Consider the following 72,089-nt stretch of genomic DNA (forward strand, 5'->3'; position numbering starts at 1 on the left):
TACCAAAGAGAAAAACTGTCTTATTGACTGCTGCATTCCCAGAACCAAGAACAGTTCCTGGCACACAATAGGTGTGTAGTAAATATTTATTAAATGAACAAAAAACTATATGTAACCAGGTGTGGTGGTACACATCAGCACATCAGTACTCCTAGCAACTTGGAGACTAAGGGAAGATGGATTACAAGTTAGAGCCCAGCCCAGGCAACTTAGGAAGACACTGTCTTAAAATAAAAATTAAAAAAAAAAAGAAAAGAAAAAAAGAAACCTGGGGATGTAGCTCAGTAGGAGAACACCTCCCTAGTATGCCTGGGTCCCTGGGTTCAAGATTCAGCAAAGGGTGGGGAGGAAGGGAGGGAGGGAGGGAGGGAGAGGGAAAGGGAGAGGGAGAGAGAGGGAGAGAGAGGGAGAGGGAGAGAGAGGGAGAGAGAGGGAGGGAGAGAGAGAGAGAGAGAGAGAGAGTTTGTATGTATCAGTTCTAGTGACTGAAGAATGGTAACAAGCAGGAAAAAAATGGAACCATTTTTATCCAATATACATCTCTTAGTATAACATACGTACAAGGTTCATATTGTAAAATATGGTAAGTTAAGCCTGATGTGATGGCATGCACCTGCAATCTCAATGACTCAGAAGGCAAAATTGTAGCATTGCAAATTTGAGGCCAGGCTGGGCAATTTAGTGGGCCCATCTCAAAATAAAAAGGGGCTGGGTGGCCTCAGTGGTAGGGTGGCCCTAAGTTCAATTCCTAGTTACACACACACACACACACACACACACACACACACACGCCACTTAATTAACTTCTTTTAAACTGATGATTTACTATATTTTTTTTTCTTAAAGAGAGAGCGAGAGAGGAAGAGAGAGAAAGAGAGAGAGAGAATTTTAATATTTTATTTTTTAGTTATTGGCAGACACAACATCTTTGTTTGTATGTGGTGCTGAGAATCGAACCCGGGCCGCACCCATGCCAGGCGAGCGCGCTACCGCTTGAGCCACATCCCCAGCCCCGATGATTTACTATAAATAGGAAAAATTATTAAACTTTTATAAGAAAATATAAATTCATGTTATCTTCATTATACCTTATTTTTGAAATTTAAATTATGATGGTAAAAATTAATGCATGTATTTGAACAAGTGAACAAGGAATTCAGCATTCCATACTTCATCATTATATAACTAAAACACACGAAGATACTTTTAAAAATCAGGATATCTGTTCTAAAGACAGATTTTTTTCAACCTTTAAAAACTAGTCTTAAATAACCCTCAGAGGAATTAAAAGTTTTGAAATTTATGAAGCAAAAATACTTCAAATTAAGAAGTTGATGAAAACAGTATCTTTCAATAATGACATATGTTAAGTATAATCTTCAGATTACTTATCTGTATTGTTTAGGAATGAGAAACATTATTTCTATAAAAATAAAAACACTCTAATGAAAAAATACATGAGCCATATACTTACTTCATTGTATTACTGGATTGAGAAAGTAAAATAATAAATAGTTGCCTCCTATATAAATTAGAATTATTTTTCAAACAAGAGATAATTTCACTAATTATATTTATTCTCTCCAAAGAAAAATATTCACACTTTTCCTTAGTTGGTATGAAATATCTTTGGAGATTACCATCTCCTTGGGAGGACTCGTTAACCATTTGAGGAAAACAAATATAAGGCTACATTCCTATTTTGCACCAACATTAAAATATATTATATGTGGGTTAAAGAGTTAAATGTTTGAAACAAATCATGTTTGTGAATATTTATAAATCTTGGGGTGGGTAAGGCTTTCAAAATGTATCATCAAAGGTGGAAGACATAGGCAAGAAATGGCATATCAGGGTATATAAAACATAAAGATAGCATTACACTTAAAGTTATATTCACGTGACAAATCAAATGGTACAGTTGAGTGTATGAGAAAAGCGGTAAGAAAATAGTCACTTCTATGAAAAATGTGCAAAGAATGTGGATAAACAAAAAAGTCCCATAATAGTCAATTGACACATTTTAAAATGTTCAACATTTTCCTAATCAAAGAAGTACAAATTAAAGTATGAGGTCATTTTTGCATACCCAATTAACAGATAAAAATTCAAATGTAGGGCTGGGGATGTGGCTCAAGTGGTAGGGCGCTCGCCTGGCATGTGTGCGGCCCGGGTTCGATCCTCAGCACCACATACAAAACATACATGTTGTGTCCGCCGAAAAAACTAAAAAATAAATATTAAAATTCTCTCTCTCTCTCTCTCTCACTCTCTCTTATAAAAAAATTCAAATGTAACAAGGCTATATATATATATATATATATATACATACATATATATACATATAACTTTATTCCTACTTTAAGATAGCAATGCTCCCTCTAGAACTTTCCTAAGATTTTTCTGGAATTATATATAATCATAAATATGGAAAAAGATTTAATTGTAAGGATATTCCTAGTGACTTTATTTATTTATTTATTTTTTAAATATTTATTTATTTATTAGTTATTGGCGAACACAACATCTTTGTTTGTATGTGGTGCTGAGGATCGAACCCGGGCCACACGAGGTAGCAAGGCGAGCGTGCTACCTCTTGAGCCACATCCCCAGCCCCAGTGACTTTATTTATAAATGTTTAAAAACTGGAAAGAATAGGAATTGATTAAATTATAGCATATTTTGCATAGTGATATTATATGATCAGTGAAATAACATTGGAATATTAATAACATGGAAAAATGATCGTAATAATACATTGTCAAGTTTAAGCAGCAGTTTACTGGTTCATATATAATATAATCCTATTTTTTCAATAAATCACTATTTTCATTAACTTGTTTTCTATAATACACTTGGTATTTCTTTTCTAGCAAGAAAGAAATTTTCCTATAAAGGCCACTCAAATTGCATTCTTTTTTGGGGGGAAGAGGAGTGCTGGAGATTGAACCCAGGGCTTTGCGCATGCAAGGCAAGCACTCTATCCGTTGAGCTATATCCCCAGCCCTCAATTGCATTCTTTTTAAAATTCCAATTTGGTATTCTCTCCAAACAAGCCCCTGATTACCTATATCTTTTTCCTAGAAATTTCCATGAAAGATAAGGGGAGAAGTAAACATTCTATAAATTGCATAGTGCTACCTACATTGTAGACTTCTGGTGATACGTAAAGCTAGGGAAAAAAAATTAGAAGCCATTAAGGAATGGAATCAAAGGGGTCAAAAGGTAAGAAAAGAATCCTCTGAAAAAAGTATGACAGAGACTATAAGAGAAATTAAAATAGAGTCGGACACTGTGGTGCATGCCTATAATCCCAGTGGTTTAGGAGGCTGAGATAGGAGAATCATGAGTTAAAAGCCAGCCTCAGCAACTTAGCAAGGTGCTTAGCACTTCAGCGAGACCCTGTCTCTAATAAAGTATAAAAAAGGACTGCAGATGTGGCTCAGTGTTTAAGTACCCCTAGGTTCAATCTTCAGTACCAGGAAAAAAAAAAGGGGAGTTAAAATAGGGTCTAAAAGTTTGAAGTTTATAAACCCTCTAAAAATGTGAGTCTGGATTCATGACAAGCAACAAAGTAACAATTGTTCCAGTAAAATATAGGCAAAATATGTAGATAAACAATCTACAAAAGGACGGACCTTTTTTTTTCAAAGTTTAATCTCTTTCTAATCACAAAAAAAAAGAAAAGAAAAAAGAAAAAGAAAATTTAAGTGAACACATAAAAAGAGCTTAGTTTGCAATACAATACCCCAAATCATGCACAGAGCAGAGAGTTTTGTGCTATCTGATTTGGTGGCCTCAAAGGATCAAGCTATCCTACTCCTTGGTCTATATCCAAAGCACTTAAAATCAGCATGCTACAGTGATGCAGCCACCTCAATGTTTATAGCAGTTCAATTCACAATAGTTAAACTGTAGAACCAACCTAGATGCCCTTCAATAGATAAATGGATAAACAAACTGTGGTATATATGCACAATGAAATATTACTCAGCCATAAAGAAGAATGAAATTATGGCATTTACAGGTAAATGTACTGAGCTAGAGAACATCATGCTAAGTGAAGTAAGCCAATTCCAAAAACCAAAGGCCAAATGTTTACTCTGATAAGTGGATACTGATCCATAATGGGGATGGGGGGCAAGGGAAGAATGGAGGAACTTTGGATTGAGCAGAAAGAAGAGAGGAGAGGGGAGGAAGTGTGTGTATGCAGGGGAGATGGTGGGATGAAGCAGACATTATTACCCTATGTACAGGTATGACTGCATGAATGGTGTGACTCTATATCATATACAACCAGAAAAATGAAAAGTTATGCTCCATTTGTGTAAAAATAAAATTAATTAATAAAAAGGATATCCTGCCCAAATTCTCTCCAATAATGATTTGCTGCAGTGTCTCCTTCTGTTAAGCTATTGTTTTCATAAAACCAGATTTAAATATTAGTTATGTTACCATCAATGAACACTCCCTTGAACACAGGTTATTTGACCAGCTTCTTTTTCTTTCTTTCTTTTTTTTTGGTACCAGGGATTGAACTCAGGGGCACTCAACCACTGAGTCACATCCCCAACTCTATTTTGTATTTTATTTAGAGTCAGGGTCTGACTGAGTTGTTTATCGTCTTGCTTTTGCTGGGGCTGGCTCTGAACTTGCAATCCTCCTGCCTCAGCCTCCAGAGCTGCTAGGACTATAGGCATGAGCTACGGCACCTGGCTTATTTTGACCAGTTTCTTTAAAAAAAAAAAAAAATATTTATTTATTTATTTATTTATTTATTAGGTTTTAGATGGACACATCACAATGCCTTTTTATTTTTATGTGGTGCTGAGGATCGAACCCGGATCCCGCCTGTGCTAGGCAAGTGCTCTACTGCTGAGCCACAATCCCAGCCCTTGACCAGTTTCAATAAGCAAAATCCTTAACCAATAGCTTAAATATTGTGATTTTTGGTCCATTTTGATCAGGGGAAGAAATACTTAAAAGGACCAAGGCCAGCTGGATGCAGTGGTACAGGCCTATAATTCCAGCTACTTGGGGTGCTGAGGAAGAAGAATTGCAAATTTGAGACCAACCTGGATAACTTGATAAGACCCTGTCTCAAAATTTAAAAAAAAATAATAAAAAGATCTGGTGATGCAGTGCAATGGTAGAATGCTTGCATAGCATGTATAAGGCTCTAACCCAGCACCACAAAAAAGTGGGTGGGGTGGGCAAGGCCTGGAAGATACTCTGGAAAACCAGAACCAGTCTGAAAGCAATGGAAATCTCGAAGGCATACCAAAATAAGGCAGCACCTAACACTAATGAGGACTGAACTATCAGGACAAAGCATATCATAATTCTGTATTCTGAAAATAAGTCATTTAAGTATATAACACATGAGTATGCTAGGCACCATATTAAGAACTTTAAATTTTTATTAAAAAATCTTATAATGAAAAATACTATTATGTCTATTTTAAGTATAGTTAAATCTACATAGAAAAATAAGTCTGGATTCCTTACTTTATACCATATCTTTTAGGAGTTAAAGATCTCCTTGTGCAGGGCCGCGGTGGTGGCTTAGCGGTAGAGTGCTCACCTGGCATGTGCGAGGTCCTGGGTTTGATCCTCAGTATCACATATAAATAAATAAAATAAAGGTATTGTGTCCAACTACAACTAAAAAATAAATATTAAAGGGGGTTGGGGGGTTATGGCTCAGAGGTAGAGCACTCGCCTGGCATGTGCAAGGCCCTGGGTTTGATCCTCAGCACCACATAAAAATAAATAAAGTTATTAAAAAAAATCTCCTTGTGAAAGTACAACTCTAAAATAGAGAAGAAAATGTAGAATATTATTATGACTTTGGATCAGGATAGGGTTTTAAATAAGATGCACAAAACTCGGGGCTGGGGATATGACTCAAGTGGTAGGGCACTCGCCTGGCATGCGTGCAGCCAGGGTTCGATCCTCAGCACCACATACAAAGATGTTGGGTCCGCCAAGAACTAAAAAATAAATATTAAAAAAATTCTCTCTCTCTCTCTCTCTCTCTTAAAAAAAAAACACAAATAATAAACCAAGAAACTAATAAATTAGAATGTATCAAACTAAAGATCCTACTCAACAAAGGACCTCATAAATAAAATTAACAGATGTGTAATAGCCTGTGAAAAATCCTTTGCAACATTTTTTCCCCTGCTACTGAGGATCAAACCCAGGGAATCTGTGCAAGCTAGACAAGTGCTCCACCACTAAGCTAAATTGCAGCCCTTTTCTATAAACTTTGAGGCAGGGTCTGGGTAAGTTGCCCAGGCTGGCCTCAAACTTGTGACACTCCTGCATCAGCCTGCTGAATATATCTGCAACATCTTAAATGGGCAAGAGATTGATATCTGGAACATGGGTTCTTTTGTGGATTTATAAAATATAACAAATATTTTAGGCTTTGTGAGCTATACAGTCTCTGCTGCAATTGCTCAACTCAGCCATTGTAGAAAAAAAGCAGTCAGACAATATGTAAATGAATGAATGTGGCTGTGTTCCAATAAAATTTTATTTACAAAAATCCATAGTAGGGCTGGGGATGTGGCTCCAGTGGTAGCGTGCTCGCCTGGCATGTGTGCAGCCTGGGTTCGATCCTCAGCACCACATACCAACAAAAAGATGTTGTGTCTGCCGAGAACTAAAAAATAAATATTAAAAAAATTCTCTCTCTCCTCTCTCACTCTTAAAAAAAAAAATCCATAGTAATCAGGATTTGGCTTACAAGCTGCAGTCTGTTGACCAATGATTTAGAATATATAAGGAATTCTTATGGATCATTAAGAGAAATTAGGACACCCAGTGGAAAGCTGGGCAATGGATAGCAATGAGCAACTGGCAGAATGAAAAATCGAAATGGACAAATAAGTATATGGGTGTGCAACTTTAAGAATAATCTAGGAAGCCAGGCACAGTGTTGCACACCTGTAACCCCAGCAGCTGGGGAGGGAGGCAGAGGCAGGAAGATAGCAAATGCAAAGCCAACCTCAGCAAAATCGAGGTGCTAAGTAACTCAGCGAGACCTGGCTCTAAATAAAAAATAGGGCTGGGGATTTGGCTCAGTGTTTGGGTGCTCCTGAATTCAATCCCTGGTACTTGCCTCGCCAAGAAAAAGGAATAATCTAAGAAACATAAATTGCTTAGAATTGTCAATTTATATCCAATAGATTTGTCAAAACCTGGAAGTCAGATAATTTAGTAGGAGATAAGGGTATAGGAAAACATAGAAACCTCATGCTTTGTCCCTAAAAATGTCAGTTATAAATAAAAAAGCCATTATAGAGTACAATCTGGCAGTGCTAAAGAAATTGTTTCCATACTGCAATAAAGGGGAGCACTTTGATAAAGGGTAGCAGGCAGACTTATAGCATCACACATATATTGTTGTAACTAAATAAAATACACACAATCTTTTTTCTAATTTCACTACAGATGGAACAATGTACCATCATAGATAACAGTAATATACAGATCAGCTGCTATAAACTACTTTACATCAATAGGTTTTAGAAGGGTGAAAATCTTAATATTCTTGCAATCTAAATCTTTTATAGTATAGCATTTCATATCTTTAAGAGGAGAGCTGGCTTTATGATAGATGATTAATGGAATGCAAAATCCACTTGAATTTAAGATAAAGTGAGACTTCAGTTTTATACTGTGGAGGGTCAATTACAGAATTATATTCTTAGATCCTTCTGGGTTTTCCCTCTATTACAATGTAACACATCAATAGAAAAGTTTGAGAAGTATTCAGTTAATAAGACAGGACAATTATTGATTATATGTTAATAGCTAAATAAACTTATTAAGGATTCCCTCCCTTTAGTGGGAAATTGAAATATACAATATTATTCATTGTTTTGTAATTAGAATTACAACTTCCTTTAGACATTTTTCTCTACCTCCACTCTGAGTGTAACCTATTGTAGCACTAGATTCCGAAATAGTCTTTCCTTTCATTGAATTCATCTGACATGGCCTGATAAAATATACAATGGATTATTCAAATTAGTGTTTCCTAAATAGTAAGAGGAGTTGGAAGTGTACTGATTAAAAAGGCTTTTCTCAAAGAAAGTATATCTGCATACTTTGCCTTTACTTCAACTTTATTCTGGTGCTTAAAAACCACCCCAGGTTAATATAGTTGTGAAATAATTGAATACAATTGTTTTCCTCCCAGTCTTATCAGAGGTACAAGTATTCAATTAGACTAAAATAAAGTATATAGTCAGGTTTTTGTTGCTGTGACCAAAATAGTTGAAAAGAATAACTTAAAGGAGAAAACAAAATTTAGCTCACAGTTCCAGAAGTTCAGTTCATGGTTGGTCAGTTCCATTGCTGTGGAAGATGAGACAGAGCATCATGGTTGAAGGGTGTAGTGAAGGAAAGCCTCTCATCTCACAGTAGCCACAAAGCAGAGAAAGAAGAAAAGAGGAGCCAGGGGAAAACAATATAATCCCTAAGGCATGTCCCTAGCAACCCACCTCCTTCAGCCATGCCCCACCTACCTACAGTTACCACCCAGTTAGTTCATTCAAACTAGGGGGTCACAGCTCTCACAATCTAATCATTACAACTCTGAAGATTCTTTCATTAACGTAAGTTTTGGGGGAGATATCTCATATCCAAACCATAACACACATGTATGCTTTTGTTTGATAAGACACTAAAAGAAAAATGATTCTACATTGAATCGCACACTTTCAAATGGGTGAATTTTATAGTATTTATCTCAATAAAGATTTTTTTGTTTATATTTTTTAGTTGCTGATAGATCTTTATTTTTTTTAATACGTGGTGCTGAGAATCGAACCCAGTGCCTCACAAATACCAGGCACGTGCGCTACAGCCCCAGCCCCTCAATAGAGGTGTTTTTAAAAAAGTGGTTTAGTCTTGTGGCTCTTAACTGTAGTGTAACATGATCAGAGGTGAGGAGTGAATGAGGCTAGCTAATCAGGAACTGGGCTAAATTCCCAGCTGAGAGAACACTACACACACACAGAGGGGAGGAAGGCAGGGATGGGGGAAGGTTGGTCCTAGGAACAAGGGAGGAAGCACGGGGGCAAAAGGTCAAGAAGAAACCAAATGTTACAGTTAAAATGCTTTTTTTCAGGAATTCCCCCAAACACAGATGAACTTACAGGAGAATTCTGTCCACACTAAGGAAACATGATAGTCCTTTTTCTTCATCCACAAACCAGCCATTTCCAAGATAATAGTGAACACAGGAATCTTGTTTTAAAAGATTTCTTTTTAAGGCCTGCAACAACTTTTATATGAATAAAAACTGAAGGCTGCTTTTAGATCAGGAATTTTTAAATGATTAAGATCTTACTCTATGTAAGCAGAACAATTTTGACAGAATGGAGTACGATTTTTTAAAAAAGACAACACATAGATTATGATAAACATAAAATGCTGATAAACATTTATTTTTTTATTGCTAAACACCAAACACTGGCAATTATGATATCTTCAAGTTAAAGCTTACGAATGAATTACAGCACGGTCAAAAGATCTACAGAAAAAAAAAAAAATACCTATGTACCATCAGTATGTGGACATTCAATAAATACCATAGGACAAAATGATGGCTGAAAATCACATAACCATAAAGCACACATTTACAATTTGCTATTGGAACAGACAAAGACCTAGCAGAGTTATTATATTATTAAAAGATCAGGTTTAACTGCGTGTCTTTTCAAACTGAGATGCTGAAAAAAATATATACATTCTCTACAGAGTGTAGGTGATTAAAAAAACTTTCAAAAATGTAAACAACGCAGAGTAGGAACACTGAGAATAAAAGTTTAACTGTTGAACAAAGTGACAACACAGAACACTTTCTTCAAATCCTCAAAATAATTAATTTTTTCTAATCACTTTACAGAAACCAAAATGAATTCTTTCCAGAAAGATGATAATATGCCAGGGACATAAAGAGCTTCCAAGGTTTTTTCTTTTTTTATGTTAACATATATTTACAGTAAATATTCAATAATACTTTACAGCTTAAATAGAAACATGCTTTTCTAATCCATAAATAACACTAATCACCATCCATCCAACCACATTAATTAAGTACTTATGATGTCTCATGCACTGTGCCAGGGATGCAAAGCTGAATATGACATAGTCCTTGATCTAGAAGAGCCCATAGTCAAGCTAAAAAAACAACACATAACATTTCCTTTTTTATACAATGAGGCCATTTCTATACAAACAGTACTGATCTGCTCAATTTCTTATGACAGTATTTCCAAATCCTAACCCTATGGATCAACAGAGCAAGGTGTTTAAAAGCTAAAATAATATGAGGTTGCATTTTTGGTTTTATCCAGAAAAAGAAGCTAATGGATAGGATTTCCTGTATTAAATTTTTTTCTTGGGCTGGGGTATAGCTTGGTGGCAGGACACTTGCCTAGCATGCATGAGGCCCTGGATTCAATCCCCAGCACCACACACACATAATTTTTTTTCCTAAATTTTTAAAAAATTGATTTGCACATATACATTTTCATTAGTAAACTGCTTAATTCAAATGTAAACAAGTTAATTACATAAGTATTTCATGAGCATTCTCTAAGGTCTACTACCAAAACAGGTTTAAGCATTACTAGGCTAATACATTTTGGTCCAGAATGACTGTTCTACCTAAGAGTAGAACAAATGTAATGTTTTCCGGGATAATGAATAATTTGCATGGTTTTAGTACTGGGGTATTGACTGATGACCCAAGTCATTAATAAAAGATTAAAATTATTCAAAATAGAATTTCTGTTAAAAAGCAAGGTAAAATTCTAATACAATTTAAAAAGTTTCTTAAAAATGATTTAAAAGTTTTAGTGCTGAAAGAGCAACTAATGATCTGACAAAGGTAATCCATAGAGTACCTCACTTAGTGAAGAAGTTGGATACATGGCTATTAATAAGTTATTGCCTTTTATCACCTCTTGAGTGTATGAGAGAAGTGTATATTTTTCATCAAAGAACCAGCATGCTCATAACACTTCAAAGACCAAATGCTTCACAATGGCCTGTTGACTTCCCAAACCTCCCAGTGCTGCATCTTCATTCCATAAGACCTTACACCAGGTATGGCTCTTTCAGATTCAAGAGTCTGTTCCTAGGCTCTGGCAAATCCAAGTTTGTCCCCTTTCACATGCAGCCATTCTCAATACACTACCAAGTCTTCTATGGACCCGCAGAGGTAGCTTAGGGGAGAGATAGAAAGCAAGGACTAGGTGTTTAACTACCCAACACAGAGAAACATGGGAGCCGCTGGTGAGGACAGAGTATGGCTCAGGGTTTAAAGTTGTTGCTTCTTAAAGATAGGCCCCAGATGGCCTTGGTAGCACAAGAGAAAATGTCTACCCTGGAAGAGCTCTAAGCTTCAAACCTCTATAAGAGAATGGTAACCAGGTCTACTGAAGATCCTGGGTTCGTCTTGTGATCTGTCAGAGGACCCAGTTGACTCTGAGGTTTGGTCCTAACTGCCTCAGCTCACAAGCTGCTGGTGTGAGACACTTCATGCAGCTGGCTCTGAATATCAAAGGTTAGTGCTTCTTCATGATGTGGAGATACATTATCAATGAATATAATGCTTGTGGGACAAAACCATCTCATATCATTGGCCCTGTTTCCGATTTTGGTTTTATTTGCTATCATTTGACAAAGATTTTCCCTTTCATGTAAGCAAATTCTTTTTTAGAAGTTTATTAATTTAATTAAAATCAGACTTCTCACAGTTTTCAAAGTACAAAATAATACACCAATAAACTATAAAATACTTTTCAAGAAAAATGACAAGTGATGTAGACCAAGAACACATTCACTCTTCCACTTGGCCAAAGTCTGGTCTTCCTTAAATCTAGATTAATGGTGCTTTTAAGTCTTTCCTAATTACTTCCAACTGATTCTGTTCTCCTTTATACTATTTCAAGACAGTATGTAGTCACATAAAATGATATTAAAAGAATGAATTTTCACTTGTTTAAAAATTGTTCCACAAGCATGTGAAATGCATACATTCAGTTTTTAAAACTAGAATGTAGTTAGGGATTATGCCTTTCATTTCTTTTGCTCATCCTCTACCACTAGTTTGGGTACTCTGGATATAGGAGGAGCATAAAGATGTAGGCCAAAATGTAATTTTAAGGAAACACTTTACATTTCATACCAAGTAATGATTTCAATGGCAATGGACATTACCACGAAGATGAATATTGTAACTCAGAGACTTGTCAGATGAATGCAAATATTACCGTGCTGTAACCATCCAGAGTCCTAGCGTCACATTGGCAGCCAAAAGTACACTGCCACCAAGTAGGATGATAAATCCTACCAGATCTTTGACATCATTGTCTCCAATCACTGAGGTAAGGGTGGCATCCAGGAAAGAGTTTAAAATCCACTGACCATCCAAAGCAAAGCAGGGCACTGCATTAACAATAGCCAGTGCTCCGGAGAGGGAAATCAGATACCTGAGTTAAAATCAGTTAAGGAGCCAGCTGTGAGCTGAATAGAAACCACCTTTCTGTGAGTCACAAGAAGATACTGTTCTGGGACTGAATCTGAGATTACGATGGATTTCTCTACTTTTTATTTTTTAACATCTCTGCCATTATATCTATTATTTAAAACAAAAGAGTTTATATTATTTTGAAGTTCAAAAATCTTGACAAGAAAAATAAGGCAAACCACTTATAGACAAATCAATTTATAATGAACTCCTAGAAAGATTAAGCTTCTCTAATCCTTTAATGACACCATGGAAAGAAATGTGGAAGGAATAAGAAATTGGGGGGAAATTACTTTGTTTTGTTTTGACAGTGCTGGGGATGGAACTCAGGGCCTCACACATACTAGGCAAGCACTCTACCACTGAGCTCTACCCCCAGTCCCCAAATTACTTTTTGGTCTTTACAAAGACTTCCTTCATTTGAGGAAATGAAGCTTTTGACCCTTGAACCTTGCTTTATTTTATTATCATCTATAAGGTTATAGCATTAAGTATCTCTGACAAAGTTGCAGAGTCTCCAAGATACAATCTTGATTATACACTTTTTTTTTTGAGTAACTGCTCATTTGTTCTCCATTTCATTTTGTTCCAAATCATCAAGGAAGTTAAAGATTTAAAAGTGACAAAAATAAAGAACTCTTCCAATTACATAATAATCAATTTCTATTAAAAAATTCACCTTTCATATGCAAACAGGATATGCTAAAGACTACATGAGATTTTGTCCTCTGAACTGCTATTTTATTAATGTAAACTGATTTGATCTTCCTTAGGCATTCCTTAGTGGACCAGTGAAATGCATTTACATAATTCCTGGTTATGTATGTAAGAATTGTCCTCCATTTGGTCAAAACTAACAAGCTCAGATGGGCAGAATTCATCACCTTACTAGTAACTGAAGCTTTCATCCTTTATAAACTTACTAAAAGGTTTTAGACCTGTAAATTCAACTTTTAATTTGTATTCAGGGTTCCTTGCCTTACAGATCTTAACCTTTCTCCCTTTCTGATAATTTTTTTTCTCCTTTTTCCCTCCCAGGTACAGTCTAAGCTCTTTCAACTTCTTTAAAGTCTCCTTTTTAGTTGTTAGTAATTAAGTGATACTTGTAAGGTTCCAATACTCTATTCAAAGTAAAACTAACCAAACTCCAAACAACACTTTGAAAACTTTTTTTTCATACCAGAAAGGATACTTAACAAATGTCTCCACAATCACTGGCAGATCTATGCTTAAAAAGTTGAAACGTGGGATAAAACTGGTGATGCTCACTAAAAAGGAGAAACAAGGAATAATGCATATTATTTATATTAGATAAGCAACAGCATTATAAATTTTACCATAAGGTCAAAATGTAGGCTAGCTATTAAACAGGTTGAGAAAGCCCAGGCTATAAAAGCAATCATTATTCCAGAATAGCTAATAAAATGATTGGAATGAAAGAATTCATGTCCCAGTATGTATTTATAATTTGAAGCAAGAGTAAGATAAAGGGGATTATATACCAAATATGACTACTAAATACGGAGTTTGAAAAAACATTTTATAGTTTACATTAAAGAACTCCTACACTTTCAAAGAGTTATAACTTTAAAATCACATTTACTCCAATTATTATGTTATTTAATCTCTTTTTGGTCTCAGTTTTTTCTTCATTGCTAAAACAAGGATTAAGATCAGGCAATCTTTAAAGTCCTTCCTCTTCCGTGGATTCTAAAATCCTGTCTTTGTTCAAAACACTTAAAACCTATCCTGTAATTAGGCAGAACCCACAGTACACATTTATGAATGATCCCAACTTGGGACATATCTTCATATGTTGAGGATGCACTGAATAATTGCAGTCTAGAGTCATTTAGTGTCAAATGAATAAATAAGAAAAATGACCCAGATTTGTTTATCAGGATATGACTACAAAGCAATGAAAAAGCCTTATGTTTATTTATTTGATACTAAAGATTTATTTATTTGGTATAGGGCATGTTGCCATTGAGCTAAATCCCCAGCTTTTTATTTTTCATTTTGAGACAAAGACATATTAAAAACCATTGATTTGTACATTTTAAAAGTGTGAACTGTATGATGAATTGTTATAAGAAAAAATAACATTAGGAATCTTGTACAATAAAATTAGTTGGACTATATAAGCCATATGAAGAAGTTATATATTTAGTTCAATCAGGTTGCTACTGGTAAAATGACTGTGCTGGCCCAACTTTTGTAATCCTACGTTCATGTGTCATGCATACATGCCCATACATCATGGCGTTGTCTAGGGTATGAAGCTCTTGCTACTATTTGGGGGAGCTTGAATAAATTTAATAAACTCACAGAGAACATCTCTGAGACATCACCTATTTGACTTAGACATAAATAGTGGGAAGGTAAAAATTCATCACTATTCATGGGCAGGCTCTTTCTTGCTTCAGAAATTCAGATTATCTTCCTACTGCCTAAATTTCATTTAATGCTTAAGAACAAGAAAATAAGACTTTGACAAGTGATCAAATTTATAATAAACAAACTTAATGCAAGGACTTCTACTGAATTTCTACACTAAAAATATAGGTGATTTTAATAATTTCCTACAGGTCCACTACAATAATACCCACCTGTATAGTGAAGATGTAGTGGATGTCCTACGTATAACATATCAATTTGAGGCGGGTGTTTTACTTTTATTAAGCGAGTGTGAGTTTCCAAAGAAGGTATTATACAGAAACTTGAACTTGAGCTTTTTTTACAATCTTTATTGGTTCTACAAACTTGAGTGGCTTCAACTGCTTTCCGGGCGGGTAGACATGTATGCTATGAATAAAATATTAATTAGTAAATATTAAAATGATTTATTGATTTATTAAATTCAAGTCACATTTTATCAATATTTTTCATGTCAACTAGCATATTAGCAGTGAAGTTCACATAAAGGAATTGCCATTTATGTGCATATACCATAAATTAATTTCAAATATTCCACCGTGGTCATATAAGATATTACATTAGTATAAATTTTTAAAGATTCTCAGATAAAATGTGACATGAAATGTAGAGGTATTAATAAAGTGATACAAAGTAAACAGAGAAAAAAGGGAGAAATTTTCATAATTTCCATTATAGCTTTCTATGCTTATTTTGTTATAATTATATCAGACAAGCAAGATTGCCTCAGGGCAACTTACCAAACGTTTATTAAAATTATTTCTGTAGGAAAAGCACACATCTGTGAGGCTGTGATTGTTACAGCATTCAGTGGAACCATCTAGCCGTTTGTATGCTAAAGAGAAACAGTGCTTATTTGATTATTAGAATCTGTTACATATTTGTAATAAAAATTTTGTTTTTAAGACAAAAAGTAAATAAAATGGCATATGAATCAGGAAGCTGCATAATTCAGTGTTTAGCTTGACAGCTAACTGCTACAGTTTGATTTTACATTATAAAAAGCAATTCATACAATTTGAAATCAAAAGTGGCATTTAAACCTAGGTAAGCTGTCCTCATAAACTTATCCACCCATAAAGTTGGAGTTACAGGATCTCAGTAGGTTTTATAATAATAACCCTTTCTGAAGTAGATAGTGAAGAGGGCCTATCTACTTCTGAAAGGTTTTGGAAGATAGTAAATCTTGAGAATAGGGAAAATTGACAAATATTTCAACCTTAAAGAATCAGATTGCAGGCTGGGGTTGTGGCTCAATGGTAGACTGCTTGCCTAGCATGTGTGAGGCACTGGGTTTGATTGTCAGCACCTCATATAAATAAATGAATAAAATAAAGGTCCATCAACATCTAAAAAAATATTTTTTTAAAAAAGAATCAGGTTGGCCCACTGAATAATTTTAACATTACTAAATGGGAGAATATAAGTGCCTCCTGTTATGATCAATAGGAAATACCAAGTATTACCTATGAAGTATTTCTGCTAAAAGAAAAAACAAGGAGTATCCTGAATCAAATCCAGCCTCTAGACCTAACCACTGGTTTATAGGAAACCAGGGGCATCTGAACATATTAGTGACATCAAAAGGATATATAAATAGAAAAACCCAGAATATATGAAGTTTAAATGGTTCAGTTTCTTCAATAAACATATACCATTTCAAAAACAGTCAGGGAACTACTAACAACTTAAAAGAGATTTTCAGAAGCCAAATTAAACAAACCAAGTATTAAAAAAAAATTAGCGGGGCTGGGGCTGTAGCTCAATGGTAGAGTGCCTGCCTCAAATATGTGAGGCACTGCCTTGAACATGTGAGGCACTGGATTCTATCTTCAGCACAAGAAAGAAAGAAAAGAAAGAAAAGAAAGAAAAGAAAGAAAAGAAAGAAAAGAAAGAAAAGAAAGAAAGAAAGAAAGAAAGAAAGAAAGAAAGAAAGAAAGAAAGAAAGAAAGAAAGCTATTGTGTCCATCTACAACTAAAAAATAATTAGGGGTCTGAGGATGTGGCTCAGTGGTGGAGTGCTTGCCTTGTTTATGTGAAGCCCTGGGTTCAACCCTCTAGCACCATGAAAAGAAATTAAGGAAAACTGAACAGCAATAAGATATTTTGTTAGGTGTTGTTATGATTTGGATGTGAGGTGTGCCCCAAAAGCTTACATGCGAGACAATGCAAGATTCAGAGGAGAAATGATTGGGCTGTGAGAGTTTTAACCCAAGCAGTGATTTAATACCCTGGTAGGGATTAACTGTGTGATAACTGAAGTGGTAGGGTGTGACTGGAGGAGATGGGAGTTGGGGCATGGCTTTGGGGTATGTATTTGTACCTGGAGGGTGGAGTCCCTCTCTCTGCTTTCTGATCTTGGTGATGGGAGCTGCTTCCCTCTGTCATCTCTCCCACCATGAGGTTCAGCCTCACCTTGAGCTCTGAGGAACTGAGCCGGCCTTCTATGGACCAAGACCTCTGAAACCGTGTGTCCTCAAATAAACTCTTCCTCCTCTATAATTGTGCTGGTCAGACCCTTTAGTCACAGCAGCAAAATTGCTGAATAAAACAGGTGTGATAATGGCTTTGTGTTCATGTTTAAAGAGTAATCACCTTCTAAAAAGAGGCTCAAGTTTATGGGTGAATTGATAGGGTGACTGGGATATGCTTTAAAATACTCCTCCCAATAGTGGGCAGCTTAGATGACAAAAGTGACAAAACGTTGGTAATTGCTGAAGATGGGAAAAGGTCCATGAAGGCTTGTTTATACTACTCTTGGCTTTTATATATTTATTTATTTATTAATAAAATGTTCTTAAAATGGGTTATACAGGGGTTTTGGCTCCGGGGTTGAGGCTCAGTGGTAGAGTGCTTGCTTAGCACATTGAGGCACTGGGCTCGATCCTCAGCACCACATAAAAATAAATAAATAAAATAAAGGTATTGTGCCCAGCTACAACTTTAAAAAAAAAATTAAAAAGTGTATTATCTAAGGCAGGGAATGTAGCTTAATGGTAGAGTTCAATCCCAAGCACTGAAAATAAAGTTATATATAGAAGACTAAATTTGAGAAAAAAATTTAAAAATGTTTTTCACTACTTTGCCTTTGTTGCATAGTAAAATTATTCTCGAATATTAATCACATTTACCTATACCAGTAGTTGTGGACAAATATCTAGGGTATTTCTTGACCTAAAAATACAGGTTGTGAACATAATTTGTATTTTGGAACACTTTAAAAATTTGGGCCCAACAATTTTGTATAAAGAATACTGATGGGGCTGGGGTTGTGGCTTAGTGGTAGAGTGCTTTCCTAGCATGTGTGAGGCACAGGGTTTGATCCTCAGCACCACATTAAAATAAATAAAATAAAGGTCCATCAACAACTAACAAAAAAAAGAGTACTGATGATTTCCCAGCAACTTACGAGGCTGAAACAAATAGATCACAAGTTTAAGACCAATTTGAAAAATTTAGTAATACCCTGTCTCAAAATAAAAAACGGCTAGAGATAGAGCTCAGTAGTAGATTGCCCTCTGAGTTCAATTCCCAGTACTACAAAAAGAAAAGAAATAGAGATGCTGATTTTTTTTTTGTTTGTTTGTTTTGTACTGGGGATTGAACCCAGGGATGCTTTGCCATTGAGCTACATACATCCCTAGTACTCTCTCTTACTCTCAAGCCCCCAACACAATCTATCTGTCTGTCTCTGTCTCTGTCTCTCTCTCTGTGTCTCTTTCACACACATATCCTCACACATTTATGTATGTATTTATTTATTTATTTAGCAACAAGATCTCACTAATTTGCTTAGGGCCTCACTAAGTGGCTGAACTTGCAATCCTCCTACCTCAGCCTCCTGATACACTGGGATTACAGGCATGCATTACTGCACCCAGCTAAGTTGCTGACTTTTAAAAAATATTTATTTTTTAGTTGTAGTTGGACACAATATCTTTATTTTATTTATTTTTATGTGGGGCTGAGGATCAAACTCAAGGCATCTAATGTGCTAGGCGAGCGCTCTACTGCTGAGTGACAACCCCAGCCCAGTTGCTGACTTTTTTAGAGCTGAGATAACTCAAAATGTTTAGTGGGTCCTGAGAAGAAACTTACTTTAGTCCTGTTACCTGCTGCACAGGGCAACATATCTGACCTCAAGGGGTATTTTCATTAGCCAAGAAAACTTTTCCTGGATTTCTGCCACCTAAAATATATAAAATAACTCTATCCCAAATAGTTTTAAATATGCCACCATTCACACACAGCTACCACTAGAATTGTTTAAGTTTAGGTATATTTTAGCCAGAATATGTAAGGGAAAGTTTATGCAAAGGAAAATTGCTTCTTGTTACTTAAACTAATTTCAAAATTATATAAACAAAAATACTATTATATATCTACACATAAAGATATTATATTAGGGTATTTAAGTACCCCTAATTAATTAAATTAAATTTAGTTAATTGGTTATGGTTGAGTTTGAGTGCTGATTTAACAAGTTTTTTTTTTAATATTTATGTTTTAGTTGTAGTTGGATGCAATACCTTTATTTCACTTATTTATTTTTATATGGTGCTGAGGATCAAACTCAGGGTTTCACACGTGTGAGGCAAGCGCTCTACTGCTGAGCCACAACCCCAGCCCCTTAACAAGTTTTTTTTTTATGGTATTGCGAACTGAACCCAGAGTTTCACACATGCTAGGTAAGCACTTTACCACTGAATGATATCCCCAGTCTATATTTAAATTTTTTTTTTGTTGGTGAATCATAGTTATATATAATATTGAGTTTCATTTTGACATAATCATACATATATAGAATATAATTTACTCTACTTCATTCCCCAGTACTTCCTCCTTCCCTCCCTTCTTCCCTTTCCTATTCTTCTTCCTCTACTCTACTGGTCTTCCTTTTATTTATTTACTGTTTTTTTTGTTGTTGTTGTTTTTAAGTGGTGCATTGTAGATATACATACAGGTAAAATTCACCATGATGTGTGTGTAAATTTGGTCAATTTCATTCCACTATTCCTCTTTTCCTGTTCCTCCTCCCTCCCTTCAATTCTCTTCCTCTGCTCCAATGATCTTCCTTTAATTATCATTGGACCCCCCATTTTTCTCCTCATTATTTTGGTCTAGATTCTGTATATGGGACAAAATATTCAACCCTTGACTTTCTCTGTCTAGCTTATTTCACTTAGCATGTTGTTTTCCAGTTCCATCCATTTACAGTAAAATACTACAATTCCATTCTTCTTTATGGCTGAGTAGAACACCACTGAGTATATATACCACATTTTATTCATCCATTCATCTCTTGACAAGCACCTAGACTGGTTCCATGACTTGGCTATCCCAGCCCATTTTTTAAATTTTATTTTGAGACAAGGTCTCACTAAATTGTCCAGACTCACTTTGAACTTACGACACTCCTATCTCAGCCTCTGAGTAGCTGGGATTACAGGCATGTGCTGGGGTGAGAGGAGTGGCGTACTAAAGATTGGACCCAGGGGCACTCTACCACTGTGCTGTGTCCCCAGTCCTTTTTATTTTTATTTTGAGACAGGGTCTTGCTAAGTTGCTGAGGCTAGCCTCAAACTTGCAAACCTCTTGCCTCAGCCTCCAGAGTCACTGGGATTTTAAGTGTGTACCACTGCAAATTTTTTAAGAACAGAAAGAATTTTGTAATTCTAAAAGTCAAATATAAACTAGGCGTGGGGGCACACGCCTGTAATCCAAAGGGCTGGGGAGGCTGAGACAGGAAGATTGTGAGTTCAAAGCCAGCCTCAGCAACGTCAAGGTGCTAAGAAACTCAGTGAGACCCTGTCTCTAAATAAAATACAAAAAATAGGGCTGAGGATGTGGCTAAGAGGTTGAGTGCCCCTGAGCTCAATCCCTGGTACCCCTCCTCTGAAAAAAATAAAATATGATATTATAAATTAGAAGTTCAACAATAATATACAATAAAGGAAACATATATTTAGTATCCAGTTTACCAAGAATAATGCTTAGTGTGGGCTTGTTTATTTTGCTGACTTGCTTTAAAAATATTAGAAGAGAATAAATCTATAGACATGGTCTAAGGATTAGTGAATAGAAGGTAGTTGTGTTCAAAGCATTATATTTCACGGACAAAATACACATACCTCTAACTGGGAAGCTTAACTGTTGTAAAGTTGAGGCACTTATACAATAACCAATTTGGGGCTCATAGGCGATAGTATCTAGACATTCATTCCAATCTTGCACATTAGTAACAGGACAGTCCTGTAGATGAGTGACAAGGTCTCCAACAAAAAGGCCTCTGGGTCCAATGGCAGGAGAGTCCTTGGGAAGAGGGAAAAAACAAATCAGACAACATGTGAAGACAAGCTATGATTAGTTTGAGCAAACAATAGTAAAAGACATGAAGTCAATTAAGTAGAATATTTTTTAAATGCAGAAAATAATCCAGATTTGAATCTAAAACCTATAGTCCTAGAAACTTACCAAAATAAAATCCAAAAATTATAGTTGCTTTCTCTAAGTCTCCAAGATTTTGACTTTGTCACAATAAAAAAAAAAATCCACTTGCTGACCATTAAGACTAAAATGACAAAGGACTGGGAGAGTGAATTATTAGCATATGTGAGGCCCTGGTTTCAATACCAAGCCTCATATTCTCTCTCTCTCTCTCTCTCTCTCTCTCTCTCTCTCTCTCTCTCTCTCTCTCTCACACACACACACACACACACACACACACAGCTTTTACCATATTTTGGAGAAACTTTCCCATATTCTCAAAATACATATAATTTTATAAGTCCGTATATAAATATAGTCCCAAATATGCAGACAATAGTATCAGCACTATGAACAGGTAAACTCACAAAAGTAATTTTCCTCTTTAAAAATGTCTGAAGGGAAGATCTGGTGCCATTATAGTAGTCATTGTATAAGGGAATGAAATACAAAGTTGAAGACATTAACTTAAACTCCTATAAAATGTTTTGTCTGGATAGCTTAGGTTTCATCTTTCTTACTACTTAGGAGAAATGACATTTGTCTCAAAAGCAGAGGCATAAAAATTAACAGTAAATGTAAACAATTAATTTTATTAACAAACTACATGGAGATAGATAATCTTGATATTATCTTTGTAACTCAGAACAAAACAATTTCCATGGAATTTTTAAAAGGCAAAATCTTTTGATACTCAAATTAGTATTATAACACCTGTTGGGTGTAGCAGTGCATGCCTGTAATCCAAGTGACTCAGAGGCTGAGGCACAAGAATCACAAGTCCAAGGCCAGTCTCTGCAACTTAGCGAGACCCTATCCCCAAATACAAAATAAAAAGGACTAGGGATGTAGCTTAGTGGTAAAGCTTTCCTGAGTTCAATCTTTAGTATTGCAAAACAAAAACACAAACAAAACCCCAGCAGTAGACACATTAAAAAAAATCCTTGGGCTGGGGTTGTGGCTCAGTGGTAGAGTGCTTGCCTAGCAAGTGTGAGGCACTGGGTTCGATCCTCAGCACCACATAAAAATAAAAATAAAGGTATTGTGTCCAACTACAACTAAAAAATAATTTTAAAAAATTCCTTAAAAGAATAGAAGAGCTGGAAATGGTGGCACATACCTATAATCCTAACAACTCAGAAGGCTAAGGTAGGAGGATCAGAAATCTGGGCAATTTAGTAAAAATCTGTCTCAAAATAAATAAATAAATAAAAAGGGCTGGGGATATAGTTCAGTGGTAGAGTGTCCTGGGTTGAATCCTCAAGTCACAATAAAAAGGAAGGAAGGAAGGAAGGAAGGAGGGAAGGGAAGGGAGGAAAGGAAGGAAGGAAGGGAAGGAAGAAAGAGAAAGACAAAGAAAGAAAGAGAGATAAAGAAAAAGAGAAAGATAGAGAGAGAGAGAAAGAGAGAGACAAAGAAGAGAGACAAAGAGAGAAAGATAAAGCAAAAGACAGAGAAAGAGAAAAAGAAAGAAAGAAAGAAAAAGTGAGTGAAAGTATTTCCCAACATTAGATTTGAAAGAACTGCAGTAATTTCTTCAGAAGAAACTGAGCATTCTGTGTATGAGAACTTGAATAAAATGCCTGATATTAAATGCTAAGTATTAGATCATAACATCTGGAGAAAGAGTGCCCCAAGTACCAGTAATCCATTATTTACCTCAGCAACTTCAGTGATAAGCACCCCAACTCCAGTGTAGTAAAATGGCAAGAGAATTACCGGGAGTAGAACAAGAGCTAAAATACCCAAGAGGGCAAGAACAAAATTATGCCAGATACCTGAAAAGAGAGAAAAAAAGTAGTAAGCTCAACTGGGACAAGAGTGCCATAGGTAGCTGGATTTTACAACATGTAGGTATTCTGATAAATTAGTAAAGTGACCGGAAGAAACTGTGAAGTAGAGAGAGCTATTTATTAATATAGCAGACAAATGTTCTGTTAGAGGCTACCTTCAATTCAGATACCAATATCTAAAATGGACTTGTTAATATCGCATTAGAAAGACCACATGCTAGTATATTTAATACCAATAGAACTAATATATTCTACTATTTCTTCTCTTCACAAAATCTATACATCATTAATTTAAACATACTTGTGATATTTGAAGGAAATCTCAAATATATTCAAGTGAAAGTTATGACAAAATTAAAAAAAAATCTTGCCAAACTGGGGTATGAAATCCCAAGTGGCACTTAGAAAAAAGGATTGTTTCCATTTAAGAATTGAACTATTACAAAGAGTAATTTGTGGAACAACTAGTTATGTATCTTATATCATGTCACAGACTATAAAGCAACAGACCTTTATAAAGGAACTGGTTCTTTTAAAAAGAAAAAAAAAAAGCTAAAATTAGGGATGGGGATGTAGCTCAGTGGTAGAGTACCAGTCAAGCATGTATCAGGACTTGGTACCCAGCACCAAAAAAACAAACAAAAACAACAACAAAAAAAAAACAAAAACAAAAACAAAAAAACAAAACCCCAAAAATCAACCAGGAAAAAAAAAGCTAATATTTACACAGCCAGATCTGCTGATCTTTTCCATCATATATTCAACATTTGCAGCCATTCAAAGGAAGACTTTTCCTATCCCTAATATTATGAAAGTAATTACTCTTTCTGTTTAGAAAGGTGGTCTTAAATAGTTTTGTTTTGACATTTAAGTCTTTTATCATTTGGAATTTTTGTGTGTATGTTGTTGTGATTTATAAGTATGATTTTATTCAAGTGTTTAATATTTTTTCCTCACTAAATTAAATGTTACTTTTCACCTATACTATACTTGTATCCATTCATTGATTTGCTTCTGAATTTTCCACTCTTTTCCACTGTTCAGATTATTTAAGTGATGATAAAGCAGTCATAATTACTGGTAGTAATAATATTGTAGTATTTAGCAAGTAAATAACTTCAATTTATTTTAATTGTTTATTTTGGTTATTTATCCTTTATTCTTTCTGAAAAATTTGAGAATCATTTTTGCAACCACCAAATAGTATTCAGAATAGCATTGCTAATACCACTACAATAACTAGGGGTGAATCCACAATTTTGTATTTCTAACATATAATCTTGGCATATCTACATTTATTCAAATATTTTACATCTCTCACTAAAGATATGTAGTTTTCTCTATATTGGACCTATATATTTCTTGAAAAAAAGTTAACTTTTTTTTAGTACAGTGTATAACTTTCTGAATGGGATCTTTTCTTCCTAGGATGCTGTTGGGTTGTTTCAGGAACACTATACTCATTTACTTCTTAACCACCAAAATGAATTTTACATATAGAATTGCATGGTCTCTAAATTCTTCTAATAATGATAATTTATTTCCTCCCTATCCCACCTGTTTTAGTCTTTTTTTTTTTTTCCGGTGGACACAACATCTTTATTTTATTTTTATGTGGTGCTGAGGATCGAACCCAGCGCCCCACACATGCCAGGCAAGAGCGTTACCGCTTGAGCCACATCCCCAGCCCCTCTTTTGGTCTTGTAGCAGTGGCTAGAACTTCTAGAACAATGTTAAATAGTTGTGATAGCACGTCTTCTCTTGCTTTCTTCAGGATTTTAATAAAACACAAGAAACATCAGGGCTTAGATGGAATTGGTTTATATACTAAGCAATGAGATCAGGGTAAAAATAGAAAAATCTGAGTATAGGTGATCCAGGGTTTAAGTTTGAGATCATGGATCAAGGGAGAAGAAAATCTATTTCTGTGATCAAAGCAGCAAGGTACCCATTGCCTTGAGGCTGGTAATCATTACTGAAGAGGCTAATGTTTACTTCAATCAAGCCCTACTTGTATTCAGTATAGTTCGGAAACAATAAAACACAACTACCTCAATTCTCAAACACACAGAAGTGATTTTTAGGACACAAGATGACTTAATAGGTAAAAAAAAAAAAAAATCAACTCACATTATTATTCCTAGAATCATCCATAGTAGTTATATCTGAAGGAATATAAACTGTCTAGCAAGACCATTGCTTACTATAATTACATTATCATTTCCAGATTCACTAATATTTTTACTTGACCCCATAAATAACTTTCAATTAGCTGATATAAATAAAAACAAGATTTTCAATATTTAAGTTTTTTAAAAAATTAAGTATAGAGCCAGAATAGTCAAACTTTCTTTATTAATTAAAGTGATTTTTTAGCAACAAGGCATAGAGGTTTAGTTAGTTTGTTTTGTTTGGCAGTGCTAGGAATCAAACCCAGGGCTCACACATTCACACATGCTAGGCAAACACTCTACCACTGAACTAAACCCCCAGCCCAAGAACTTTTTTTTTTTTTTTTTTTTTTTGGTATCAGGAATTGAATCCAGGGGCACTTAACCACTGAGCCACATCCGTAGCCCTTTTTATTTTTATTTCAAGACAGGGTCTTGCTAAATTGCTGAGGTTGGCTTTTACTCCTGATCCTCCTGCCTCAGCCTCCAGAGTTGCTGGGATTACAGGAGTGTGTCACCATGCCTGGCTCCAAGAACTTTTTAAAAGCAATTTGCTCTTCACTTAGGATTGGGCAGTGGGTACTATTTAATCTCCCTTCTGAAAATTCTTTATACTTTAGTTCAAAATTTAAACACCTTCCTATAAAATTTGCTCAGGAAGCATCTATCTCATCTCTCTTCCTCACCAAATTTCAGATATATGGCTACTGGATTTTCCTTTTCAAAATCAGTATGTATTTCATTGCTTTAAAAAATAGCTATTACCTGGGCACGATGGCATATGCCTGTAATCCCAGTGGCTTAGGAGGCTGAGGCAAGAGGATTGCAAGTTCAAAGTCAGCCTCAGCAACTTAGTGAGACTTTAAGCAACATAGTGAGACCCTGTTTCAAAATTAAAATAATAATAATAAAATAAAAAGAGATGGTGATGTGGTTCAGTTATTAAAAGACTCTGGGCTCAATTCCTGGTATCAAAAACAAAACAAAACAAAAACTTCAAACCAAAAACAGTAGCTATTACACATGCAGTGCTTTAAAAGTAGCATTATAAAAGCACAATTAAGTATTCTTCAGTAGACTACCATAAATAATATTCTGGACTTTTTACATGGAAGTGGGAAGACATTTTAGAAGCAATGAAATTATTAAGTTTAAAATCAATAAGCTAGGCATTATGTGCACACGAATCTGTTATCTCTCTCTCTCTCTCTAAGTATGTAATTTATGTATATTCCCCCTTGCTCATTTCCACTTTGGGCAACAGCAAGGTGAGCCCACAGATAAGTAACTATTTAGCAGGGAATGAGATACTAATCCCTTCTTTTTTAAAATATTTTTTAGATGTTGACAGATCTTTATTTTATTTATTTATTTTTATGTGGTGCTGAGGAAGGGACCCGGTGCCTCACACATGCTAGGCAAGTGCTCTACCACTGAGCCACAACCACAGCTCTGATTAATCCCTTCTTACAGATAATTCTAAATATTTGAATTTGCCCTCTATTGATTTCATGGCAAGATGAGCATATCCCCCATTCCACCTCTCCTTATCCCTCTGCCTGGGAAAGATGGCAGAGCAAAGCCACCTCATTCTCCATTAGGCTGACAACTTCCAACTGGGAATGAGAAGGTGACGGGTTAGGTAGATAGATAGCAGGACTAGTTACTCCTATGCCAATTAGTAAACTCTGAAGGAGATATGTGGACCCAATTATTGGCCCTAGTTGGGAATGTAGAGTGCTTGCCTACCATATGTGAGGTCCTGGGTTCAATCCCAGTACTGCAAAATAAATAAATAAATAAAGATTTCCCTATTTTACCTACCAGTACCACTCACAGTAAACATATTCAACATTTTCCTTTTATCCCTCCTGAAATTTTCTCTGACCACACCAGCAAGTATGTGAGTATATTTATGCATATATTTATTTATCCAAAGGTAAAAACCAGCATGTTTTCTAATAATTCTTTAAGGATATTTAAGAATGGTTTTAAAAGACTTTTTTTCCCCCTGCAGTACTGGGGATTCAACTCAGGGGCGGGTCTCTACCACTGAGCTACATCCCCAGCCCTTTTTATTTTTTGAGGCAGGGTCTCACTAAGTTGCTGAGGCCAGCCTTGAACTTGCAAACCTCCTGCCTTAGCCTCCTGAGTTGCTGGGATTACAGGCACCCACTACTATGGCTGGCTAAAGGACTCATAAGATAATTATCCATTTAAAATTTGTATTGTTACAATTATTGAAGAATGAATGTGGTGTTTAGTTCTAGGTTATGATGCATTGTGAATGTCCAGAAATACGTATACAAACAAAATAAAGGGCATTTTAAGATACAGGTTTTTACAAAGAACTCAAAATCAGCCTACTACAGTGATGCAGCCACATCACGTTTATAGCAATTCAATTCACAAAAGCTAAGCTATGAAACCAACCTAGGTGCCCTTCAATAGATGAATAGATAAAGAAAATGTGTTATACATACACAATGGAATATTATTCAGCCATAAAGAAGAATAAAATTATGGCATTTGCCAGTAAATGGAACTGGAAAATATGCCAAGTGAAATAAGACAATCCCAAAAAACCAAAGGCCAAATGTTCTGATATGCAGATGCTAACACAAAATAAGGGCGGGGTTGGGGAGTAGAAGTTCATAGATTAGACAAAGGGAAATGAGGGAAGGGAAAGAGGATGGGAATAGGAAAGACAATAGAATGAATTGGACATTCCCATGTTCATTATGAATATACAACCAATATACATGTACAACCACAAGAATAGGAATTCATACTTCATGTATACATAATATGTCAAAATACACTCTACTGTCATGTGTATCTAAAAAGAACAAATTAAAAAAAAGTGAATGGGAATTTAAACCTAAAAAAATAAAAAACTGGATACAGGTTTTTGGTTTTTTGTCTTCCTTCCTTCCTTCTTTTTTTTTTTTTTTTTCCTTTTTGGTGCTAGGAATCAAACCCAGGATCTCACACAAGCTAAGTACATGATCTATTACTGAACTATACCTCCAGATTCTAAACATACTTCTTTTGCAGTGTTGGGGATGGAATCCAGAGCCTTGTGCATGCTAGGCAAGTGTGTTACCACTGAGCTACACTCCAACCTTCTGTTTTAGTTTTTTTAAAATATATTTTTAGTTGTTAATGGACCTTTGATTTCTTTATATGCAGTGTTGAGAATTGAACCCAGTGTCTCACACATGCTAGGCAAGCGCTCTACCACTGAGTCACAACCCCAGCCCTGTTTTATAGTTTTTTAAAAACAGAACAGGGAGGAAGAGCATGAGAAGAAGATTACCATTAAACAAGGATGAGAGGTGGGAGGGAAAGGGAGAGAGAAGGGGAATTGCATGGAAATGGAAGGAGACCCTCATTGTTATACAAAATTACATATAAGAGGATGTGAGGGGAAAGGGGAAAAAAAACAAGAGAGAGAAATGAATTACAGTAGATGGGGTAGAGAGAGAAAATGGGAGGGGAGGAGAGGGGAGGGGAGGGGGGATAGGAAGGGGATAGGAAAGGCAGCAAAATACAACAGACACTAGTATGGCAGTATGTATAAACGTGGATGTGTAACCAATGTGATTCTGCAATCTGTTCACGTGATAAAAATGGGAGTTTATAACCCACTTGAATCAAATGTATGAAATATGATATGTCAAGAGCATTGTAATGTTTTGAACAACCAATTAAAAAAACTCATTTTTTTTCTCTTAGGACTTATACCTTATCCTGTGGCAGAGATAATTACATGAACTCATTGGTGTGGTAGAACTGTTCCTACCAGCTTGCCAGGTCAATTGTGTACATTTCTTCCCAATTCCTTCTTCAGAAACTGTAGGTCAGTAGCTTGAAATGATCATGGTGGGAGCATTTACACCATAGAAACCAGCAAATGCTAGTATCAGGGCTTCCCACCCTGCCCTCCAGAGCCAGGAGTTAAGCATTCACTAGCACACTCTCCTCCTATATACAGTCTTCCATTTTTCCATAAGTTTTTCTCATTGACAGGTTAGAGGCATTATTAGAACCAGGGTAGGTGCATTATTAGTATAAGTGGAAGTAACAGGAACAACTCTGCGCTGGAATGTACTATGATGGAGTTGGACTTGAGTCTGTGACAAAGAAGCTGAATGCTGGGAATAGAAGAGCTCACAAGACAGGAAGAGCCCAAAAGTCTGCCAAATCACAGAATCATCATATCAACACTGAACTGCTTATATTTAGAAAATTTTATGATAATTTAGGTCACTGTTATTTTAGTTATTAAAGCAGGTAGATACCTAGTAAACATATGTTCCATTTACCATGTGCACATTGCAAATTGTTTTTAAAAAGTTTTCTAAGTGGTTAATTCTAGAAATACCCAGAGTAAGTCTGGTCTAGAATTTGTGGGGTAAATGATATCTTCTATTATATACAGATACATCTCTTAAAAACACCAAAGGTGGGCTGGGGATGTGCTCAGTGGTAGAGCAGCTGTCTGATATGTGCTAGGCACTGGGTTTGATCCCCAGCAACATAAACAAACAAACAAAAAACCCTAGCAATGGTATTAAATTATGTATTATACTATATTTTAGACCTTTTCCCATATTTAGTCATGACTACCCTCCACCCCGTTTTGGTACCGAGGATTGAACTCAGGGGCACTCAACCATTGAGCCACATCCCCAGCCCTATTTTGTATTTTATTTAGAGAGAGGGTCTCACTGAGTTGCTTAGCACCTCACTGTTGCTGAGGCTGGTTTTGAACTCCTGATCCTCCTGCCTCAGCCTCACAAGCTAATGGGATGAGCAGCGGGATTACAGAAATGCTGGGATTACAGGCACACATTACAGTGCCTGGCAACAGGTTTGCTTTTATTATGCATCTAATTAAGCATGCATCCGTAAGGAGATAGAAAATTATCTAGAAATGGAATTGTTGGATCAAAAAAGTATGTGAAATAAAATTGACCTTCAATAAATTTACATTAATTTATGTTCCTATATTTCAAGTTTCTCTTCCCTCTGAATAGAGTGAATACTATATTAAATTTAGTCTTTGATACAATCTGCTGGGTGAAAAAATGAAATCTGTCTTGATTTCTATTTTATTTTGGTACTGGGGTTTGAACCCAGGGGCAGTTAAACAGGGAGCTATATCCCCAACCTTTTTATTTATTTATTTATTTTTTTGAGACAGGGCCTTGTTAAATTGCTCAGGGCTTTGCTAAATTGCTAAGGCTGATTTTGAATTTGCAATCTTCCTGCCTCCGAATCCTGAGCCAGATTACAGGCATGTGCCACCACACCTGGCATGATTCTGTGTCTCATGAAAGATCCTACACATTCTATAAGGCTATTCGTATTTCTTCAGAGAGCTGCATATTTCTATCCAATGCCTGTGTACATCCTTGGTCACTTGCTAAGCGCTCTCCTTTAAAAACCTAATTTGTATACATTATTACTTATAAAATATAAATAGAGGAATTTAGTCCTTTGTAATAGGTATTATAATTTTCTCCTCTGAGTTTCTTTGGCTCATTTTATAGTTTTGCATTTATAGGCATTTTAAGTTTTGGCATGGTCAATGGGTTCCTTTGTAGTCTTTTCCACTTTAAGATTACAAAAGATACTCACATGTGTTTTATTATACAGCTTTCATAGGTTTATTAACAAAAGTAAAACAAAAAACCCTCTAATTTCTTCAATTCACTCTGGGAAAACCAATTCGGAATATTGTGGGTGCGTGCCCTCCCCCACGGCTCTACCGGCTCCCCCTCCCTCTCCGCGTGACTCCTTTTTCCCCCCATGACCCCCTCATGCCCCTGCTGCGCACCTATCCCTTTATCCATCTTCCTCCCCACCCCCACTCCCAACCCCATGGTGCTAATACTAGTCAAAGAAACAAGGCATGAACAAAAGGAATGAAGGTTAGGGCACACAGCTGCATAGATTCCATGACTCTACAGGTGGTCTCCTATTTCTTGCCAGGCATGCAGCCTAGTACAGTATCACCCCTCTAGATTCTGAATTTGTCTACGATAGCTTAAGTGACAATGGGGATGGTGGAACAAATTTCTTTCTAACCTTCTCATCCATTAATGATTTGTCTATAAGCACACACGAAAACTGTTACAACTTTGTCCAGAGCAGGTTTCTTAACACTGGTACTGCAGGGATTTCAGCAGGATAATTCTTTGTCGTGGGGGATTGTCCTATGCACTATAGGACATTTAGCAGTACTCTTTCCCTATACCCATCAGATACCAGTAGCACCCTTCACTTTTCCTACATTTCCTAGACACTGTATTTATACAGACAAGCTTTATTTCCCTTCTTTTAGAACAGCTATTTTATTTTTGCTTTTTTCTGTTACACAGGATGTATATATAACGTATTGAAAATCAATATGCAAACAATATATTCTCTATCTGAGCACTACTCTAACAAGCAAAGAAATCACATTGGATGATAACATCTGGTAATATATTTTGGAAAATAAAATTGACCAAAATAGGCTCAAACTGACTAATACTATCAAATCATCTAATGTTCAATGCCATTCAATTCAATGCAGCTTAGTTATGCAAAATGTATTAACATCAAAGAATACAACCAAAATTAAGACAGCAAATAAAAGTTACTTTTCTTCAGCAGGAAAATACCTAAGTATGTAAATGTTCATTCTTTTAAAGAAAACCTCTGCAGTCAAACTTATTCACCTCCAAAAAAAAAAAAAAAAAATCAAAACAGTATTCCCAAACATATTTCTAAGAGTATAAAGATGAACATTTGGAAAATAAAAATTTAAAATATAGGCAATAAGTGAACTTCATATTTTTAAGAATAACAAAAGTCTCTAACTCAGCTTGTACAAACTGTCCTTTGATGTCAGGCTCATCAATCATTCTCCTGTAGGGAAAAAACTTCACAGAAATATCATTACAGAACAAGGCAGTAAGTGCATTTTAGCAATATTATGGTACATAAAATTTGCTTTTTCAGAAATATTATAACTTTTACTATTCTATCAAAACATGACCTTGCATATTCAGGATACGTTTTCCTTTTTTCTTGGAAAACACCTTTTTTTCCTCAAACAACAAAGGGCAGACATACTCTCAACCATACCAGTGGAAGATACTTCCTGAATTGGGGAAGGATCTTTTTTCACTGGCTTGACTTGTTCTTGGCATGCGTTAAGATATGCGACTTCAGGTTAGTTGATTGAGCGAACTTCTTATTACAGCCATCAAAAGGGCACACGTAGGGCCTGTCTCCGGTGTGGATTCGTACATGGGTGCGCAAGTTGAAATCCAGAGAAAACCGCTTTCCGCAGCCTTCAAAGGTGCACTGAAAGGGCTTCTCTCCAGTGTGAACCAACTGATGTCGCTTTAATTTGGAGCTCTCAACGAAAGCTTTGCCGCATTCTGCACATACGTGGACTCGGGGACCGTGGGTGTGCAGATGTTTTCTCATAGCAGAATTATCCCTGAACATCTTCACGCAGCCTTTATGAGGGCAAGCGATGTTTCTTGGGCCATCTTCTTTGGGTTTTTTTGGCTTCATTCTGGTAAATTCTGCCACCTGCTTGGGATCAGAGAGGTCAATACCTGGTATTCCTTCGGGAGGAAGTTTCTTCCCTGTCATGTACTCAGAATAATCAGGAGGTGAGTTTTCAGTCTGTCCTTGAACCTCTGTCCCCTGGTTTCCTTTGTCAACTGAGGACCACATAGTGACAGAGAACTCTCCCTCCAGGGTTTTAATCTGCACCTGCTTCTGTTCCCACTTCTTACTGCCCAGTTCAGAGCTGCCCTTTCCTACCTTGGCCTCACTGCTGGCATTCTTGCTGCTGTGCTTGCCACTCCGGCTGGTGTGCTTCCCATCACTGTGACCACAGGCTGAGGACTTGGTGGAGCCAGAAAGAGATGCTAGGGTCTGCTGGAAACTGACATCTTCACTGCCGACTGGGTCAACCACTTCGCCCTCGAGCTCATTGTTGGCTGGCAGGTTGTCTGCATCACAGTAACCCACCACCTCCTCTTGTGTCTGCACCATGATCATTTCCTGATCGTGGTCTCCGTGGCTGGTAGTGGGAGTGACCAGAGGCTGAAGTGCAATTAGCGGTGGGTGGTTGTGGCCACCGTGGACCCAATCACCGCTAATATCCTCGTACACTTCAATGGTTTGCACGGCCATAGTCTCCAAAGGAACCGTTTCCACATTAATCTGGTGCAGTTCTACAACATCTATAGGCATCTCCAAATTTTCTGTGGTAATGTAGATAACGCTGTCTGAGGACATGGCAGAGACTTTGCAGTGGTCTCGGCTACTCCGCAGCTGGTACAGGCCAGGAGATGGCGGAGAACCACGGAGAACGCAGGTTCAGGTACAAAAGCACGAACTGCAGAGGAAGGCACGAGCTTGGAAAAAGCTCGTGTGCTTGAAGAAAGCGTGGGCTCTAAGGCAAATTACAGGCGGTTGAGTCAGAAGACGCTCGTTCTTCTGGGAACACCAAGCGCATGCGCCTGGGCACCACACGCAGGCACTTCCGGCCACTGAGCAATCGCGTGCCCACGTCTATACCCACGTCTATGCCCACGTGCTCCTCTATACCCACGTGCTTGTGCTCGCGTGTTCGCATTGAACTTCCGGCTTTCTTGCCCCGCTACTGTTGTTTGAACGTTAATTTTGCTGTCCAGATCCTTACTGAATTTTTTTGCATTTCATTTCAGTTGATTTTGTAACCCCCCTAACCAGGCTTATAATTAAGTATCTGGGGAAAAAAGAAAAGCCACTCATTTTTAATATTTAAGCTTCTTTATTTCCTCTAATTTAATTGCACTGATCCACATTTACAGGTCAACATTTAATAGTATCAGCAATAGTTGATAGTGGGATTCGTTGTCTTGTCCTTTAATAGAAATGCTTCTAAATGTTAAACCAGTATGAAATATACAGTTATTCCTACTTTTAGTATTTTACAAATTATAAACAGATTTTGAATTTTGTTAAACACTGTCAGTATCTTCTGAGATGAGGAAAGTTTTTCCCCTAATGGTGAAAAATATTTACTACAGTCAAATAGATTTCCTAATGATGAGCCATCCTTGCATTCTTGAGATAGGCCATATGCTTATAAATTTTCTATGCTATACACGAAAGATATACCATTGGTATATTGACTTTAAAAAAAGTTTCAGTTTTGCTGGGGCAGTGGCGCAAGCCTGTTATTCCAGCAACTTGGAAGAGGGAGGCAGGAGGAAAACAAGTTCAAGGCTAGCCTCAGCAACTTAGTGAGACCCTGTCTCAAAACAAAAAATAAAATGGGCTGGGGATACGGCTCAGTGGTTAAGTGCCTCTGAGTTCAATCCCTGGTCCAAAGAAAAAAGAAAAAGAAAAGAAAATCTATACATTCAAGATTTGAAAGAGCCCGGAGTGGTGGTGCATGCCTATAATCCCAGTGACTGGGGAGGCTAAGGCAGGAGGATCACACGTTCAAAGCCAGCCTCAGCAACTTAGCATGGGCCTAAGAAAATTAATGAGACCCTGTCTCTAAATAAAATACTAAAAAGGGCTGCAGAGGTTAAGCAACCCTGGGTTCAATCCATGGTAATACAAAAAATTAAAGAATTCTACCTGTGAATTTTATAGGGGCATTCTTCATCAACTTTGTTTTAATTTTCTCTGCATTAGCTGTCAATTCCCACACTAACTAATTCTGTCTATAGATGCTTCCTCCCATCATTTAATCTTTTTTTCCTTCAACTAACTCTTAGATTTAACAGTTCTAATTTTATTTTTTCCATTGTTTTCTGCCTCTATTCGTTTTCAAAAATTGTTTTGTAGTTGTAGATGGATAGGCTTTTATTTTATTTGCTTATTTTTATGCTAAGGATAGAACCCAGTGCCTCATATGTGTAGGCAAGCATTCAGCCACTGGGCTACAGCCCCATACCCTATATTCTTATTACTTCTTCATTCTAAAAACGATTTTATAGCTCTTTTCCTACTCTTCATTTTTTTTTTCCTTTTTTTTGGTACTAAGGATTGAACTCATGGCTTTAGCCATGCTAGGCAAGTGCTCTACCACCAAGCTATACCCCAGCTCTTCATACTCAAGTTGAATATTTAACTTATTTATTTCCATTTCTAATTGCATAATAATCACCTAAGATAGTGAATTTTCCTTATGGCAAACTTTTAGCAAAACTTCACAACTTATTCTGGTAAAATGATTTAATTATCATCATTTTTATACTGCAATTCTGGTTTTAAGTTGATCCAACATGTGATTAAAACAAAATTCTAAATTTTAGGTGGTTTTACTTAAGTTCCTACTATTATTTTAGTAATTTATTGAAGACTTTTTTGTGAACTAATACATGGTCATTTTTTTTTAATTTCATGGGCACTTGAAAGTAAATTGTCTTCTGTGTTTATGTTATAGAATTTGATTTACCTATCTTACTAATTTGAGCTTCCAAAGCTTTTCTTTCTTATACTTATCATCATGTGTTGAAAGATGAATATCTTTATTACATTTGTTTCTCCTTGAGCCTTTTCCATTTTTTTTTTTGTTCTAAGGTTTGATGGTTTGTTACTTCATACAACAAGATTCATAACTATTGTTTATTTTATTTTTTAAATGTTTATTTTTTAGTTTTTGGTGGACACAATATCTTTTTTAAAGAGAGAGTGAGAGAGGAGAGAGAGAGAGAGAATTTTTAATATTTATTTTTTTTAGTTCTCGGCGGACACAACATCTTTGTTGGTATGTGGTGCTGAGGATCGAACCCGGGTCGCACGCATGCCGGGGGAGCGAGCCACCGCTTGAGCCACATCCCCAGCCCGACACAATATCTTTATTTTATTTTTATGTGGTGCTGAGGATCGAACCCAGTGCCTTACGCATGCCAGGTGAACACGCTACCACTTGAGCCACATCCCGAGCCCCTATTGTTTTATTTTTCTCTTTCTTTCTTTCTTTTCTTTTTTTCTCCCTTGTTGCATTGTGTATTGGACTCAAGGCTTCTGCATGCTAAGCCAATGCTATACCCTCAGCCCCACTATTATGTTTTCATATTATCTTATATTCTTCATTATTACAAAGTGATCCCTGTGCCTCACTTAATGCACTTTGGATACATCACATATAATGGAGTATAATTTCTCATTCTTCTGGCTGTCTGGCACTATTTATTTTGTGTGTGTGGTTCTGGGGATTAGAACCCAGAGGCCTTATGCATGCAAGGCAAACACTCTACCAACTGAGCAATATTCCCAGCTCTAGCACTCTCTTTTAATAGGAAAATTTATTTCATTTCTATATACTGACCAGATAAATGTATCTTTTAAAAGGTTGTTTTTTTGATTTTTTTTTGTGTTTTTTTTTTTTGGGGGGGGGGGTACTGGGGATTGAACTCAGGGGCACTTGACCACTGAGCCATATTCCTAGCCCTATTTTATATTTTATTTAGAGGCAGGGTCTCACTGAGTTGCTTAGTGCCTCACTTTTGCTGAGGCTGGCTTTGGAATCCTGCCTCAGTCTCCTGAGACACCCGACTTATTTATCTTTTGATGATATCAGTTTTGTTGACCTGTTTCATGCTTTCACTATTGTAATTTGAAAGTTTTATGTATATCTTTAGATCTTGTAGTGTTTACATTTAAGTGGTATAGTCAAGCCTCTATTTCTGATTTATCAACTTCAGGTAGACTCTCTTTCCACTATGATGAAGTTGAGAACATTAGTACTTAGACTTCCTGTTTTTACTTTCCTCACCTCCAATTTTTTTGGACAGTTGTATAGTCACAGTCTGTTCAAGGACTGCAAGTTCAAAGCCAGTCTCAGCACTAAGCAATTCAATGAGACCCTGTCTCTAAATAAAATACAAAATAGGGCTGTGGATGTAGCCCAGTGGTTGAGTGCCCCTGAGTTCGATCCCTGGTATCCCACTCCAAAAAAAAAAAAAAAAAAAAAAAAAAAAAGAATTATAATTACACTCTTGCTTAGCTTCAGTTATTCCTTTTAAAGAGATGCAGAATTGTGATGAATTTGTCATATACTAATTTAACTCAGATGGATCTATGTATCCCAGAATTTCTTCCTATGTAGCTGTATATCTCCAAGTGATTCTGTTTCTCTGAACTCTGACAATGCTAGAAGTCATTATCCATCCTGCCCATCCTTGAGTGCTATCTCTTCTCCATTTCTGAATTCCTTTATCTCTTGGTTGATTCTTCAAGTTCTCTTTTGATTTGAGCAAATTGCCCTGTATTTCAGCTGAAGTAACATTCTTCATAGTTTGCAGGCTCTGTTTTTCTTTTATTTTGTAGGGCTGGGGATCACAGGAACTAGTACATGCTAGGTAGGTGCTCTGCAACTGAGCTATATCCCCAGCCCTTGGTCATTTTTTGTGTCAGTAAAAACAAAGCTTTATTCTGTGTTTTGTTTTTTTAAATTTTAACCATTTGTGTTGTTTCAGTTGGTCTTAAAGAAATAATTATAAATTATTTTATTGTACTACTTTTAAGGGAGCCTTATAAGCTAAGTTTATTAACCAAAAGATGTAATTTTTGATGTCAGTACTTTCAATAAAACCACTAACCATAGAAAACTAAAACAAAAACCACAGATGAATGTTAAAAAAAAAAAAAAAAGAAAAAGTCTTCTGTTACCTGCACAAAATATCCTTAGCTGCTGAACTGGTGATATAAGTTGCAGATGGGTAGTGAACAGATCCACAAATGCTCCAGGATAAATTATGAAGAGAAAAATCCCAAAGCCATTAAACCGAACTTGTTCCCTAAGAAATCACAAGAGAAAAAGGAATTTACTAATACTATTGCATTTGTCAGAGTAATAATTTATGTAATTTTAAAAAATCACTCTAATTTCAAATTTTGATTTGAAAACCAAGTCCCTGGAATCTAAAAAACTGTGTTGATACAATATATAATCATGATTTTAGAATAGTGTAGTATATATTTGGCTGTCTAAGAAATTAAGAATTACATAAGACAGATAGCATTCTGATATAGACTAACTACTTCATTATGCTGAATAATAATTGAAATTAGACATATACATAAACAGATGGTTATTGCTGAGAAATTAAATGATAATAATTTTTATGGTTTCCTATGAACTATTTTTAGAGAAAGACACAGAAGAATATATAATTCAAGTAAATTATCAAATAATTCTAATTATCTTAGCAATTACAAATAGCAGGGGAGATTTATTCCTATTGAGGTAATGTTAAATATTTTTGAAAATATATAATGCTCAGATTGTCCTTAAGAGAACTATTTTTATCACTTCATTTTCTAAAATAAGCATTATACTAACAGTCTCATAAGACCAAACAGCTACTCTAAAAGAAAAGCAGCACCCTAATATATTGTGCTGTCAATACTAAATATATAAGACAATACAATTTACTTTTGTTGGCAATTGAGATTTTATTAAAAAAATAATTACCCAAGTTATACTATTAAGTTGTTAATAACAACACCTCTATATGTAAACCCTAAAAGACTGCAACATAAAAGCAAAGGTGAGAGTTAAAATAAAAGTTAATTGCCCTTTAAATCACTACCATGCACATCTGTACAACAGTGTATGTTCTGTCAAGATGAGGATTTATTGCCAACAGACTCTAGTTCATAAGCAACTGGACAATAATAAGAAGCAATCAAGTTATTTCCTTTAAATAGTAGTTTGCCTTTTCTCTCGGCTACATACTCAAAAGGATGAAACACATTCCTGTGAGAATGCTTGGTTATGGCAGTAATTATCAGCAGGGTGACAAGGAAGTTGTGATGTACCTTCTTTCCACTATGATTTTTGTTGTTTTTGGCACCAGGGATTGAACCTAGAGCTAATCACTAGGCTTAATTATTAAGCCACATTCCCAGCCCTTTTTTATTTTTTACTTAGAAACAAGGTCTTGCTAAGTTGCTGAGGTAGCTTTGAACTTGTGATCTGAACTGCTGGGTTTACAAGTGTGCAACATCATGCCTGGCTCCATCGTGATTTTATAATTTTAGTAGGCTTTTAATTACTCAGGTATAATTAGAATGATTATACTTGGGTATTAAAGACCACCAAGACACGATTCTCAAAGGAAGTCCTAGGTTTCGTCCTCTTCTTATCTTCCACTTGAGTTTCTAGATAGGCTATGATATTTGTTAAATCAGCATTTTTAGTTTTCTTACTCTAGCCAATACTGCACATGACCAGATGCAGGAAATTATTTCAGCTAATAAGCCAAAGAAAGTACCAAGGTGGGGGCTGGGGTTGTAGCTCAATGGTAGAGTTCTTGCCTAGCATGTTTGAGGCACTGGGTTTGATTCTCAGCACCACATATGAATAAATAAAGGTCCATTGAAAACTTAAAAAAAAAAGAAAGCAGCAAGGTGTGTGGGGGAGATTGAGTGCAATGGTTATGATTCTAACCCAATGACAAATAGAAACATTAGCTTTCAAGATGGGATGAAAAACCTTGAAGCACTTGACATATCATATTTCATACATTAGATTGAAGTGGGTTATGAACTCCCAATTTTACCCCAAATGCAGATTGCAGAATCACGTTGGTTACACATCCACAATTTTACATAATGCCCTATTGTAATGTTGTGAACAACCAATAAAAAAAAATGCTCAGAAATTTTAAGCAAAATAACAAAAAAAAAAAGAAAAACCTTGAAGCACCATGAAGCCACAACCATGCCAGCAAAAGGCAGAAGGACACAAATTATAGATATGCACATTCATCAATATATTAATCTTTTCTAGAAAAAATAAGCTACCTCAAAGTAATACATGAGGGATATGCACTGGGCAATTTCCAGAGAAAGACTAATAGTTATTAAATACAACAGATTTTAGTAACTAACCCTCCTAAATGAAAAGCTGCTTTGCATGTAGTAGAAAAGAACAAAGATAAATATCATTACCGAATAGCTGCTATTCCATGTCCAATTTCATGTACAACACCACTAATGAGAACTGCAGCGAAGAAATAGGTCAGTTGATTGACAGGTAAATTTATTCCAGGAACCTGTTCATAGACACAACATGGCAGTAACTGTCAGCTGGAGATGCAAGGGAGCTTGGCCACCAAGAGATAATGATGTTCACTGGGTATTAAAGCTTAGACATCCAAACTGCATGTTATGTACACTAAAGATAACATGAACATTAATGATTCACTTATCTATACCATAATTAAAAGCAGAAACACCAGTCAGTTTCTGAATTGGCAGTTTGTCTGGAACAAGCACAGCACCGATACAAAGTGAAAAGGAGACACTAGGTTAAAAAGTTGGAACTTTATTGGGGCTGGGATATAGCTCAGTTGGTAGAGTGCTTGCCTTGCATGCACACAGGCCCTGGGTTCAATCCCCAGCATCACACACACACACACACACAAAAAAAAAAAAAAAAAAAAAAAGTTGCATCTTCAGCTTCCTGAAGTGTTCACCATGAGAGAGCCCAGCATAGTGGCAGGGAGTATAGAGTGACAGTGAAGGAGGCAGCAGTTGATCCATCCTCAAAGGCTGGATACTTGATTTGAGGATATTTGTTAAAATTTAGAGTCCTTAAAAAATTATAAATCCTTCCTCTGAATTGTTACTGTATGGTTTTAAGTACTTATGTGGAGTGATTCAGAACACCTGCCCATGCCCCAAATTAGTGAGTTTCATTTTAATATTCTTAAATTATAGGACAGCTGATAATGAAAGCTAGTGTAATAAAACATCTGATCAGTGTGGGAAAACAATGCCCTTCATTGCTTCTATTCAGTTTGTCAATTATATTGGTCAGAAAATAGTACCAAAAAGACACACACACACACACACACACACACGTATACGTGTGTATATATATATAATTAAAAAATATATTTTATTAATTGTTCGTGGACCTTTATTTTATTTACTTATTTATATATGCTACTGCAAATCAAACCCAGTGCCTCGCACATGCTAGACAAGTGTTCTACCACTAAGCCACAACCCCAGCCCTATAAATTGAAATTTAATGCAGATATTAAGTCACTTGGAACACAACTACATTATGGACACAAGGAGCAGGAGTCGTCTTGGAATCATGTGCCCCTAAAATGTTGTGCATATAAATATTGATGCATATATAAAGGAAGTTTGCTATTATAAGAGCTGGATATTATAACATTCTTTTAGTTAGTCCACAGTCTTCTCATAAGGTAAATGATCACTCCCAACTTACACCATATTTTAGGGAGAGATTATATAATTTCCATAATGAGCACCTATTTCTCACAGTATAAGAGTTGTGACCCAAATGTTATCTTTCTGGAGAAAATACCATCTTTCATTCATTATTATTATTTTATTAATTGAGAATGTTTAAAGAAGAAAAACTGGAAAACTTAAAGAAAAATTGAAGTGTATAACCCTGCTGGCCAAATACAAAAACAATTTTTTTTAAAGTTTTCAATGCTTTCCTAAGTCCTTGAAGCCCCATCCCCACCTCACCCCGCCCCACCCCCCCAGCCCTTGACTGAACACAGGGGTACTTACCCACTGAGTCACACCCCCACTTCTTTTTTTAAAAGATTTCAAAAAATATTTATTTTTTAGTTGGACACAATACTATTATTTATTTATTTTTATGCCGTGCTGAGGATCAAACCAGGGCCTCTCACATGCTATGCTAGGTAAGCACTCTACTGCTGAGCCACAACCCCAGCCCATACCTCCAGCTCTTTTGTTAAAATATTTTGAGACAGGGTCTTGCTAAATTACTTAGAGCCTCACCAAGATGCTGAGGCTGGCTTTGAATTTGGGATCCTCCTGCCTTAGCCTCTAGAACTGCTGAGATTACTGGTGTGCACTACTGCGCCAGGCTTAACACGAGTTTTAATAGTCATGTTATAGTCTTTGAAATGGAATGCTGTGCATTTAATTGTTTTAAAAGTTTCTGCTCTTCTAAATAATATGATAAAGATATGGGTACATATACCCAAATATTTTGGGGGAATAAATTTTTAGACGAACATAGTTGTTAAGGACTCAGGTTTTAGAGGTATATTGCTTGGGCTCCAGGTCCTGACTATCAATAACTAGATAAATGACCTTGAGGAAGTTGGCATATTATTCCTCAACATTTCAATTTCCTATATCATTAAAATGGAAATAACCAAATTTGCATAAAAGGGCATTTTGAGGATTAAATGTGCTAATCTTTATCCACTAGTTAACATTATGCCTCACAGGAAGAAAACAATTACTCTCAAACTTTAAGGGATTTGTGTGTTGGCTTTGTCTCTATGACCAAAATACTTGACAAGAACGACTTAGAGGAGGAAACTTATTTTGGCTCACAGTTTCAGATTTTTAGTCCATGGGCAGCCGACTTCATTGCTCTAGGTTAGAATGAGGCGGAATATCATGGAGGAAGGGCGTGGCAGAAGAAAGTGTTTGGCTCAAGGAAACAAGGAAGCAGAGAGGGTTTGGGGGAGGGGCTAGAGGGAAGATACACCTTTCTAAGGCACACCCAGTGACCCACCTTCTCCAGCCAAGCCCCACACCTATAGTAACCATCAAGTCAGTCCATTCAAACTAGGATGAACTGATTAAGTTACAGCTCTCACAATCCAATCATTTTACCTCAGAATATTCCTGAATTAACATAGAAGTTTTTGGGGGACTTGTCATATCCAAACCTTAACAACTTTGATACATACTATCACGCTGTTCTTCAAAAGCCAACCCTTCCATAAGCTTGGACAAGCTCATTTTATTCAAATTTGTGATGGAACTATATTTTTTTGTTCATTAGTAAAACTGAAATTCCCTCATATTTTTGTCAATATTTTTGACATTTGTGAGTTGCCTACTTATGATCTTATGACCTTTTTTTTTAAATCCTAAAGTATTCATCTTGGGGGGGATAGATTGCTTGTCTAACATGTCTGAACCCCTAGGTTCAACCCACAGCTCCAAAATAAGCAAAATAAATATTCACCTTTTCCTCACTAATATTTAAGATTACTTCAGATATAGCAGTCCTTTGTAATACATCACAAATGTATTCCCTAGTTTGTCTTGTAATCTTATCTTGCTTTTCGTTTATAAATAAATTTTATGTAGTCAAATCTATCAAGATTCATCGTTTCCTACAATACTGGGAGGTGTTTTTTTTTTTTTTCTTTCTTTTATACTGGGGATTGAATCCAGGGGTGCTCTACCACTGAGCAACAACCCAGTCCTTTTTTAAAAATATTTAAAAAATAAATAAATAAAATAAAATAAAATATTTTTTTACTTGTCAATGCACTTTATTTTATTTATTTATATGCAGTGCTAAGAATTGAACCCAGTGCCTCACACATACTAGGCAAGCACTTTACCACTGAGCCACAACCCCAGCCCCATTCCAGTCCTTTTTAATTTTCATTTTGAGCCAGTGTCAGCTAAGTTGCTGAGGCTGACTCAAACTTGTGATCCTTCTGCCTCAGTCTCCTAAATTGCTGGGATTATAGGAGTGCACCACTGTACACAGGTAGGAATGAACTTTATTGTCAACTATGGACTCTGAGTGGTGGTGACCCACCAGTGTAGGTTTGTCAATTATAACAAATATATCACTCTGGTGGGGTTTGTTGATTGTGGAAGAGGCTGTGCATATGTAGGGGTTGGGAGGTATATAGGAAAACTCAATATTTTCCTCTCAATTTTGCCAGGAATCTAAAACTCTTTACAAAAAAAAAAAAGCTTTAAAATTTAAAAAAAATTAATACTTTGACATTAGTTTTACGCCTTCCTCGTTCTCTGTTCATATAACAATAATCTGAGGTTCTTTCTTTCAAAGTATTTTATGATTTAAAGTTTTAATTCCAACTCAATCAGAATTTATTCAGCAGGAGTTTCATTTTTTTAGGATTTAAAAATTTTTTTTTTGTACTGGGGATTGAACCTAGGGCTTTGCGCATGCTCGACAAGTGCTCTGTCACTGAGCTATATCCACAGCTCCAGAGGAGTTTCACTTTTTTTAATATTTATTTTTTAGGTGTAGATGGATACAACACAATGCCTTTATTTTTATGTGGTGCTGAGAGGATCGAACCCAGGTCCGGCCTGTGCTAGGTGAGCGCTCTACCACTGAGCCACAATCCCAGTCCCAGGAGTTTCACTTTTAAGCCTCCTTTATTAAATGAAGAGGAGATTAACAGAATGCTGCTTTGATCATTTTCCAAATTCCAATAATTCCATGCCTCCTTTCTCTGGTTATAAAATCCGTTTCATCATCATTCGTAATGTATGCATAATATCTCATTATCTGAAGTTCTCTTTACTTGACCCTATTGAGCTACTTTTTTTTTCCACAAATATCAATATCCCTTTTCAACATACTTGCTCCAGTCTCATGTTGTTAAAGGTCTGTTCAATTCTGTTGTTTAGTTTTCTCTGACCCTTCTCTAAATTTATGTACTATGGCCAAGTGCAGTGACACACATCTGTAATCTCAGCGGCTCCTGAGGTGAAGGCAAGAGGATCATGAGTTCAAAGCCAGACTCAGCAACTTAGTGAGGCCCTGTCTCTTAAAAAAAGGGCGGGGGGTGCTGAGGGGCTGGGGTTGTGGCTCAGTGGCAGAACACTTACTTGCTTAGCATGTGTGAGGCTTAGTACCACATAAAAATAAATAAATAAAATAAAGGTATTGTGTCCATCTATAACTAAAAATATTTTTTAAAAAGGGCTGGGGATGTGACTCATTGGTTGAGAGTTCAATCCTGGTACCAAAAAAAAAAAAAAAAAGATTCACTCTCATATCCTCTGTCTCACAAAATATCCAGGTTGCCTTACCTTCCTTTCAAATAAACCAGTAAGCCTGATCTAATAGGATATTTGTTCCTTCTCTTTATTGTCTTCTGGATGTAATAATAAGTGAGATAAGGTAAGAGTTTTAGTATGTGACTATACCAACAGATGGTAGGTCTTATTTGCTGGCAACAGTACAAAATGGCCCATCTGTTTGCTGTGATCACACAGGGTATTAGCTGTACCAGAATACTGAATACAGAATACTCTCAATAACACAAGAGTGCCAGGGTTTGAGGAATTAATACTGAACAAGGCGTGTAGGGAATTTTAGAGTAAACTGAATGTATGTTCTTTAAGCTACAATGGCTTATATCAAACTCAGGAGACAAAAATTCTTTTTTTTTTTTTTTTTTGGTACCATGGATTAAACCCAGGGACACCTAACCAGTGAGACACATACCTAGCCCTTTTTCAAAAATTTGAGACAGAGTCTTACTAAGTTGCTTGTGGCCTCACTGTACTCTATACACTGAAGCTGACTTTGAACTTGCAATCCTCCTGCCTCAGCCTCCCAAGCTGCTGGGAGTACAGGTGTGTGCCACTGCACCCATCAGACATAATATCCTTAATTACACATAAATAGGCATGGTGGACTACAGGTTTGCTGACTTCTTTGTGTGTAAGTGGAGGGTAGGGACTAGGGATTGAACCGAGGGTCACTCTACCACTGACCTACACACTCAGCCCCTTATTTTTTAATTTTGAAATAGGATTTTACTGAGTTGCCTAGGCTGGCTTTGAACTTACAACCTTCCTGCCTCAGCCTCCTGAGCTGGCTGCTAACTTAATGGTTCCAAAGCACGGTTTGCCTAATAGAATGAATATTTTTGTGAAAACTAGAATAAACTAAAAATCAGAAGAAACAATTTCTTCTCTACACAACATTTTGTCATTCAAAATCTAGGAGGTAGATACATCTGTCAATGATCATGTTTTCTCCATCAGTTTCTTTCCATCCTATCCTCTTTTTGGTGAACAATAACCAGTCAGGTAACCTGAGAGTCATCATGAACTATTCCTTCTTCCTCTAACCTCACATTCAATCAGCCACTAAGTCTAAAAACTGCACTCCAAAAGATAACTTGAATCCATCTCTTCCTTTTCCTATACCACTAATTTAGTTTAGATCTTCATCACTTCTAATAGCCTTCTTAAATGGTCTCCCTATCTTTAGTTTAGACAACTTTGCTCCATTTTGCACATATCTATTATGTATAGGTAAAACTAAAACTTCCTAGAATGGTCCTTCCTAACCTAGACCCTACCTATATTTCCCATCTTATCTCCCGCATTGTCCTGTTCTCTTGCTGACACTCCTACCCATTCTTCCACCATATAATTCATAAATATAGGTCAATATTATTTATACTTTCTTGAAATATCTGTCCTCCAGAGGAATACAACATAATGTGTGTTGGCTCTAAGGTCAGTGATGATGGACCTATTATTTACTAGCTGTGACCACAGGTAGAGTCACTATCTCTGTGCCTTGATTTTTTTCATCGGTAAGTCAGGGAGAACACCAATAGTTACCTCTGGATAATCATAAGAGTAAAATAAAAAAAGGTACAGAAAGCTTACACAGGAAGTGCTGAATGTTAACTAGGTCTTATTATTAATATGATTATTCCCTCCTATGTTACATTGTTTCATTACTGAGATGCCCAATTTCTATCTTCCTTTCCTAGTCAATGTGAACTCTCCTCATTATTCTGTTAAGATTCTCTTTTTAGCATTCCTGTATATCACCAACAAAACCTCTGAAATGGAAATAAGGAAAACCACTCCATTCACAATATCCTCAAAGAAAATAAGATACTTGGGAATCAACCTAACAAAAGAGGTGAAAGATTTATACAATGAAAACTACAGAACCCTAAAGAGAGAGATAGAAGAAGATCTCAGAAGATGGAAAAATGTACCCTGTTCATGGATAGGCAGAACTAACATCATCAAAATGGCGATATTACCCAAAGTTCTCTACAGGTTTAATGCGATGCCAATCAAAATCCCAATGGCATTTCTTGTAGAAATAGATAAAGCAATCATGATATTCATATGGAAAAACAAAAGACCCAGAATAGCAAAAGCAATTCTAAGCAGGAAGTGTGAATCTGGAGGTATAGCGATACCAGAGTTCAAACTGTATTACAAAGCAATAGTAACAAAAACAGCATGGTACTGGTACCAAAACAGGCAGGTGGACCAATGGTACAGAATAGAGGACACAGAGACCAACCCACAAAATTACAACTTTCTCATATTTGATAAAGGGGCTAAAAGCATGCAATGGAGGAAGGATAGCATCTTCAACAAATGGTGCTGGGAAAATTGGAAATCCATATGCAACAAAATGAAATTGAATCCCTTTCTCTCGCCAGCCACAAAAGTTAACTCAAAATGGATCAAGGAGCTAGATATCAAATCAGAGACACTGCGTCTGATAGAAGAAAAAGTTGGCTCCGATCTACATATTGTGGGGTCGGGCTCCAAATTCCTTAATAGGACGCCCATAGCCCAAGAGTTAATAACAAGAATCAACAAATGGGACTTACTTAAACTAAAAAGTTTTTTCTCAGCAAGAGAAACAATAAAAGAGGTAAATAGAGAGCCTACATCCTGGGAACAAATTTTTACCCCTCACACCTCAGATAGAGCCCTAATATCCAGAATGTACAAAGAACTAAAAAAATTAAACAATAAGATAACAAATAACCCAATCAACAAATGGGCCAAGGACCTGAACAGACACTTCTCAGAGGAGGACATACAATCAATCAACAAGTACATGAAAAAATGCTCACCATCTCTAGCAATCAGAGAAATGCAAATCAAAACCACCCTAAGATACCATCTCACTCCAGTAAGATTGGCAGCCATTATGAAGTCAAACAACAATAAGTGTTGGCGAGGATGTGGGGAAAAGGGTACACTTGTACACTGCTGGTAGGACTGCAAAATGGTGAGGCCAATTTGGAAAGCAGTATGGAGATTCCTGGGAAAGCTGGGAATGGATCCACCATTTGACCCAGCTATCGCCCTTCTCGGACTATTCCCTGAGGACCTTAAAAGAGCGAACTATAGGGATACGGCCACAGCAATGATTATAGCGGCACAATTCACAATAGGTAGTCTGTGGAACCAACCTAGATGCCCTTCAATAGATGAATGGATAAAAAAAAATGTGGCATCTATACACAATGGAGTATTATGCAGCACTAAGAAATGACAAAATCATTGAATTTGCAGGGAAATGGATGGCATTAGAGCAGATTATGCTAAGTGAAGTTAGCCAAGCCCTAAAAAACGAATGCCAAATGTCTTCTTTGATATAAAGAGAGCCACTAAGAACAGAACAGGAAGGAAGAGCATGAGGAAAAGACTAACAGTAAACAAAGACGAATGGGGGGAGAGAAAGGGAGAGAGAATGGAAAGCATATGGAAATGGTAGGAGACCTTCAATGATACACAAAATTATAAGAGGTTATGAGGGGCAAGGGGGAGGGGGGGAAAAAGGGAGAGAATTGAACAATAGCAGAGGAGGTAGAGAGGGAAGATGGGAGGGGAGGGGAGGGGAGTGGGGATAGTAGGGGATAGGAAAGGTAGCAGAATACAACAGTCACTAATATGCCATCATGTAAAAATGTGAGTATGTAACAGATGTGATTCTGCAATCTGTATTTGGGGTAAAAAAGGGAGTTCAAAACCCAATTGAGTCAAATGTATGAAAGATGATATATCATGAGCTCTATAATGTTTTGAACAATCAATTAAAAAAAAAAAGATTCTCTTTTTATTCTTTTCCCAGTGCCAGGCTCACTTTGCATTCCTATACTGTTCCCACAGCACCTTATATGATGTTCAACTGTAGTGCAATCATAGAAGCTATCCTTCTAAAAAGTTCCATGAATGCCAAGATTGGATTTCTGTTCCCCATGTAAATAGGGCCTAGCTATAATCTTTTCTAGAGCTTCACCTGGTGAATAGTTTTTACTTCTAAGAAAAAACTGACTATTTATCATTTTCTATAAATGACTTCTAAATCTTCCCATAATTATTGAGCCTAGCAGAGATCACAAAGAGATGAGTTAAAAAAAAAATAGAAAGAGAAACTGGGCATGGTTGGCGTAACTATAATCCCAGCTAATTTTAGGAGGCTGAAGCAGGAAGATCGCAAGATTGAGACCAGCCTGGGCAACTTAGGGATGTAGTTCAGTGGTAGAGCACCTCTGGGTTCAAAACCCAGTCTGCAAATATAACTGTTACTGACTCTTAAACAGTATATTCCACTAACAAAACATGATTAAAAACTTAACATCCATGCTTCATGGAATAGGAACTATAATTTAAAAATGTGAAATAAAAGTGAACCAACTAGGGCTGAGGATGTAGCACGATAGCACAGTGCTTGCCTAGCATGCCTGAGGACCGGGGTTGTGCAATCCCCAGTTCTGCTTAAAAAGGGTGGGGGGGGGACTGGGGATATGGTTCAGTTGGTAGAGGGCTTACCATGAAATGGTAGGTATAGGTATACACACGTTCTTTAATGTGAGAATTATTATAAATAGATTACAGTCAAAGGAGTACAATTCAGCACATTATTCTTTACATCAAGAATCACAGTGACTGTTTGGAAAGGTGTTATACCTCTTTTCTTGTGTGTGGTTGTGGTGGTAGGGATTGGACCTAGGGTCTCACACATGCCCACAAGCAGTCTACCACCGAGCAACACTCACAATCCCAGTATTATACTTTTTTTTTTTGGAACCAGGAAATGAACTCAGGAGCACTTAACTATTCACCCACATCCTCAGCCTTTTTTTTTTTTTTTTTTTTTTTTTTTGGTATTTTACTTAGAGACAGGGTCTCACTAAGTTGCTTTTAGCACCTCGCTAAGTTGCTGAGGCTGGTCTCAAATTCGTGATCCTCCTGCCTCAGCCTCCTAGGCCACCAGGATTACAGGCCCGTGCCATGTGCCTGGCTATACTTTATTTTGGCGGGTACTGGGGATTGAACTCAGGGGCACTCGACCACTGAGCCACATCCCCAGCCCTATTTTGTATTTTATTTAGAGACAGGGTCTCACTGAATTGCTTAGTGCCTCACTTTTGCTGAAGCTGGCTTTAAACTCACAATCCTCCTGTCTCAGCCTCCTCAGCTGTTAGGATTATAGGCACACCATCTTGCCAGCCCAGCTATACTTTTAATTAAAAAGATATTATTGGTTATACTCTGAAAGCCATGGAATGAAAAGGAGAACACTCTGCATAAGACTAAAATGCAATTTACTTGTACATTATAGAAACCTTAAGTCAGCATGCTTATTCCTTGAAAGCAACAATCATTTAACACCTTAAGATGACAATATGAATTAAGCTGAATATCTCTGTAAATGCTGACAGTTTTGATACTGGTCCATTTGTTCACTGCTATAACTATTATGCTACTACCAAATATCACAATTCCACTCATTACTTACTAATTAGTATTTTTTACTTAAAAAAATTTCTTAGTTGTCTATGGACCTTTTATTTTATTTATTTATATGTGGTGCTGAGGATTGAACCCAGTGCCTCACACATGCTAGGCTCTGCCACTGAGCCACAACCCCAGCCCCCAGTATTTTTTATTTAAGCAAGTATTTTGAAAATTTTTAAGGCTTTTATTTTCATGTTTATATTATGGATACTAGGTATACTAGCCAGAAAGAAATCTTGTATCTACATTTCAACAATTATTTAAAACAAAAAGAAGGTACTTACCACAACTTGTAACACCTGTTCATTGTGAAGAGCAGAGGAAGAAGAGGAAGAGGAGGAAGAGGAGGAAGAAGAAGAAGAGGAAGAGGAGGAGGAAGAGGAAGAGGAAGAATAAGAGGGAGAGTCAGCCATCATCTGTGCCAAAGTCTGCATCAATGTTTTTCCAAGAAGAAAAAAAGAGCTAAACATGGCAATTACACCAAAGACCATTCCAAAATTGAACCTGTCAAGATGAAAAAAAAATCATATAAATGTACAACTCTTCACAATCTGCGCACTAACAAATTCTCTGCCCAACCACACTTCATAGCTTTAAAATAATGGCTAAATGTTCAACAACTCTGTCTCGTTTTCCCCTCTGAACTTCAAATACTTGACTCTAGCATTGGGACTTTAAGCAGTTATAATAATTTACAATTTCCTGGTACCCAGAGAGGCTCAGTGTTGATCCCAATTAAAAAAAAAATAGTTGGGTTCCTCTCATGTATTTGCTCATTTACACAGCTCTATTTTGATCTTATTTGAACACAGTTAGACAGCTCTTGGCATTATATACCATTGTTTTTCACTTATTTTTGTCTGCATTGTATTTTAGCTTTACTTTGAGATAAATTAGTCTAAATATTAATATGGGAAGATTTAATAGTTCATTTTCTTCTACTTTTCTAATAATTAGAAGTTACTGTGCTATAGTGGAGAATAATATGTTCCATTTTCTTTTTTCTCTTTTGGTACCAGGGATTAAACCCAGGGGCACTTAACCACTGAGCCCATCCTAATGTTTTTATTTTATTTATTTGTATCAAATATTGAACCCAGGGGTATGTAACCACTGAGCGATATTCCCAGGTGCACCACCTGCCTTTTTAAATTTTAGAGAGAGTCTTGCTGAGTAGCCGAGTTGCTGAGGGCCTCGATAAATTGCTGAGCCTGGCCTAAAACTTGAGATCCTCTTGCCTCAGCCTCCCAAGTTGCTGGGAATTATAGGTGTGTGCTACCACAACCAGATTATTTTTTAACTTTCTGATAAGTTGTGTTTTTCAAGGAACTGGTTCATTTCATCTAAACTGTCAAATTTATAATTGTAGACTTGTTCCTAATAGTCTCTTTTTTGTCTACAGAATCAGTAGTAACATCCTCTTTTCAATTCTGATTTTGAGTTTGTGTTTTCTTCTTTTCTTGATTAGTTACTTTTATTAATCCTTTCAAAGAACCAAAATTTGGCTTTGCCAGTTTTCTTTATTGTATACTTTCTATTTCACTAATTTCTGCTCTTATTATTTCCTTTGTTCTACTGTATACTTTGATTAGCTGTTGCATTTTCTGTTAACTCTTTGATGATTTAATTGTTTATATTTAGCTGTAATCTATCTGGAGCTATATTTTTAACAAAAAGGAATTCAGACCACCCTCCAACCCCACCTTCCCTCAACTAAGAACCTGTCAGGATCTGGGGTATCCTAGAGATCATTGTAAACCCAAACCATAAAACACAATTTTTCCCCCACATTTTTTATTGGTGCATTATAGTTGTACAACCATGATTTTGTGTGTGTGTGTGTGTGTGTGTGTGTGTGTGTGTGTGTACTAGAGATTGAACTCAGGGGTACTCAACCACTAAGCCACATCCCCAGCCCTATTTTGTATTTTATTTAGAGACAGGGTCTCACTGAGTTGGTTAGTGCCTCACAGTTGCTGAGGCTGGCTTTGAAGTCTACATCCTCCTTTCTCAGCCTTCTGAGCTGCTGGGGTTACAGGCGTTTGCCACTATGCCCAGCACAACCATGATTTTTAATGTATGTAAAAGCACAATGACACAATCCTATAGTTATTAAAAACTAGAAAAATTTTCTACTGCCAATATTCAAAAACTTGGTAGATCAAAAATATGATGGAAATGGCTAATTTAACAAGCTATTCCTCATGAACATGTCTAATTTAAATCAAAAAGAGAAAAGATGAAGAGTACCACTGATAAAGCATCCTTGCTTTCCGCCGTCCCCAACTATAAAAGGCACGATTGAAAACTGCAGTTTGCCATCTTATGTGAAAAGGGGAGATGCTCAATCCATTGTTTTCCAGCCAGTCTTCATAAGAATGTTTAAAATATACAGATGACTATAAGAGAAAGAAAAAAATTTCATATCACTTAATTTTGAAGAACAATTTATAACATATAAGAAGTAAAAAAAGTATTTTCTATAAGAAATCACAATGCTGAACTGCTAAAATGTCTTTTAAAGCTTTCTGTTTATTCTTCAGAGTATTAAAGGTTTGAGCTGCTGAAGTTAGGGTCTGGCAAATCATGGCCCACAAACCAAATATGGCTTACAACCTGTATTAGTATAGCCTGTGAACTAAGAATAGTTTTTACACTTTTTTTGGTACTGGGGATTGAACTCAGGGGCACTCGACCATTGAGCCAAATCCTCTATTTTGTATTTTATTTAGAGACAGGGTCTCACTGAGTTGCTTAGCACCTTGCTAAGTTGCTGAGGCTGGTCTCAAACTTGCGATCCTCCTGACTCAGCCTCATGAACTGCTGGGATTTCAAGTGTGTGCCACTGCACCCAGCCTAGTTTTTGCACTTTTAAGGGATTTTAAAAACCAACAACAAACAGGAATATATGACAGATAGACTGTGTTGCCCACAAAGACTAAAATCTTTTATAGAAGTTTGCTGACCTCTGCTTAGAATGGTATTGTCCGACAGAAATATAATGTGAGCCACAAATGTTAACAACGTATAATTTTAAATTGTCTATCAGTCAAATTTTAAATAATCAAAAAGTGATTAATTAGCATGTATTTTAACCACAAATATCCGAGATATCATTTCAACATGTAATGAATATAATAAAATATTTAGATACTGGTTTTGACTTTGTTTGAAATCTGGTATCAACTTTAAACTTACAGCACATCTCTATTCAGACTAGCTCTATGTCAAATGCTTAATAGTCACATGTGGTCAATAACTACCATATTGGACAGCACAGGTTTCCTTTTTACCACAGAAAGGAAAGACGCCTTATGTTACAATCAATTCAACACAAAGGATAGGTTAGTTGGAATCAGTGCTTTCCTTCTTTTTAATTTTCTTTTTGCTACACTGGGGATTGAATCCAGAGGTCCTTTATTACTTAGGTAGATCTCCAACCCTTTTTTTATTTTCTGCTTTGAGACAGGCCCAGGCTGCCTCAAGTTTGTGATCTTCCTGCCTTAGCCTCCTAAGTAGCTGCAGTTAGAAACATGTGCTACCATGCTCATCTGTAATCTGTGCTTTCTATCTTTGGAGAAAGCCCTAAGTTAGGCCAACTTCCAACATGTAAAAGTACAGAACTTACCTAAAGCCATCTTGGTCTCAGTAACATCTCTTAAATTCTCTGGGGGTTGTGGGAATAGTTGCTTATACACAGCTACAATAGTTTTATATTTAGTAGAGTTTGAAGTACTTGACTAATACAGGATTATAGATAACATAAGGCTATGATATATATGTGACAATTATAATAAGGACTGTAAGTAGATATAATTGATGCTCACCTATGTGAGGCTTATTTGTCCTAGAAGGTTATTTCAGCCCTATCACAGTGATTAAAAAGTGACCTGAGTCTGAATATACATATCTAAGGTTTTCTCATCTCAGTCTTTGGGTAGCTTTTAAAACCTCTTAGTTTTCCAAGACTTTAAAAGGAGAATGACATACCCCTCCAGCAGATATGTACTGCAAAAAATGGTAAAACAAAACAAAAAACAACTAAGGATGGAATAGCAGATCAAGCTAAAAGCAGAGAAGCTGAAGGTACAAGCTCCTAAAGTTAAGGTCTCTCTATTCCCTAGGCAGACACTCTGAATGAGTCATTAGGTCTTTTGATTGAGAATTAATACTCTTAGGGAGCTGAGGGCTGTTACTGAAATTAAAGAGACATCCTGATCACCTCACAAACTTGATGAAAGACTGTATAGATTTGACTTTGTGTGTGTGTGTGTTTGTGTGTGATACTGGGGATTGAACCCCAGTGCTTTACCACTGAGCTACATCCCCAGTCCTTTTATTTTTTGAGATGGGGTCCTTACACCTCAGGTTGTATAACAAGCCTTTATGTGGATGTACTAACATATTCCTCTCCATAATCTCAGGAGACCCTTCCTATTAGTATTCCTATTTAAAGATGAGAAACTGTGGCACAGATAGTAATTTGCCCAGTCAAAATGGTTAGGAAGTGGCAGCACCCAGCTCTCCTAAGAACTACGTGTATAATCTCTTGCACTTGGCAAGTTTAAAAATAATGACGAACAAGCATCACTTCATTTTATTGTTATATCTAAGACACACAATACTACAGCATTCTATTTAAAACAGTATTCATTACATAAAGGTTTTCCTGTTCATAATTGGTGTTTTTATTAAACCATTGAGAATGTATATGATCTTATTCCACATAGTTACCCTCACCCCCCCCCCCCCAATATTCGACTGGAAAAGGTTCTTGAAGCACGTGGTCAGAAAATCGTTGCTATTTTTTGGTACCATTCCCAAATAACTCAAATATGGACCATGCACCCAGAGGGTGTGTGGCTAGTGTGAAGAAGGTGCAGGGTGCAAATCAGAATTCGAATAATAGAAAACTGGTTATCTAAATCCCTGATACTTGAGTGTGCTATTTTCAATAATGGTCTGGGGACCAGCTGCATCGGTAGCATGCAGGATCGGATTAGAAATGCATAATCTTAGGAACCTTCCCAGATCTGTTGAATCAGAATCTGCATTTTTAACCGGAACCCCAAAATGACTCTCTGCACCTCTAAGTTTGAAATCAGTGATTTCAATCATGACTTGATTTAGATTCATTCCAATACCATTGTCTCTAGAGGGTCGTAACCTTAAAACAATGAGGGAAAAGAAAGCCTTTCCTACACAGACGTTTTATTTTCCTCCCTGGTACACTGCTGCTGTAGGGTCCAGCAAGAACCGCCCCGCATCCCCTAGCCCACCACTGTCGCCTTCCCGGCAAGATCCAAAGGCAGCGATGACCGTCACCCGCAATGCGGCAGCGGTAGCTGCGCGGGCCGCCACACCCCTCCCGCAGCCAGCCGTGCTTTATTTACTCCATCGGGCGGATGCGCCACGCAAAAGGCCGCACGTGGGCACAGGCGGTGAGGCTTCTAGCCCCGAAGGCTCTTGGCAGGGGAAGAGAAAGGCCTCGGGCGACACAGAACCTTGCGATCGGGCCCTGGCCACCACCGGCTTGGGTCTTAGGCCCGAGGCCCTCACCTTCAGCACCAAGTCGGTCAGGTAGACGGCAGTCCAGCCGCCCACCACCACCACCACCAGCGACACTGGAATCATGGCGGCAGCGGAGAGAAGATGAGCCCCGGCTTCCTCTTCCCTTAGAGCCGCAGCCGCCGACCGCCAGGCGCCTTACAGCTCCAACATCCGCGCGGGAACCAAGTTACCTGCGGTTCCTTTAAGGCGGTGGAGACGTTTCCCTCCGGATTCTTCCGGTGCCGATACACGGTCGCACTTACGAGTACCGGAAAATGGCGTAGGGGATTATATTCTTGTGACACTAGGCGCCGCTGTCTTGGGAACCCCTGGTTTTCGACTACCAGTCTTGTGGAGATTTGTTAGGTTTTGCCCGTCTCTGCTGTGTGCTCTCCCTTCTCAATAGTTCTGATCTGAGGTGTGCAGTTCCTTTTAATCTACTAAGATCTGGGGGATCATCTGAAGTAATTATTATCGCTGCCTCCCCGACCTGGACATAGACATCCACATTTAAGTTAATCAGGTTTATTTATTCATTCTTATTACGGAAGTGTAATTTACATATGGCGAAATCATACACACAGATCTCAGTTGTTCATTTCGATGAGTTTTAATTAAATGTGTATTTCCATATACCCTAATAAAAAATGTAGAACATTTCCATCTCAGGAATTTCCCTCCAGTGTTCCTCCTCAGTTGATTCCCCCAATCTCCCCCCACCCCGCCCCGTTCTGTTTTCTTTTTTTAATTTTATGTAAATAGAATCACACCATTTTATGTCTGGCATATTTTGCTTGACATATTTTTTGAGATTTATTAATGTTGATTGTTAACTGATTTTCCCCAACCTCTTTGATTATAAAATTTGAGATTGATGCTACTGTTAAAAATTGGAGCTCTGAACATCTGCACATATTTTTATATTGACATATACTTGATTATATAGTGAGCTAGAGCAGTGTTTCTCAACCTCAGCTACACATTAGGATCACCAGGGGGCTTTAAAATTCTGTATGCTCATTTTGTAACCCAGACCAATTAAAATCCAAAGCTCCGTGGGACCCAAGATCTGTGCTTTTTAAACTCAGGGGTCTTTCCACTGTGGAGCCAAGGTTGAGAACCACTGAACTAGACAATCTCTACTAGAGGGAAGGAAAACTAATATTTATTAAGTGTTTTTCTGCAATTTCTTCCAGCACTGGGACCCAGGGCTTCACACATGGTTGCAAGTGCTCTACCCAGCCCCACTGCATATATTATATATAAATATTTATTTATTTATATTTTAGTTGTAGGTGAACACAACACGTTTATTTTATTTATTTATATGTGGTGCTGAGAATCGAACCCAGGGCCTCACATGTGCTAGGCGAGTGTTCTACCACTGAGCCACAACCTTAGCCCCCCCACTGCATTCTTTTATTGTTTATCTTTGAAAGTTAATTGTTTCAGCTTTTCTGGAAAAGCATTGTTAAATGGTAGCTAGCAAAGAGCAGTGAAACGTATGGCAAGGTCAGGAGTGTTCTTTAAATTACTTTAGGGTCTTCTTAAACTACTTCCAAAGTAGATAAGAAATTAAGGGTTATACTTAATTTGTAGACAATAAACAGAAACAAATGAGCTAATGGGAAAACACATCAAGAGAAAAGGATTAATGGAATTAACTCGACAGGGTCCACTGAGATTGATGTGAAGTTAGGAATTATAACTCTAAGTGTCTCCATCTGTCTGGGAAGGAAGATTCCTTTAGCAGGGCACTAAGGTAACTTCTGACCAGCTATTGACCCTAGCACCTATATTAACATGGGATTGACTTATAAATGAAGCCCCTTTAAATAGGATGGCCATCATGACAGTTCTGGAGAGGACCAACTAAGGTGAAAAACTCCACCACCCCATATGAAGTAGGAGTTGAACATCTGGTTGGCAAGGGGTACAGTACAGAAAGTGGTCCCAGTTCTCCTGGTAAACATCAAACAGTAATAAATTTGTAGACAGCATTGTCTCCTTGCGGTTCTCTACTCAGAGATGGCCCACTCATTTCAGAGTGCTCCCTGTATGAGACTTACTTAGGTTTTACTTAGGTTTAACTTTCACTTATAATAAAGTTCTCTTGCATGACTTTTGGGGTTTGACTTTAAATTTTATTTCATCAGGGGCTGAGGTTGTGGCTCAGTGGGAGAGCACTTCCTAGCACGTGTGAGGCACTGAATTTGAGCCTCAGCACCACATAAAAATTAAAAAAAAAAAAGTGTTGTGTCCACCTACAACTAAAAAGTAAACATTAAAAAAATTCTTTTGTCAGAATACAAGAATCAAGGTTTGAAGTTTCCAGCTCCTTGCTTTCCTGTGACAGCATCATCAGCAATAATAGTGTTAATACAAAAATATCAAGGTCTTAATACTATCTTTAGGACAAGTATCCCAAATATAAATGCATCCTCAACCCCCTTCAAAGGGAAAATGTAGTATAATATGGGAAAACTGTTTTACAGATAATGCTACTAACTTGCATCATTCTCCCATACTTTTCCTAATGTTTCAGTCACTTAGAAACATGTCTCTCTAGCTTCCAGAATTTTTTGACTCAGCTTTACATCTTTTTGTTTATATGTGTGTATATGTTGTTATAAATGGTTTCAATTTTATTTTTTAATTTTTTATTTTATTTATTTCAATTTGTTATATATGATAGCAGAATGCAATTCAATTCATATTACACAAATAGAGCACATTTTTCCATGTCTACTGGTGTACACAAAGTAGAGTTACACCATTTGTGTTTTTATACATGTACTTAGGGTAATGATGTCCATCTCATTCTACTGTCAATTTTCTTTGAACATAGCTGAGTATAAATTATAAAAGCTTATGTTTGCCCCCCACCACTCCACATTTTCACATACAGGTGTCCCAAAGGTCTTAGTGCTGTCTTAAACTTTGAGAACTTCTTAGATAGAAATGATAAAACTTAGAAAAACCATCACTTGAAAGTCGTTTAAATTTCCTTGAAACTCATTTAAATCTCCATTACTTAATTTTTTTCATAGACACAATACCTTTATTTTACTTATTTATTTACTTTATGTGATGCTGAGGTTTGAACACAGCACCTCATGTGTACAAGGCAAGTATTCTACTTCTGAGCCACAACCTCACCCCCCACCCCCCTTTTTTTTTTTGGTACCAGGTATTGAACTCAGGGGCCCTCAATACCAGTACCAGGTATTGAACTCAGGGTCTCCCTGAGTTGCTTAGTGCCTCCTTGTTGTGAGGCTGACTTTGAACATGTGATCCTCCTGCCTCAGCCTCCTGAGCTGCTCCATTACTTAATTTTGTGAATTTCAAATAATTTTGAATTTTAATATTCCAACACGATGGCAAATATTGACTGAAACAAAAAATTTAAAATATATTTACTGTTCAAAAATTTACAAAACAAAATGATCATGAAATTTAAATGATTTTACCTTCAAATGATGTTTTGTGTAAATTCATAGAATTTATACTTCTTAAAGTTATTAAAGCCTAAAATTACACTAAAGCTATCAGTGCAATGTTGTATTTGAATTGACCTCTGTTTGGTATTATAGACTTTTAAAAAAAAATATTGTTGTAAATGGACAGAATGCCTTTATCTTATTTGTTATGTGGTGCTAAGGATTGAACCCAGTGCCTAATGCATGCTAGGCAAGTACTCTATCACTGAGCTACAGCCCCAGCCCCAAGACTCTAACATTTAATAATATTTTTCCCTGGGAAGAAAATACTAATTTAGGGATTGAAATGGCTACTCTTGTGTTAGCCAGAAGCTTTGTCTGGACTACTTGCTGAGACCAGTACCAGCTACCTTGTGGCTATCTGATAACCTAAAATATGGAGGAAATGAGTTGATTGTGCTTTTCTGTTCCCAGCCTAAAATTTAGTTATTCAACTGAGTTGGTGTTCTCATCAGGAGCCCAGCAGTCAAAACAAAGCACAGAATTGAATCCTGCTGGTTACTGGAGTTTAGCAGTACTGGAAGCCAGCTGGTGGCAGCAGAACAGATATTATAGAAGATGTACAATGGCAACAAAGAACTTCTAATTTTTTCTTAAAAGTCATGGTATTTTTTCACAGAAAAAAATTGTGACTTAATTTACAAATCATTTCAGGTTTCAGTTAAGTAACTACTATTTTAAATAAAGAATACATAGCCAAGATTTTATTCATATCATTTTAATTTAGTAAATAATTTTTAGAGGGGCCCTGAATATATATATTTGGCAGAATGTTACAAATCAATATCCGGTTGAAGCACAATATCACCATATTATAATAAACTTCTAAGATAAAAGAATATGTGAAATATAAAAATTAAAAATCTTACTATAATTTTAATTGAAAATGTTAGTACTCAATTAGCCACTGCATAATGTATTTTTAAAAAATATTTATTTTTTAGTTGTAGTTGGACACAATACCTTTATTTCACTTATTTATTTTTATGTGGTGCTGAGGATCGAACCCAGGTCTCGCACGTGTAAGGTGATCACTCTACCGCTGAGCCACCACCCCAGCCCTGCATAATGTATTCATATTTCATAACTGTATGCTGTGCATGATAAAAATATATAACTCTTATTTATTGATTTTAAAATGTTAGTATTCAAAAATTTTAAGTTTGACATTACATTTAGGAATGTTGGTTTCTCATCAGTTGTAAGCTGACAGATTATTTCTGGGGTCATTAGATTCTACATTTATAACACCGAATTGCACCCATCAGGATAAGCCAGGATATGCTTTGGAAACAAACCCTAAAATCTAGTGGCTTTAAACAACAAAGATTGCCTAGTGGGGTGGCATATTCCTTTAATGCTGACTACTTCTATTCAGGAGGCTGAGGAAGGAAGATTTTAAGTTTGAGGCCAGCCTTGGCAATTTAGGGAAACTCTATCTCAAGATAAAAAGGCCTGGGCTGGAGATGTGGCTCAAGTGGTAGCGCGCTCACCTGGCATGCGTGTGGCCCGGGTTCGATTCCCAGCACCACATACCAACAAAGATGTTGTGTCCGCCGAGAACTAAAAAATAAATATTAAAAATTCTCTCTCTCTCTCTCCTCTCTCTTTAAAAAAAAAAAGAGATAAAAAGGCCTGGGGATGTAGCTTAGTTGTAGACTGCCCCAGAGTTCAACCCCCAGTACAAAAAAAAAAACATACAAATTTTTGTTTTGTTTTTGGTACATATCTATCTGGAGCCACTGGGATTATAGGCGTGCACCAGTGCGTCTGCCTATTTTTTAAAATTTTTTTTGTACTTGAAGGGTTTTTGTTTTTGTTTTTTTCCCCCAGGATGGCAAATATACCATATTGCAGGGAATGGAAGTCTTTATGTACTTGGTATTTTTTAAAGTGTGGTAAAATATACATAACATTAAAATTAGCATTTTAACCATTTTAAGTGTACAATTCAGTAGCATTAAGTACATTCACAATGCTGTATAACTATCATCACTACATATTTCCAATTTTTTTTTATTTTTCCAAAAGAAACTCTACCCATTAAACTGCAACTCCCCATTCTTCCTTCTCATAGCTCCTGGAAGCTTCCTAGGACCTGTTTCCTCCCCCTCAACTCCAGGGATTGAACTCAGAGTGCTTAACCACTGAACCATATCCCTAGTCCCTTTTATTTTTTCTATTTTGAGACAGGGTCTTGCTTAGGACATTCACAAAGTTACTGAGGCTGGTTTTAAACTTGTGATCTTCCTGTGTCAGCCTACCAGAATCTCTGGAATTACAGGCCTGCACTACCATGCCTAGCTTATGATAAGAGTTTCTGCAGGTCTTTGAGATTGTATCTTCAGAATGCAAGATAAACCAGGTGTATTGGTGCATGCCTGTAATCACAGAGGTTTAGGAAACTGACGCAGGAGGATAGAATGTTCTAAACCAGCCTCAGCAATTTAGTGAGGACCTAAGCAGACCCTGTCCTGAATAAAATATGAAAAAGGGCTGGGGATGTGGACCAATGGTTAAGCACCCCTGGGTTTAATCCCTCCTACAAAAACAAAAACAAAAACTCGGATACTCTCAGGCCCCATGTGAAGATGGTTAAAGATCATAAATTTAACATCATGGAATTATACCAGGAAAATACTACTGGTTACTGCTCTACTCTGTGCCTGTGACCAGTGCCTTTTATTTTTATTTTATTTTTTTTATTTATTTTATTTATTTTTTATTAGTTGTTCAAAACATTACAAAGCTCTTGACATATCATATTTCATACATTTGATTCAAACGGATTATGAACTCCCATTTTTACCCCGTATACATATTGCAGATTCACATCGGTTACACATCCACTTTTTTACATACTGCTATACTAGTGTATGTTGTATTCTGATGCCTTTCCTATCTTCTACTATCCCTCCTCCCCTCCCTTCCCCTCTACTCCCATCTTCTCTCTCTACCCCATCAACTGTAATTCATTTCTCTCTCTTCTTTTTTTCCCCTTTCCCCTCACTTCCTCTTATATGTAATTTTGTATAACAATGAGGGTCTCCTTCCTTTACCATGCAATTTCCATTCTCTCTCTCTCTTTCCCTCCCCCCTCTCGTCCCTGTTTAATGGCGATCTTCTTCTCATGCTTTTCCTCCCTATTCTGTTCTTAGTTGCTCTCCTTATATCAAAGATGACATTTGACATTTGTTTTTTAGGGATTGGCTAGCTTCACTTAGCATAATCTGCTCTAGTGCCATCCATTTCCCTGCAAATTCCATGATTTTGTCATTTTTTATTGCAGAGTAATACTCCATTATGTATAAATGCCACATTTTTTTATCCATTCATCTATTGAAGGGCATCTGGGTTGGTTCCACAGTCTACCTATTGTGAATTGTGCTGCTATGAAGACCAGTGCCTTTTAAAGTTGAGATGTGCAAATGCTATGTAAATAAAATAATTTTTTAAATAGCTGAGATGTGCTGCTCAAATTCATATTTAATAAACTGCAATTTGGTTCTCCTATCATTTTCCAGATACCACCTTGCTTTCCAATTTTTACCTTTGTGATCTTTAGCAGAAAAGATTCTGAAAGGAATACCTGGTATAGGCTTATAGGTATTGCCAAGAAAACCAAGTCAAAAGCTTACTACATTTTAGGTGAAGGGTTTGTTGTTTACTGGTACACATTATCATTAAAAAAATTATCTACACAGTAGTACTTTTTCCCTAGGAAAATTCATGAACTTCATAACAGGATGCATGATAGGAGAGAGGACAAGATAATGGCTGAGCACTCTCTCTCTCTCTTTCTCCATAGTAAAGAGAATTTTTTCTTTGCCATCTTATTTTGCATCTTTCATGATGGACTAGAGGTGGACCTGAGAGGCTGTGAGCAAGAGAAAAGGATCTGATTTCTATCATCACAGATTAGTTTTTATCTGTTTTTTAACTTCATATAAATGTAACCATACAGTATGAACTCTTGCGTCTGATTTCTTTTTTTTTTTTTTAATATTTATTTATTTAGTTCTCGGCGCACACAACATCTTTGTTGGTATGTGGTGCTGAGGATCGAACCCGGGCCGCACACATGCCAGGCGAGCGCGCTACCGCTTGAGCCACATTCCCAACCCCGCGTCTGATTTCTTTCACTCAACTTTATAAGTGTAATATTGAGCAATATTTTCTATGTAGCAAAAGTTGTTTTGTTTGTTTGATTCTTTTTTAGCTGGGTGCGGTGGTGCATGCCTGTAATCCCAGCTACCCGGGGAGGCTGAGGTAGGAGAATCATAAATGTGAGGCAACTCAGTGAAAACCTGTCTCAAAATACAACAAAAAGGGCTGAGAATCTAGCTCACTGGTAAAGCACCCCTGAGTTTAATCCCAAGTGCCACAAATAAATTATTTTTTAAAGCACTGTGTAGTATTTCACAAAATAGTCATTTGTAGTTGATGGATGGTTGGGTGTTCTAGCAGTTGGCTATTATGAATAATAGCGCTATGAGCACTTCTTTATATGTGCTGAAAAACATAAGCACTCATTTTTGACCATAGGTTCTGGGTAGAATTCCTGGGCAAATCTGTATTTTAAACATTTGTCCTCAGGAAGTTTTCTAGAGTAGAGGTACCCATGTATATTGCCAGGAGCAAGGCAAAAGAATTCCAGTTACGCCATATTCTTGCCTACACTTGAAATTTTCAGTCCTTTAATTTTAGTGACCTTGAGTATTTTTTGAAGTTCACAAGCAGAGGTTAGAAATTATCTTAAGTTATTTTGGTTGTTAAACTCTCTTTCAGTATTCAGGATTCTATGTATGGACTGGGTCCATAAAACCTTGGAAATTATTAGGGAAATTCTTAGGAGCCCTGAGGGTTTAGGTGTTTGCAGTTCCAGTTCAGCTTTAAAGCAAGCACATATCCCTGTGTTCTGTTTGTTGTTGGAAATGGAGTCCTGCTATGTTGTAAAGGCTCTTCCCAAATTCCTTCACCTAAGTGATCCTCATGCCTCAGCCTTCTGAGTAGCTGGAACTACAGGTGTGCACCACTGTGTCCAGTGCAATCCCTGTGTTCCTGAAGATCAAACTTTATTCTACAAAGATAGAAGAATGTCTTCTAAAAGAAATGTGGTTCAGTAAAGACTGAGGTTGGCAAACCTGCCAAAAGACTGAATGAATGCACCTTTTTGTTGGATAGTTGTTAAGTGTGCATCAAATCACCTGGAAGGTTTGTTAAAACACAGCTTTGCAGCTCCATCTGCAGAATTTCTGATTCAGTAGGTCTTGGGTGGGGATGAAGAATCTGCATTTCTAATAATTTCTGGGATGATGTCATTTCTGCTGTTCCTAGGACCACACAGTGAGAGAGATCTTAAAATGTTCCTGATGTATTTGTTCTTTGAATGGTTTTGAGTTTTAGTTTTAAATTCTAAGAGCCAGTACAGTTTTGTTGTAAAACACACAGGCTCTAAAGTTAGATGGCTTGGGTTTAAATGGCAACTCTACTACAATATAAGTTGTGCAATTTTGCAAATTCATTTCTCATTTGTAAAATGTGGATAATGTTAGAGAGTGTTTTCTGCAAGTTACAAGTGAGTTCCTCCTGTAAAACACTTCTCTTGGTATACGGAATATGAAATTCTTTTTTTTTTTTTTGTACTAGGGATTGAACAAGTGGTGCCACATCCCCAGCCCCCCCCCTTTTAATTTTGAGACAGGGTTTCACTAAGTTGTTCAGGGCCTTGTTAAGTTGCTGAGGCTGGCTTTGAACTTGTGATCCTTCTGCATCAGCTTCCACGGTCACTGGGATTACAGGCTTATGCCACCACACAAAGCTAGAATAGATTTTTTTTGGAGGGTACCATGGATTGATCAGGGGCACTCGACCACTGAGCCACATCCCCAGCCCTATTTTGTATTTATTTAGAGACAGGGTCTCATTGAGTTGCTTAGCACCTTGCTTTTTGCTGAGGCTGGCTTTGAACTCGAAATCCTCCTGTGTCAGCCTCCCCAGCCACTGAGATTACAGGTGTGCACCACCACTCTAGGCTGGATTTTTAATTTGTTCAGTTGGGGTAAAAACATAGTTAGAGATGTAATACAAATTGTTAAAACAAAATAATTTAAAAAATCACATTTATTTTCTAATAAAATAATGAAAATTTGCAGAAACCTATATTTTTTGTTTTTTGAGGTGCTGGGGATTGAACCCAGGGGTGCTCTACAGTGACCTATATCCCCAGCCCTTTAAATTTTTTTTCTGTATTTTGAGATAGGATCTCACTAAATTGCCAAAGCTAACTTTGAACTTGAAATCCTTATGATCCTTCTGCCTCATCTTCCTGAGTTGCTGGTGAGGCCAGGGGGAAAAAAGACAGTTTATGTAGGTAATAATGATTGAGTCAGATTGGGGAAGATGAGGGTTAGTTCAAAATGAAAGTAAATAAAATGCTGATGCCTCCAGAGCCCTTCTCCCTCCTCTTCCACCTGTTGCCAAGCCTGTCTTCCTCCAGGGAATTGTTCCTCCTTGCAGATCATTGTAGGAGTTATTCATGAAATACCTCCTTTCCTGGCTGCTTGGGCAGAGGCACCCTTTGAAAGGCTTCTTTCCCACCTTTTGGTCACTAAGTCATGTAAGCAAGATAAGGGAAGAAGAAGGGCATGAAAACAAGGAATTTAAAATGTATAAAAGGGGCAGGACACCCCTGCTTCCTCCTCCCAGCTCTGGGGCCCCTTCACTTTGGAGAAGTCTATCTCTGTTCTATCCTTTAAATAAAACTTGCTTTCTATGCTTGCCTCAGAGTTTCTTGGGTGTTCAATCTTCCACATCTGGGGAAATGGGCCTCAGCCCTGATTGATTCTCTTCATCAGCATCACTGGGATTACAGACATGCACCACCATCCCCAGGGCTCAAATTAAAGTATTAAATTTTTGGTTTTTTTAAAATTAATTTTGCAGAAAGCATTCATTGTGTCAACATTAAAGCTGGTAGATCATTTGAAAACTTTAGCTCACACTTTGTCTTAGGCCATTTTGTGCTGCCAAAGCAGAGTACCACAGAGTGGATAATTTATAAACAGCAGAAATTTACTTTCTCACAGTCCTTATGGCTGGGAAGTCTAAGGCCAAGTTGCTGGCATATGGTGAGGGCCTTCTTGCTGCATCCTCATGTGGCAGAAGGCAGAGCAAGACGGGGTGGAACTCACTGTTTTAAAATGGCATTAATCCCACCCATAAGACCAAATCCCTCACCGAGCAATCACCTCCCAAAGTTTCCACGGGCTAACACTGCCACAATGGCAAATAAATTCCAAAATGAGTTTTGGAGAGGAAAAAAAAGATCATTCAAACTTTAGCATACTTTCTGTGATAATCTTGTCCAATATTCTGTACGTATTCACAATGGACATTTTATCCATTTGGGTTTAATGGGTTTTGGTAAGAACTGAAAACCAAATAGTAGCTGTACGTGGTCCTGGCACTTTTTTAGTTATATTAGCAGTGACAGCATTAAAATTACTGGATTATTATCCATTCAGCTTTTTAAAAACTGCCAAAGGTTAAATGCAATGATACTGGGTTTCAGTATATTGACAAGTCAAATCAAAACGATGCAAAAATTTAAAAATTATTTCAGAGCTCAGAAAAAATTTGGTCAAGGGAATTTTTCCATGCAGGAAACATGATGTAAATATCTACCTTTTCTTATTCTTTGGCAAAATGGAATTGCCCACTATATAATAATAATACATGATTCCATCAAAATCTTCTATATTCAATTAGCTATAAAAATATCTAACCATCAAAAGGCAATCATCTGTAGCAAAAGTATTCTATCTTTAAAGTACATGTCAATAAAGGTTTCATTTCTTTTGAAAACTAGTATTTCAAAAGATTACTTTCCAGCAAAATAAAAAGTCTTCTTGGGCTGGGGATGTGGCTCAAGCGGTATCGTGCTCGCCTGGCATGCGTGCGGCCCAGGTTCGATCCTCAGCACCACATACCAACAAAGATGTTGTGTCCACCGAGAACTAAAATAAATATTAAAAATTCTCTCTTTCAAAAAAAATGTCTTCTTGCACGACATAATGAGGTAGGCTTGTTATTTTCTGTTGCAGTGGTTCTTAAGTGAAGACACACATCAGAACACACAGAACTGCTGGATAAAATAAGGCAAACATCTATTTTTGTTTGTTCTTTGTAGATATACAAGACAGTATAGTGTATTTTGACATATGATACATACATAGATTATAATTTATTCTAATTAGGATCCCATTCTTTTTTTTTCTTTTTTCTTTTTTGGGCGTGGGGATTGAACTCAGGGGCACTCAACCCCTGAGCCACATCCCCAGCCTTATTTTCTGTTTGGTTTAGAGACAGGGTCTCATTGAGTTGCTTAGCACCTTGCTTTTCCTGAAGAAGACAGATACCTCAAAAGAAAAACAACAAACTGGAAACCAATTTTGCTAGAAATACTAAAAACCAAACTAAGAATTTTAAATAAATGTGAAAGGACTTCTCCTTCTGATTAGGCTATAGAAAGTTGCAAGAGACAATCACCTTCATCATACCAGGTTATTCTGAAGTAACCCCGTGTAAGTCAGCTTTTTGTCACTGTGACCATAATACTTGTCCAGAACATAGAAATAATAGTTTATTTGGGACTCATGGTTTCAGAGTTTCAGTCCATGGTAGGCCAAGTCCTTGACTCTGGGCCCAATATGAGGCAGAGAATCATGGTGGAAGGGTGTGGCAGAGGAAAGCTGCTCACCTCATGGTAGTCAGGAAGTAGAGAGAGCACAAGGAGTGAGGGACCCTCAGATACATACTTCCTCCACACATACCCCACTTGCATACAGTTACCACCAAGTAATCCATTCAAATTATTAAACCATCACATGAATCAATCCACTGAATAGGTTATAGCTCTTGTATTCTAATAATTTTATCTCCTGCATTAACACAGGAGCTTTGCCTGGACACCTCATCTAAAACATAACACTCCCCATCTAAAACCTCTATTGTGTCCCATGTATACATGTTACATGTATAGCAGTAAATGCAGGGATAGATGCATACAGGCTAACTTTGACAAGAATGGTGATCTATGGTGATGTTTTTTACATGTTTGTGCTTACATTTTATTCAGGGCTGTGTAATTTTATCTTGAGACTGTTTAGTCAGCTAGGGGTGAGTTTGGGGAGATATAAAGATATCTCACACCTGACACAATGATTTATTACTTCATGTTTCATTAAAAGACCAAAGACTATTCAAATAGTTGTGAAAGTTTTCTTCATCTTTTGTCATGAAGGTATGATCCCAAATTAAAATTGGTGTGCGAACATTTTTTTAAATGTTTTTAATAGTTGTAGATGGACAGCATGCCTTTGTTTTATTTATTTTTATATGGTGCTGAGGATCAAACCCAGTGCCTCACACATGCTAGGCAAGCACTCTCCCACTGAGCTACAGCCCCAGCCTGGTGTACAAATACTTAATACCATAGGGCTAGGGTTGTGGTTCAGTGGTTAAGTGTTCCTGAGTTCAATCCCTGGTACAAAAAAAAAGTCAGTCAAATTTTAATTTATTTAGCACTACTTCACTTGCTGATTTTTAAAAACAAAATACATTTGCCTTTTCAACCGTTTCCTATTGAATCATTCCACATACTAGGGCCCCATGGTCTTGATGTAGTCTCCCAGGGAGACTTCTTGGAAACCCAAGTGTCAATGTCAATCATAAACAAGGATTGGCCAGCAAGGTAGGTAGGTAGACATGGACAATCCCTTATCTATTCACTGTCCTGGAGAGAGGGTCCTCTGTGAGTCTCAATAAGTATCCAAAATATCTGACACTTCAAATCCTGAAACTATGTCAGAATAATAAAACCTGATTTCATTTTAACATTGAAGTTCTCTTTCTTTGCTCTAATTCCATAAGCCTCAAGCTACCTTAAGATAATTATACATTCCCTATAGTTTGTCTAAAGAAAAAAAAATGTACTGGTTAGAAAGATAAGAATAGAAATAGCACATATGACCATTATAATTCTCAGTAAAAGTTTATCATGAAGTGTATTGATGCATATCATTTAGTCCCTGCTGTTTAGTGTGAATCAAGATCTCTGAGCTAAAGTTCAATGACTTTAGCAACCAAGGGTCAGACCTAGACCAGGGTGATTTCAAGGTAAACGTTGATACCAGTTTTGGAAATCAGTATTCAACCCTCCTTAGCCTGATGATGAAGATTAAATGCCTGAGGAATGCTGAGGCAAGTGTAGAAATCAAGTTTTTTTTGAGAGAGACAGAGACTTCTCTGGAGAGAAGGGGTCACAGAGCTCAGTGCCCACATGAAGGGGTGAGTCTTGTCTTTATAATAGACCCCAAGAACTCCCCACACACACCTTTTCTTTCTTCTTTGTGTACATGCCTAAGGGCAGGAAGATGCAGCCTAGGGGTAATCCCTTGTGCTGGGAAGTGCCATAGATAGGAGGTGATAGCAACCTATGGGGTGGAGGGAAGCACAATCCCTGGAGGTTAGTTATTAGCAGCTCATTTCTTTTTTTTTCTTTGATAATCAGCCCTCATCTTTCTATGCTACCTATCTATGCTGACTACCTGTTCTTGGTCCCTGTCTCAATGTCATGAAAGGAGTAGCATCTTGCTAGGCCCTCTGGCTTTGTGCCTTCCTCCTCACATCTACAGTGCATCTGGGGCATATTCTAATCCACACTGTAAAAGCAGTGCTTGCAGAGTGGTTTCTTAACCCAAATAACACTAAATCAAAACTGCCATCAAAAGTCAACAGCAGGCCAGGCATGGTGGTGCAGGCCTGTAATCCCAGTGGCTTGGGAGGCTGAGGCAGGAGGGAGGATCATGAGTTCAAAGCCAGCCTCAGCAAAAAGTGAGGCATTAAACAACTCGGTGAGACCCTGCCTCTAAATAAATTACAAAATAGGTCTGGGGATGTGGCTCAGTGGTCGAGTGCCCCTGAGTTCAATCCCTGGTAACCCCCACCCAAGAAAAAAGTCAATAGCAGGTGCTGGGGTTGTAGCTCAGTGGTAGAGCACTTGCCTAGCACATATGAGGCACTGGGTTAGATCCTTAGCACCACATAAAAAACAAAACAAAACAAAATAAAATAAAGGTATTGTATTCATCTACAACTAAAAAAAAAGTCAGCCAGGTATGGTGGCACATACCTATAATCCAGCAGCTTGGGAGGAAGAGGATCATAACTTCAAAGCCAGCCTCAGCAACTTGGTGAGGCCTTAAGCAATGTAGTGAGACTCTGTCTCAAAATAAAAAAAAAAAAATAAAGGAAAAGGGGTGGTTTGTAGCTCAGTGGTTGAGTACTCCTGGGTTTGATCCCCAGTATATTAAAAGAAAATGTCAGTAACAACCTCCTATTGGCTCAATGCAATGCCTTAGTCTTCATCTTATACTTTCTGCTGCACAAAACTACTGGTCACTGGGGCTGGGGTTGTGGCTCAGTGGTAGAGCGCTCACCTAGCATGTGCAAGGCCCTGGGTTTGATCCTCAGCACCACATAAAAATAAATAAATAAAATAAAGGTATTGTGTCCAACTACAACTAAAACATAAATGGGGAAAAACAGATGTAAATAAATGACTGAATGTGTGTGTGTGTGTGTGTGTGTGTGTGTGTGTGTGTGTGTGTACTGGGAACCTGGGTATCATTTCATTTCGTGGGATTCCTGTCTGATGGTAGGCATACAGCCAGAGGGGCTAGCAGGATGCTACTTACTCCCTTTATGGCAGTTCAGACCAGAAAGAAACAGAAGGGTAAATCTGAGCCAAAGTTCAGGAAACTAAGCACAAAACTCAAATATTTACCAGGTATCTGCTGGGTGCTAGGCTTTTTCTTTTAGGTACTTGGGATAGATCAGTGAATAAACAAAGACCTCTGCCCACATAAAGGAATATAAATATCTCTGGGAACATTAAATAGAGGATTATTGTTATGGTTTGGATATGAGGTGTCCCCCAAAAGCTCATGTGCAAGACAATTGCAAGAAATCTTAGAGGTAAAATGATTGGGTTATGACAGCTTTAACCTAATCAGTACATTAATCCTCTGATAGGAATTAACCAGGTGGTAACTGTAGCCTGGTAGGATATAAATGGAGGAAGTGGGTCATTGAGGGACATGCCTTTGGGGTATATATTTTGTCCATGTTGAAGGGAGTCTCTATGATTCCTGGTGAGATGTTCCAG

The 72,089-nt window shown here is 37.1% G+C and overlaps 2 protein-coding genes across 3 annotated transcripts; both read right to left on the reverse strand.

Annotated features, from left to right (window-relative positions):
- Positions 1-9,461: 9,461 nt before the first annotated feature.
- On the reverse strand, positions 9,462-56,561 carry Mbtps2 (membrane bound transcription factor peptidase, site 2). Of its 2 annotated transcripts, XM_026401385.1 has the most exons (12): positions 56,370-56,561; positions 53,061-53,209; positions 51,095-51,314; positions 40,419-40,522; positions 38,133-38,260; positions 23,138-23,256; positions 21,124-21,304; positions 15,733-15,827; positions 15,166-15,361; positions 13,749-13,824; positions 12,300-12,518; positions 9,462-11,249 (listed from the first exon to the last, which is right to left on the reverse strand). In XM_026401385.1, the coding sequence occupies exons 1-12, from the start codon at positions 56,442-56,444 to the stop codon at positions 11,210-11,212; spliced, it is 1,602 nt and encodes a 533-aa protein (XP_026257170.1). In that variant the 5' UTR covers positions 56,445-56,561; the 3' UTR covers positions 9,462-11,209. The 2 variants fall into 2 exon arrangements, with proteins under 2 accessions (XP_026257170.1, XP_026257171.1); XM_026401386.1 differs by having other exon boundaries at positions 9,462-12,518.
- Yy2 (YY2 transcription factor) lies at positions 32,622-33,755 on the reverse strand. The gene has a single exon (XM_026401387.1). The coding sequence runs from the start codon at positions 33,753-33,755 to the stop codon at positions 32,622-32,624; it is 1,134 nt and encodes a 377-aa protein (XP_026257172.1).
- Positions 56,562-72,089: the final 15,528 nt, after the last annotated feature.

The sequence above is a fragment of the Urocitellus parryii genome, chromosome X (genome assembly GCF_045843805.1).
Source record: "Urocitellus parryii isolate mUroPar1 chromosome X, mUroPar1.hap1, whole genome shotgun sequence".
NCBI classification, from domain to species: domain Eukaryota; kingdom Metazoa; phylum Chordata; class Mammalia; order Rodentia; family Sciuridae; genus Urocitellus; species Urocitellus parryii.

Excerpts from the sequence above, each read along its gene's own strand:
- Yy2 (XM_026401387.1), bottom strand. The coding sequence starts at position 33,755 with ATGTCCTCAGACAGCGTTATCTACATTACCACAGAAAATTTGGAGATG.
- Mbtps2 (XM_026401385.1), bottom strand. The coding sequence starts at position 56,444 with ATGATTCCAGTGTCGCTGGTGGTGGTGGTGGTGGGCGGCTGGACTGCC. Across the intron at positions 53,210-56,369 it reads TGACCGACTTGGTGCTGAAG|TCATCTGTATATTTTAAACA; the intron begins GTGAGGGCCTCG and ends TTTCTCTTATAG. Across the intron at positions 40,523-51,094 it reads AACAGGTGTTACAAGTTGTG|GTTCCTGGAATAAATTTACC; the intron begins GTAAGTACCTTC and ends GTCTATGAACAG.